Here is a 72089-nt window from a genome sequence, read left to right as displayed (position 1 = left end):
AGAAAACAGGAATAGAGTGCTTCTCATATGATTGATTGAGACTCCCTCAGGTATATGCATGTCACTAATATCTTAAAATTTCTAAATATATTTTTGTGGATACTTATGTCCTAGACCTATAAACTGTCCATCGGTGTGCGATAGTTACACCACATTCTATTTTAACTCAAATCTACCTACATATATGAAGATTCTATAAAGACATTACATGTAATTGGGATTGCTACTTCGCATACTTTCAAAAGATATACTATCATCTCTAAAGGAATAGTCCCTTTTTGTAATTGTTAGATTTCACATAAATAAAATTATTGAAGAACAATTTTTTTTCTCCAATAAAACAGTCTTTCTAGCTCAAGATGTCGAATCATCTACTTCTTCATTCAATGTCATAGTATTTGCATCTAGATATTGTACATTTATAAATAACGACCAAGATAAAATTATTAATATATGAAAAAAGAAATTGTAAGAGACCATCTTTTAAGTTCATAATGTTGTCACCAAAAACCTATTTCTTTTAAATGCACACACAACTATATGTGTTCGTGCAAGTTGTATACAGACTCGAATGATCTGAGATGTCAAACACATAAGGTTAGTGATTGACATGTGTTTAAGTAGATAATTATAGATCATAGTTATTAATTTTATCTACATTAATTAAATGATTGAACCCAAGTAAAATTTATTAAAATCACTAATTAAGAGAAATTTAAAGATAACAACTCTTTTAAGCATTCATGTATATTATACAATTTCATTACTTTATTAATTTATCTAGTTATATATTTAAGATGTTTATAATATGATCATGGTATTCTGAGCCTATAATAATCACTCCACATTGATTCCGCAGATACATTACTGAGCAATGAAATGATAACTCAACATAGAATTATAAAACTATCTTCTCGTTTTTATAACTAAGTAAGACATCCAAGGTCTACTCCTATTCTAAATTATTGAAATACATTTTGAAAATCTTTTTAAAAAAAATATTTCATGTTAAATATTTTAAATCCATCATGTCTAGACATTAGTGTCTAATACGATCAATGATATAATGCTGATTGAAATCTAATTAAAAAATGGTATAAATCGTCGATGCTCCCCTTAAAGTTGGCACAATGTTTTACTTAGAAACCTCAATTAGATGATTTTCATTTTGAACACCTAACGTAGGGTCCTTATGTGTCACTTTAACACCTTTTGCAAAGCTGAAATCTCGCGTTGTTTATACTCATCCAAGGCGCGTAAACATCATTTTTTCGTCTGATGTGGCGTCCAACTAGTAATATCATTTCTTCTTTATTTAATTGTTCTATTGAAACCTAATTAAGAAAACCTTCCTCTCCAATTTCTCTCTTCTTTGTCCTTAATTCTTTCATATCGAGCTTCTCTAACTTTTACATGGCACTTGTGGATAAAGACCAATATTGTATATATGGTAATGAAGCAGTATTATAGACTTCGTGGACACAATTAAATCCAAGGCGTAGATTTTGTACTTATAGAATTTCAAAGGTAATTTTTTTAAAATTTTGTTTAAGTGAATTAGATGATTAATTGTTGGAGCCTAATTCTTTTTGATTGGTTTGTATAGAAAATAGGTGGTTGTTACTATTTTCATTGGTATGAAGATCGACACGCTCCTAAGCAAACATGGTGATATGGGGTTTGTTGAAAAAAGTCAAGGCCTTTGAAGAAAAAAATAAATCGAGAAAGAAATATATATATATATTGTTGGTGTCATTGTTAATGAGTTGGTGATGTTTTGAACATGGACATTGAAGCCTAACTGTTAGGTAATCTTGAGGTCTAGTAGTATATATCTAAATATTAGTGTTCTTGAGGTCTACGTTAGTGTTCGGTCTAGTATTATTTTAATGTTGTTGTTACTGTAAATTCTTTTACGTAAATGTGCATTTTGGATGAAATGAAATTCTATGTTATTGTTGCAGTAAATTTTGTTGTATTAGATACATACAAGTCTCAAATTCATTCTCACGATGTAACACCAAAAGCAAATAGCAAATTCATCACAAAATTCTCAAAACGTAGTCATATTCGTCATAATATAACACCCAAATTACACAAAACACTGACAATTATATTGTATTCTCCATAATGAGCTCAAAGTTAGCATTATGCTACATACCATTCGTGGATACAACCTTTGAAAAAGTGTATACGAGTACCAAAATAAGGCCTCAAAATAAAGCTAGCATAATCAAAGGCTACATACACCCTTCACAATAGAGTTTACTATTACCAAAATAAAGCTAGCATAATCCAAAAACATTAGACAACAAAATCAACTCCCAAAATTAACCTATTCTAAATTGGTGTTATTTTCCTTTTATTTTCCATTTGCTGCAATTGGGAAGTGATGACAACACCTTTGGTTTTTCATCTTAAGCCTCTAGGCTTAAAGCCAAGGTCTATACCCGTTGAACTTGCATCCTTATAACTTGAACTTGTTGGTAGAATCCTTTGACTTGAAGTCCCAAGCTTTTATTAAGAAAAAAGAACAAAATTAAAATATAAACTTCAATATTTAAGATACAAAGTCTGTGACAAACATATGTTTAGTATTTGGATTCCACTTTCACTTGTGTAGATACCAAATCCAACATTACTTGATCCACCATTAGTTGTCCTCTTTGGTCCCCCTCTTGCAAAATCTTCTCCAATTGCAACTCTTCCTCTTTTTTGTGTAGCAGTTTGTCCGATCCTTGGAGGTAGTTGACTGATTATTCCTCTTTTAACAGGAATACTTGTATCCACGAATGGTGGTGGTTTCCTTGATTTTGTAGTTTCCCTTGCCTTCTTAACTCTAAGTAAATCACCACAAACTATTTTTGAAGAAGCATGATTGCTTGATGTTGTTGAAGCAGGTCGGTTGAATCTTGTTCGTCCATGTTGGTAGGAGCTTCTTAGTCCAGATAGCTACTTTCTTGTGACGTTTGATTAGTAAATTGTGAACTGTATCTAGATGGTTTTAAAGTATGGAACCAACCTAAGTGTCAAGCATAAAGTTTGATCATTAAATTCAACAAGAATTTAAAAAAGCACAAATAAATAATAAATTAGTTACCTTGCAATATTTCTTGTGTGGCCTTGTTTACTTGGAACAAGTAAATTTCACCCCTTATTTGGACATCTTTCCATACTTCTTTCTTGGTTTATCTTTACTCTTTCTTATATTTCTTGGAGACTCAATATTGGTTTAGGTTCAGGAGGCTCAATATTTGGATTGTTAGTTTCATGACACATCTTCATGTTTGGAATTGGATGAATAAAATGATAATAAGCCTTTAAGAAGGTATCCTCCAATGCTCCACAAGTGGTTCAGTTCCTGTTCTATGTGGCATAAAGTAGAAATAACATGTTGACATGGAACGCCTCTCAATTGCCAAGTTATACAACTACAAACTCCATTAGTCAAGTTAATTGTATGTCTATACTGCCCTTCTCTAACCTCAAACCCAACATTAGCATTCCAAAGCATATTGCACGCCTAAGACGTACTTTTTCTCCTCCAGTATAAGTCTAGCCATAGGTGCAATATCAGATATCCAGGTGTCAGCAAACTTAACCATATCAACAGTTTTAGTCAGTATTTTTCTCCTAATTTCCACCAACAGTTATTATAGATTTGTGTCTACATGATAAGATCCATGAGTTAAAGGTTTCACACTTGTTATTTTCAGCTGCATAATATTTGGAATTCTCTTGAAAAAATGCTCTAACCCATGACACTTATGGATAATGCAATGAATCATAACAAATTTACTTACCAAGTCTGCTCATTTTATGAAGCTTCAACATGAACTTCCCTTCAAAAGTCAGCTTGGAACACCTTTAGAATTTTTTCCTTCTTTCCTCTCCCTTCCATATTTTATTCCAATTAGACCATATGTGTCAGCACACCTTCTAACTTCAACATTTGGTAGCAGTTTATCAAAAATTGCATGAAGACCCTATGATAAAATACAATTCAAGAAAGAAAATACATTTCTGCATATCTACAATCATCAAAGTACATATCTAAAAACATCAAAGTAATAGACAATTACCTTTTGCATATCTAACATTACAGTAAGACCTTGCCCATAACCCAACTGCAGGTGCTCGTTCAAGAAGTTGATCAAGAAACTCCAGTTATGATTAGTCTCATTTTCCATAACTGCCCAGTAGATAGGAAACATCTAATTGTTTTCATTCTTTCCAACTGCTACTAGAAGTTCCTCTTTACAAGCAATATTTAAGGAACATCCATCAAATCCTATTATTCTTCGAAATCCTTCCTTTCACCCCTTCTTCAATGCGTTCAAACATATATAGAAGTACACAAATCGATTCTATCATGGTACAATTTCTCTATCCATCCTTACCTAAACACAACTACCAGGATTGGTTTGTTTTATAACTAAGCATAATCACATAACCTTGCAATTTTCATATTATAGTCACTCATGGTCTCTCTAAGAATCATCATATTTACCTTGTAGCAAATTGTTCTACCCGCATACAGTAGTAGCCCCTGCCTGCACAATTCTTGTATTTCCCAAATCCTCAAAAGCTTGTTGTTTAGTTACTTCATCTTTGAATATACTTGTTAGGAACTTACTTGTACACATTTTGTTCTTATTTGATGGAGAACACTTGTGAATAGGATGGTAATTCTTACTCATGAACTTACCACAATCCTTATAAATAGCACCATAGCACAACCATTTGCATTTATCTTTGAAGTTACATTTAGCTCTCACGTTATGAGCTTCATGATGCCTTAAATTAATTTTATAATTTTTCAACAACATATTTTTGCCAATGCCTTTCTAAATTCCTTAGGATTCTAAAAAATTATTCCAAGTTCAAATATAGCAACAATACATTCATCATCATGATTGACATTTTTGCTCTTCCTTGTGCCAGGTAGAAAACACCTCTAATAGTTTCAACATCTAGCATATCAGTGCTATCATCACTATCACATTCTGAGCTACCAATATACTACTTATCTCCTCCTAATCTGCCAATATACCTATCCTTTTTATTTTTTCCAATATATTCAAAGTCTCCGTCCACACCAACCTTCACCTATTGGTACTTCTTCAAGTATTATTTTCTTCTTTCTAGGATTAGGATTTCTTTTCTTCCTAAGATTAGGATTTCTTTTTTATCTCCTTTCATACCTAAAGGACCTCAATTCTTCATCAACATGAATTATCTTCATCTGGAATAGCATCTACATTTGTGTCACTACTAGGTAGATCTGTATAAGCTTCATTCTAATTTGTATCACCTCTAGACAGTTTTGTATTAACTTTATTCATATCTGAATTATCTTCATTCAAATATGAAACAACCTCATTGTCCATAGTTTCTTTAGCATTTATACCCAGAGATTTATTAACAGGATCAGAACATGCTAAAAGACTAGTTGGAGCAGGCAATTCCTCCAACTCATCAACTTCATGGACCACATACACATAAAGCTCATCACCATCTATCAAGTCTTCCGCAAATTATACCAATTGAATATCAGAAGTAACTTGAACTAATTCATTCTTAACTTCACAGTAAAATCCCTTCATATTTGTATACCCAAGGTATTTAGTGTATGAAAGGAGCTTGACAAGAATTAAATGGTTTTTATTTATGCCAACACAAAATACATCTACTTCTCATTGGTAAGTATGGTTAGGTTTCTAATAAAACAACCCCTATGATGAAAACATATTAAAATATAATTGTTCGTATCCCAAAAAGAAGACCTCCAAAAATAATGAAATACCCAAAAAGCCAATTACTTTATCAACACTAGTTAGGCCAAAACCTAAATTCAAAATGAAAATAAAAAAACAGAAATCAACAACATAATACACCGTCATCAAGAATAATCCTACAAATAGAAGAAAACAAAGGAAGAACCTTCAATTTCTCCAATGTTGCACAGCTCGATACCTGATTTACCTAGGGTTTTCATTGGAGAAGAGAGAAAATTGTTCAAGGAAGTTGAAATATCCATCTTTTAATTTGAGAAATAATGACGTTTAAAGGGGTTTAATAGTTGCCATCATATAACAGGTCAGTTAATCCACGTAAATACGGTTATATTGCACGCGTCTATGATCTGTAGTAGGTTGTGCAAAAGTGTAAAGCGACACATCAGGACCCTATGTTAGGTGTTTAAAATGAAAATCATCCAGTTGAGGTATCTAAGTGAAACACTGCTTCAACTTTAGGGGTCCACGATGGGTTAGGCCTTCAAAATTCTTTCAACTTGTTAAGAAATGAACATATGTTTATCTTATTACACAAATAAATGAGAAAAAATAATAGCAATAATAGATCAATAATATTTAGCGAAAATTTAAGCAATTAGCAAGATCAAATTAAAACCTAACAACCTTTTTAATTGATGAGAAACACAACCTATTCCATTCAACACAAAAGAAAAAAACAACAGACACAAATACTGAAGCAACAAAGCAGACTAAAAACATAAACTTAAACAAAAGTAAATTAACCTAAAACATAAGACAAAGATAGCAACGACAACAAAACAACTACAACCCATGGTCTCTCTAAAACCTAAAGCCTAAGTTCTAAGTCAAGCTCTTCGACCTCATGATCTTCATTCTTCTTCTCACACATCCAACCTGTGGTAACTTCACTAGTACTCCCAATGGATGAATGGGTTAATTCTAAAGGTTTGGCAGCTAATGCACCATTCATAACCTGGATCTTAAACTGATCCCATTGACTAAGATGTTGGGCATATATGTTATTTTGATTAAGAGTAGGAGTGATTGGTTCATGTGCATTAACATGAGGAATTTGTTCCTTATTACCATGCGGCAGTTGGTGAGCCCGTTGTTGATTCACCTGATTCATTATATGTTTTTGTAGCATTTGGAGATAACCATGTTGTGGATGACCTTGGGGTTGAGGAGGAATCTCCGACACCACGGATTGTTGCAATGGGTCAAAAATTGATCGACGATCGCTAAGACTTATTTGAGGACTCTGCACCACTGGATTCCTCAAATGCTGATGACGTAAGTGTTCCTGGTTATGTATAACTACTGGGTTGGGCATGAGATAGCCTAAGTAACGACAATGAAGGGGGAGGTCAGCAGATGGACAAAAAAACTTGTGATGGTGTGCACCTTTTATCCAACTTTCCTCAAACCTATGTTTGGTTTGGTGCCCCGCAAGCCCTTGACTAGTGGTGAATACCTCATTGCAGAATCTGCAACGATAACACCAAGAACCTGCAGGCCTCGTTAAAAGGGATGGATAAATCATTTGTCTTGTTGGTGGCGACTGTATTTTTTGTGAAGAGTTATTTGGAGAACTGAAAAAATGAATTGGCGAGGAACTAAAGAAATATCCACCGAAATATATAGGACCAAAATTTCAAATAATATGATAATAATGTTTGTGTCAGAAAGGTAATAAGTTAAATGTACTGACTTTTTTTCCATAAATATATTCAAAGATTTACTCACATATGATATGCTTACCTTTTTATACCATGATTGAATATTTTTCCTATTTCATCTTATTTCATTCCATTGACTATTTTTCCTTTTTTAAACCACTCAATTTTAACTTAATACAAATATTCTTTAACAAATGAAAGTAGTGTTGAATTTCACTTTTTTATACCTATCCATAAATATATACATGAATTAAACAAAATTATAAAAAAAAATACTAGCTAAGCATATTTTAGATTGAGCATGACCAAACAGATACAAAATAATATACCATTAAAATCAAATCAAAATATTGTCTAGTAGAATGAGTATTTCTCATCAAAGTATCACAACTCAAAGTACAACATAGCCGTAATATGACATGTAAGACCCCGAGAGGCCATATGATGAAACCTAAATTTGGACTCATTTAGGGCCTTATTTATATAGATTTAATGTACTCAAATGCTTAATTTTTATCATAAACTGATGTTAAATCCTTGATTTTTAGGTACATGGATTGAGGAACAAAGCATGGACACTAACAAGCAAAAAGGAACAAAACAAACTAAAGAATTGAAGAAAGACAAGTCTGGTGATCTTCAAGAGCACTCGGCGAATCGCCGAGTGGCTACGTTGACCGCTTAAACTTCTAGTATGCCAACCCTGAGGTAAGAAACCAAGTCATCGGTGAAAATGAAGATCAGCGAATTGACGAGTAGTTTCGTGAAGCAAAAAAGATATTGCTCAAAGTTATAGACCTTAAGGATGTTGAATGCCAAGGAAAAAGGCGATGTAAAAGATCGGTTGGCGGCTCACCGAGTGGTTTGACGAGCCCGACTTACTTCGCCAAGTGACCCTTTGTGGCTTATTTTTTGAAACTATATATTAGGTTTGAACATTTAGTTTAGTATATGAAATCAGCTTTGAACAATTCTTTCTTGAGTTTTTTTTAATTTTTGAAGAACCTTAGAGATTAAATTTGGAGATTTTGGAAGTGGGTTCCGGTTATTCAGTAAATTGAGCATTATAAAAACTAAATATCTCTTACCAGTTGATGGATAATCGATTCGGAAATAGTTTTTACACTTATGTGTTTGGCTAAAACCCCAATTCTTGGGATGTGATAATGTGATTATGGGTTGAATAAGTTTATGGGTATTGTTAATTACTAGTTTAAAATGCTATTTTGAAGTGAGTTTAATCATTTATTGAGGTTTAATTTATGAATTGTAGTTGCAAATGAAGTTATATCTTTGTGTTCTTGGCTTGCTCGAAAGAGAAGTTTTAGATTTAAGATTATTGATAAATGATTTGTGGGTATTGATTGAGTTGCGTTTAGCTCAAGAGAGTGAACCCTAAACCCAATCCTACCCATCTATCTCGAAAGAGTGGATGAATTAAGGTGTAGATTGTTCTTTATTATCATGCTTATTGATGTTCGAAACAAATCACCAGATTCGGGGTAGTCGTTCGAGAGAAAGCTTTTCTCTTTTATAATCTATCCTACTCACTGACTTTTAGTTGTTTACTAGTAGTTTCCACATCCCGAGAATCCTTCTCCCTATTGTTATTTTGAAGTTTTGGCGACTACTTTGTAGTTGATAATTACAAACAAAAAAACCCATATGACATTCATGTCACACCATTATTTAATTAATGTATTTTTCGATAAATTTTATTCCTATGGCTAACTATATCATGTTTGCTATCCTAATTGAATTTGAAACACGTATTGCTCCAAACTCATTTAGTCAGGTTTTTTACTGATTTACGATAATTGATACCTAGAATTGGATGAGGTGTGCTTCAAACATTATCAAAATAATTCCACTGTTGAGGAGTGGTGTTGTTTGAAATTCTATTGTTGAAGTTGAATTGTGTTCTTTTTAGTTATAGTTGAATCTACTTACTTTTAGTTTTGGTTTGTGTTGCTTCAGTTAAAATAGAGGATGAGATAAGCGTTAAGGTAGCAATGGTAGCCAAGTGGATCTCTAAAATGATGTTGGAAATCTCAACCACATCAATGACCTAGTCCAAATTGGTGGTGTTGGGGTCATGAGGATCCCTATGAACATCTCTGAAATATTGTTGATGTCTATGGACCCGTCTTGTTTAAGAATATAGCAAGAATCAATCCGGTTGATGTTGTTTACATTTTCTCTAATAGGCGAGGCAAGCAAATGGTTAGCTGAGTTGCCAAGAGATTTTGTCACTTCTTGGATGGGGCTGGTCACAGTGTTCCAAGTTCATTTTTTCCCTCCATCTAAGATGATGACACTTAGGTATAGTATCCAAAGCTTCAAGCGTTTGGAGGCTGAGCTAGTTCCTAAGCCGTTGCTGAATTTTAAGAAGTTTGTGTTGTAATTCCCAAATCATGGATTTCCTAACAACTTGTTGCTAAGTACTTCTACAGGAGTCTTGATTCAATGAAAAAGGAGTTGTAAATCAATTTGTACCCTGTGGATTAATGCAACAACCTGATGACTCCTTGATTGCCTGAAAAGATCAATAGGGCATGTTATACTCGTGAGGACCAAGTCTTTCATCTTAACATTAGAATTACAAAGGAGTATATCTAAAAGGATCAAGAGAGAGAGAATAAAAAGATGTAACAACCCTAAAAATGAACTAGGTTAAACTAGAGCCTCTCATGTGTTTAAAGAGTAAATAACTAGTTAATAATGTCTTAAAATGATGAAGAATAGCTTAGGGGGTCAGTTTGAAGAGCTTAGAAATTGAACGTCATAGAACGACCAAGACGTTCAGACACTAGTATTGTGTGTGCTAGTGTGCCTTAGCATGTTTTATGTGTTGTTTGGTGTCTAAAACGATAGGAGGGGACTCCATCATCTAGATGAGTGTGTTTAGGGTCAAAAATTCCGGGTACGACTCCCCAAAGACCACCCTAAGGGTCTTTGAGAAGGACCCAAACATTGGCCATGAAGCTGCCAAAAGCAGTCCCAAACCACAACCCTAAATGACAGACAAAAGCTTAGTTGACGCCCCGTCAAATAGGGGCGTGGCTCCACACTTAGTCATGGGATCTTGTCCCCTAAATTTTGAGACTTTGACCAAAACCATGCCCATCAGGACGGGTCGTGGTTCCATCGACGCCCCGTCGATTAGAGGCCATTATTTGGCCTACAATTTTCTTGCAAGCCTTGACCACGTCCTAATTAAGTAGTAGATGGTTATTTTAGGTGTTTTTAGGTTTTTAGACTTAAATTTTCAGAATCAAAACCTCCCTCCCAAGAAAAAAACTCACTCAAGACTCCTCTGAAGCTTGAACTCAAGGTGAAGCTACGATTGAAGATTTTCACTGGGTTCTTCATCAGATTTCATGGGTTTTCTTCTAATAAGGTATGTTAATTCATCCTTTATTCTTCTCTCATTCAAAGAGCCAGTCCAAAGGCTTTTTCAAAAGGTTTAAAAATTCGAAACTCTTTTATTTCAAATTCTGAGCATGTGTTCTTGCATGAAAAGGTTTCAATGGATGAATTATGATGTTTTGAATATTAATAGATTAATTTATGATAAAAAAATTCAATAAACCCATAATCATTCTAATTATCTAATTTTGAATTGTGAAGTGGGTTTGATGAATGTGATTGGATTATGTTGGAATTATGTTTATACTATGATGTATTATGATTATTTACTGTTTATTATGCCTAATTATAATGAATTGTTTGAGAATTGAGTAAAGGTATCAAGGCTTGGATGAGAGGTAAATTGATCTCAAATGTTCTAGTTTTCTTGAGTTGATCTTGTGTGGTATGGTCCATTTATGGTGGCGGTGTTTACTTGATGTATATGAAGGTATATGTGAATTGTGATTATGGTCTTGAAGGCATTGAATGTGAAGTAAAGTGATATTATGAAGTATATGTATTTATATTATCTTATAAAGTTATGAATGTGTGTATTGAAGATATTATGTCTAATTGAAGCATGATGTGAATGTGAAGAATGATTGTGTGTGAATTATTATGAATGTAGTATAATCATGATTAGGAGTCAATGTTATGAATGATGGTGATTATGTGGAAGGCTCTCTCACATATGCTCACACACACAATGAATGAATGAATGAATGGAGCTAATGAAAAGGGTAAAGAATAAGAGTCTAGTGAGGGTTTTCGCAATAGAACTACAATGAATGAAAAAGAGGGATTTGGGGTGGACACTCTTCGTGAGTTGAGACGTAGTGTTTAGTAGCAACCTCATTATTCCTAAGAGCTTTACAAATAATGAATGGTAGGTTGGGGGTTGGATACTCTTCGTGAGTTGAGATGTAGTACCCAAAAGTAACCTTAAGAGATGAGTACTCTTCGTGAGTTGAGATGTAGTACTTGATAGAATCTCTTAACGTATAGTTAATGAATGTCTAAGACTCCATGGGGATTTGTGCTTAGCCCCAAGAGGATTTGAAAAAGAGGTGCATAATCTTCGTAAGTAGAGATGTTGTATCTAATGTACCTTTTGAGATGAGTAATCTTCGTGAGTTGGGATGTTTTACTTAGAAAAAATCTTTGTATCCCTTAACTATGCACGCGCATAGGACTAGCTATTGGAGATCCATGTAAAGGCTAAAGAATGACCCTACCTTAGGCAAGTGGGGACCCTCATCCGGTAGGGGTTAATTCAGGGATTCCATGTCAAGCTCTTATGGTCTATGTTGATTGAAGTTATCCCCCACGAATGAATGTAATGAACTAGATATTCCTGAGGGTGTACTACTTAGGGTAGGTTGTGGAATTGGACGCCCTCTAGGAATTGCACAAGTAGACATTTGGAGGGAGTCTTGGTGTGTCCTTGTAATGAAAATGAATGAATGGGTTATTACCTAATGTTAATGAAGCATGTTGATAGATGTCTAATGTTAATGAAGCATTTTGATCTTATGTCTAATGTTGAAAAAAGGTTTTGTAATTGATTGAATGTGATGTGCCTAGTCTAGGGTGATTCCTAAGGAGCATTAAGTGGGAGTAGTAGAATGGGATGATGCGTTCACATTTCACTAGTGTAACTTGGGGTTGTCTTTATGTGAACTTCTTAAATGTATGAATGTTTTCCTCTAATTAATGGATCTTTATCACTGGAAATCTTAAGGATCACCTACGTGTGTATTGAAGAGGTTGTATGGGTGGTTTCCTCATGTCTTACCTAGGTGAATCTTAAGATAACTTCGAATAGAGGGCTTAAGTTATGGGTTACTTGATGAATCTGGCTATATGTTGAGAATTGTGAAAGTATACCTTGTATGTTAATGATGACTTATATGATGTCTTGTACACTTGATTCATGAGGTTCTTATCAAACTAGCATGAAAAGTATGTTTTAACTAAAATGTACTTTGTAAAGCATATTTTCGCATATTGCCATACATAGTACATTATTTTTACTAACTCCATATTCTTCTCTATTTCTAAAAGTATAGGTGGAAGGAAGTGAAGATTTATAGAAGTTGAAGCTTGGGAAGTAGAGTTCTATCAAGTCTCTTGGAAAATCCTCATATGTTCGAGAACAAGGATGTTATGTTTAGTTTTCTTTCTATTAATGATTTGTATTAGACTATGAGTTTTTTTTCTATGTAAGTGTCGTGACCCAATGATATTAAGAAGTGTCTAAGATGGTTTGTGATGATAAAACTTTGTTTCATAAGTTTTATGAAAGAGTTTTTATTGACTATATTGTGAAAAGTTTTAATTCTGTACTATTTTTCATACCTATGTCACGACTTGGGGGTGCTCTCGGGTTGTGACAAAAGATGATGACCATACAAGATATCTTGGTATAAAATGTCATGGGTGTTGGTACGAAGAATGTAAATATTGTGGGTGTAAATGGAGTGAACCCCGATGAAGCCCAATTTGAAGCGATGTACAATGTGAAAGTGAACTTCCTAATAATTCGAGGAGGCAATTATCGTGCCAACTACCAAGACCGGGTGGAAGTCAAGGTTGGAATAGAGATGAGGGATGCAGAAATTGTGATAGAGATATATGTGGTCATAACGCCACTTTGAAGGAAAAAGAGGGGGAGAAGGATAGGGATGTTCATACCTATAAGCGTCAAAAGCCCAAAGATTTAGAGGGTGGTCGCAGTAAGATATGCTTTCACGCATTCTAAACGAGGTTGAAGGGTCTGATAAATTTTTGAAAGAAATGAAAGAGGGTATTTCGTTACTCAACCAAACGGTAACTTCTCACTCAGTCTTAATTATGCGACAGGAGAACCAAATGAGTCAAATCTCGTCTCAAAAGGGGGGGGGGGTTCCTAGTGATACTATGGCAAACCCCAAGAGTGAAGCTTGAATGGGTACTTGCATTTTTCCATGACATCAAATAAGGCGCTTCTTAGGAGGCAACCCAAGTTTTTAATGCTTTAAGTTTGATTCTGAATAACTGATGTTGATTGTTTAGGTTGAAAAGTGGAATGTGTTTGAGAATGTGCAGTTTGGCAAACGTAGAGTCTAGTCGGCGACTTGCCGAAGAGGTCGGCGAGCCTAACTTGGACAGTCGTTGGACTCACAAAAATATGAAGTCGCACGCTCAAACTAAGCAAAATTGCAAAATTATGGGCAATCAAGGGGGGACGTTGGCTAATACCAAATAGTTCAATGAGTTTGTCCCGCTCACCGAACTACCATATGTGCAAAATTTCAACCTTAATTCCCAAAGTCAAGCTCGTAGCCCCTGAAATCAAATCAAACTCATACATTATACAATTCATACAATACCCATAAGACCCATGTCTCCGGGGTAATTAGACTACCCTTGACTTGTCCAAAATTGGCAATTTGATGACTTTTGCCCTTAAGAATGGTGTCAACCACTCCATCATTGTGCAAATTATGTCATTTGGCTCAATTCTTCATTTAACTATACCTAACATAAAATAACTGCAAGCCAATAATTTAGAATCAATTTTAACACATTACACACGAGCATTAATTATTTTAACCAATTAGTTACAAGTTAGAAGCATGAAATAAGAAAACACACATCAAACACAATTTAAACATAGGCTCACCACACAATAACACAAAACTGTCAAATGCATTCGAGTTCAACTACTAATCGAGAGTTCGCGGTTCGAAAAACCAAACATTCGATACAAAAGATGATTTGAACTATTAAGAACCACTACATCACCTTCATCGGAGATCCAATAGGGATAATATGTGAATATCACGAACAAACTTTTTCTTACCATGCTCAATATGAGAACCACTACTAATCGATAGTCGAGTAAGAACATTTGTTACAACATTCACCTCTTTGAAAAGATATAAGACACTTATGTTGTAATCCTTCAAAAATTGAAGTCATCTCCTTTGGAGAAGATTAAAATCCTTTTAAGTGAACACATATTTGAAATTTTTTTGGTCCGTAAACACATCTACATAAACACCATATAGGTAGTGTCTCCACATCTTATGGCAAACACCACTATTGCTAACATCAAATTATAAGTCAGATAATTCTTTTCATGCACCTTCAATTTCCCTAAAACATAAGCAATGACTTTCCCATGTTGCATCAAAACAAAACCAAGAAAAATTCGTGAATCACAATAAACCATAAAACCATATTATAATTTTGGTAATGTCAAAATGGAGGACGAAGTGAGTCTATTTTTCAACTTTTAGAAACTCTTCTCATAAGCTTCTGACCATAGAAATCTCACTTTCTTTTGTTAATTTTGTTAAAGGTGAAGCAATAGAGGAATGTTTTTCCACGAACCTTCTATATTAACGGGTCAAACCTAAGAAACTTTCTAGATCTGAAGCACACAAAGGTCTAGGACTATTCTTAACCGCCTCAGTTTTTTAGGATCGACTTGAACCTTCACAAAAGACAATATGCCAAGGAAAGCAACGAACCTTAACCAAACTCACACTTTCTAAACTTAGTATACAATTCACGATCATTGAGAATTTGAAACACAATCCTCAAATGTTTAACATGATCATCCTCACTCTATGAGTAAATCAAGATATAAACACAATTACAAACATATCAAGATATTACTTGAAGATCCTATTCATCAAATTTATAAAGATCGTTGGGGCATTATTCAAACCAAAAAATATCACCAAAAACTCATAATTGCCATTCCTAGTTTGAAAAGTCATCTTCGTAATTCACTCTCCTTCACTCTTAATTGGTGATAACCTAATCACATGTCAATCTTAGATAAGTAACTCACTCCGTGGATTTGATCAAACAAATTGTCGATCCTTGGAATGTGATACTTATTAATAACTATGACCTCATTCAATTGTGAGTAGTTAATGCATATTCGGAGAAACCATCCTTCTTTCAAACAAATAACACTAGAGCACCCCATAGATAGATACTCGGTTTAATAAATTCCTTATCTTACAAAACTTTCAAATCATTTAACTCTTTAAGTTTTATTGCGGTCATACTATAAACATGAATCAAAATAAGTTGTATATATAGGGGAAGATCAATACCAAAGTCTATTTCCCTTTTAGGAGGAATACTAGGACCACAAGTGATCCCAAGCTAACCCTGCTGGCATGATCATGAGCATACTAAAGATAATAAACTGTTACTAAAGCTAAATCATACTTAAAATGAAAATATGGGGAATACCCATATTCTATAAATGAGATATTTGAAAACAATGAGTTTAACACAAAAGAACTATGTCTGAAAATAGCCTCTAAACTAGACTAGAAATACTGGGACAAGCCCCAGCTAAATCTAGAAAATACTGAAACTAAATGACTAAAGACTGAAATGAAACTCATGACTGTTGTCCTCGGAGAATAAGGACTCACCACTGAATTTGTTGAACTGGAGATCGGAAAATCAATCTATGCGAGATCTGGATGCTGAGAACCTGAACCTACATTACGAGAAGATGTAGTGCACGTATGAGTCAGTACTTGAAAGGTACTGAGCATGTAGGATAGAGTAAAGATGAAATAAAACATAACTAAACAAGCACAAAAACAAGTATAATAATCTGAACGTGATGTGCTGATTTCTGATCTAACTGTATGCAATGACCAATTTATAACGTGCTGAAACTGAATAATGAATATATTGATAAATGATCAATGCAGAGAGTCTGACTGAACTATGGGAGCTACTAATAACCGATAATAAACCACATGAGCTAAATGTGGAGTTCGATGTATACGCCCCATCGAGAGGAACCAATATACCCTGCCAAAGGTATAAATTCATGCTAGCGTGATCACTAAACTGATTTCCCAACGAAGGGACTTAACACCTACTTGGCTAGTCCAACTCGGTATTATGCTACTCCCAATGAACTCTGTAAATTAAATGATTATATCTGAATTTCTGTAAATACTGGATAGTTCGAAACTGAACATGCAAACTGAGAATGCAACAATTAATCTGGTAATTATGCATTTATAACTGAGGCATGTATATCTGAAGTGTCTGAAATATATGACCTAGTATGTGCACTTCAAGAACTAAAGAAATACAAAGCTAGGGTTCTGAAATTCATGCGATGATCTATGTAATAACATGATAATCTGATTTGGAACATATATTTAATAAATTCATGAAGTTATATCAAAGTTCTAGAAACCCTAGGTTTAATCATGATAAGAGAATCAAGAACTCACTGAAACTAACGGCCCAATGGGTGAAAGGAACCTACTAGTGAAATCTCACATACCTGGTGATGAAATCCACAAAAAAATACATAAGTTTCGGGGCTGAAATTGCTGGAGCTTGTGGTGTTCTTAAACTAGGGTTCTTGAGCTTTTTTCTCCTATCTTGCTTCTAATTTTCTAAGTTTTGATTTAATGATTTGACTTGGATATGTTTTAATTATGTTTTTAGGCTTAAACAGACTAAAATCTGATGATTTAGGGTCAAAACGACGTAAAACTTAGGGTTTAAACGAAGTGGGAAAGGTTAAAAAGACCCCAAGAAAGGTTTTTGTCGGGCCTCACGACGGCCAAGACTGACGGTCTGTCGTGCGCCCGACGCCCCGTCGTTGGGTCCGTCATGAGGGCCTGTTTGACATGCCTTTACTAAAATGGGAATAACATTTTACTCGGAAGTCTGATTTTAGCAAGGTCGGTGGCTATGGAAAGATAATTCAATTATATATCTGTGGGTAGGTCGTCAGAGACGTAATTCATTTTGTGATAAGAGTTATGATCATTTTAAGTAGACCCAACTGCATTTCCCTTCAATTGGCTGCAAATTTCCACCTACGAACCGTAGGTCCACCTACGAACCATGCTGGTAATCCATAGCTCTTGTAAGAGAGTGGTTGAAGGGAGTCTTGATCGACGGTCATGGACTACGGACCGTTGTTAGACCTACGAACCGTAAGTCTTTCTGTCGTCCAAAACTTAACCAATTTTTCTAGGCTGAAATTTTTGGGAGTTTCTGATCCCATCGATGGTTGTGCAGGACGGCCAGTGGTTTAGGATACGGTCCGTCGATGCCATCGTTGGTAGCACCTGCAAATTTTTCTGAACAACTACTTTTTGGTCTGTTTTGGCTACGGGGTGTTACATTATCTCCCCTTGGGAACATTTGTCCTAGAATAAATACTAAACTAGCTGAAATAGAGAGAGAGAGAGCTGCAAACCCCACTACTAAACACTCAGAACTGAGTTCTGACTAAATTGAGTTCTGAGTACATTCAATTACGCTAAAAATGAAAGTAAAAACTGAGGGAACATGATTCTAAAACTGAATTTATGCACGAATGACTGTAAAACTGAAGAGGAACTATTACCTCAAGCTGGAGCGGAATCGGAAGGAAAAAGGTAAGGATACTTGGCTTTCATGGCTGCTTCTGCTTCCTAAGTAGCTCCCTCTTCAAACTGACTCCTCCACAAAACCTTGACTGAAGCGACTTCTTTGTTTCTCAACCTTCTAACCTGACGGTCAAGAATCTCAACTGGTACATCCTCATAAGAAAGAAAATCTTTTACCGCCACACTCTCTAATGGCACTATAGAGGTTGGGTCACCCACGCACTTCTTCAAGAGTGAGATGTGGAAGACCAGATGCACTGCTGCTAATTTTGCTGGCAACTCTAACTGATATGCCACCTTGCCAATCCTTTTCAAGATCTTGCAAAGGCCTACATATCTAGGACTAAGCTTCCCTTTCTTTCTAAATCTCATCACCCCTTTCATAGGTGAGACTTTCAGAAAAACCCAATCGTCAACTTGGAACTCTACTTCCCTTCTCCTTACATCTGCATAAGATTTTTGACGACTTTGAGCTGTCTTAAATATATCTCTAATGAGTTGCACTTTCTCCATAGCATAAAGGATTGAATCTGGCCCTATAAAAGCTGTTGCACCTAATTCAAATCAACCAACAGGAGATCTACATCTACACCCATATAAAGCCTCATAAAGGGCCATCTGGATGCTGCAATGGTAGCTATTATTGTAGGCAAACTCAATACGAGGAAGATGATCATCCCAACTACCTTTGAAATCGATCACACAAGCTCTCAACATATCCTCTAAGGTCTGAATGGTATGCTCTGCCTGCTCATCCCTCTGTGGATGAAATGTTGTACTAAGGTTAACTTGAGTACCAAGACCTTTTTGAAATGACTTCCATAAATGAGAGGTAAGCTGAGGACCTCTATCTGAGATGATAGACAAAGGAACCCCATGCAACCTTACAATTTCAGTAAGGTAAATCTTGGCATAGTCCTCTGTCGAATATGTAGTCTTGACCGCCAAAAAGCGAGAAAACTTAATCATCCTATCAACTATCACCCAAATTGAGTCACGCTGTCTGCGAGTACGAGGTAACCCTGTGATGAAATCCGTATTGATGACATCCCACTTCCAAGTAGAAATATCAATCTCTTGAGTCATACCTCCTGGTTTCTGATGTTCTACCTTGACTTGCTGGCAATTGGGCACTTACTCACAAAGTCTGCTATATCCCTTTTCATGCCATTCCACCAATAGTCTTCTCGCAGATCGCGGTACATCTTAGTGACACCTGGATGAATAAAATACCTGGAGTTATGAGCTTCTGCAAGAATTTGCTGCCTCAACTCTCCCACATCAGGAACACACAATCTACCTTGGTAGCGAAGTACACCATCTCCCCCCTTGGGAGAAAACCTCTAATCTCTGATTGTTGACTGCACCCTTTAGTTCAAGCAAGATCGGATCACTTTCTTGCTTTTCCTTAACCTCCACTATCAAAGACGACTCTGCCCCATTCTGAACTGTTACACCGCTGTCTGATATGCTCATAAGGCGAACCACCAAGCGAGCAAGCCTGTGAACGTCCTCCACTAGCTCCTTTCTTTTTTTCTCAACATGGGCTACACTACCCATAGATAATCTACTAAGAGCATCGGCCACTACATTCGCCTTTCCAGGATGATAATGCACACTCATATCATATTTCTTAAGGAACTCAAGTCATCTCCTCTAGCGAAGATTCAACTCTTTCTGGGTGAACACATAATGAAGGCTCTTATGATAGGTGAACACATCTACATGAACACCATACAAGTAGTTTCTCCATATCTTGAGTGCAAACACCACTGCTGCAAGCTCCAGGTCATGAGTTGGATAGTTCTTCTCATGCACCTTAAGCTTTCTAGAGGCATAAGATATAACCTTATCTCTTTGCATCAACACACAACCAAGGCCAACTCTGGATGCATCGCAATAGATCACATAACCATTTGAAACCTCTGGTAGAGTCAAGACAGGAGCTGTAATCAATCTAGTTTTCAATTCTGCGAAGCTTTTCTCACAATCATCTGACCAATGAAACTTGACCATCTTCTGAGTCAACCTAGTCAATGGTAAGGCTATGGATGAAAATCCTTCCACGAACCTTCTGTAATAACCTGCTAAACCTAAGAAATATCTGATATATGTAGCAGAGGTAGGTCTGCACCATTGTTTCACTACTTCTATCTTTTGTTAATCTACGCGGATCCCTTCGCTAGATACAATGTGGCCAAGGAAAGCAACGGATTGCAACCAAAACTCACATTTACTAAACTTAGCGAATAACTGGCAATCTTTGAGAGTCTGCAGAACAACTCTCAAATGACTTGTATGTTCTTACTCACTCCTAGAGTAAATGAGGATATCATCAATAAAGACGATAACGAACAAGTCTAAGTACTATTTGAACACTCTGTTCATCAAATTTATGAAAGATGCAGGAGCATTGGTTAGTCCATAACGACATAACTACAAATTTGTAATGACCATACCGAGTTCTGAAGGCTATTTTCGGAATGTCACTATCTCTGACTCTGAGCTAATGATAACCCGATCTGAGGTCTATCTTTTAGAAATGACTAGCACCCTGAAGTTGGTCAAACAAGTCATCAATCATGGGGATGAGATACTTATTCTTGATTGTGACCTTGTTCAAGTGCTTATAGTCAATGCACATTCTGAGAGAACCATCTTTCTTTTTTACGAACAATACTGGTGCACCCCATGGTGAAATACTAAGTCTGATGAAACCCTTATCTAGAAGGTCTTTCAACTACTCTTTCAATTCCTTAAGCTCTGCTGGATCCATTCTGTAAGAAGGAAAGGAAATAGTCTAGGTATATGGAAGGATATCAATTCCAAAGTTGATTTCCCTTTCGGGAAGAACCCCGAGAAGATCTTTTGGAAATACTTCTGAAAATTCACAAACTACTGGAACTGATTCAAGAGATAGGTTTCAAGGCTAAAATCCTTAGCCCGAACTAGATGATAGATATAACCATTAGATATCATCTTTCTGCCTTAAGGTAAGAAATAAATCGACCCATAGGCGCTAGGCTACTACCCTTCCATTCTAAGATTGGTTCATCTAGAAACTGAAAACGAACAATCCTAATTCTACAATCGACTGAGGCATAACATCAGTGTAACCAATCCATGCCTAGAATGACATCAAACTCTACCATTTCTAACTCTACTAGATCTGCTGAGGTGACTTTTTGAGAGATTGTGACAGGGCAATTTTTGTATACCCGTCTAGTTATAGCTTGGCCACCGACTGGAATAGAGACTGAGAAAAGTTCTGAGAGAGTTTCTGGAATGACATTGAATTGGACTGCTATACTGAGTTACAAAAGGCAAAGTCATCTCTGTGTTCTTTCCACTGAGTGAACCATATGTGAGTCACGTCCTTGAGTTTGTAGGATGCCAATCTCACCTATCACTACCAATTACTGACATCACACATAATATTTTCTTGACTTCATCAAAGAACTTCTGTGGGTCCTTAGCAACATGCGACCCTAAAAAGACGGATTCATCCTAACAAAATCACAAACTCTGGCTGCCATAGATCGATCAATTTTATTAATAGTAACTAGAACCTGCTAATTGTTCTGGTTGGTCATACTCTTGACCAAAATCTGAATTGACTTTCTGAATTTCTACATTTGAACTTCCCTATCTGGTATTAGAGGAAGTGTGTTAGCATTACGTACATTAGCATTCCATGCCTAAGCTCTACGAAAAGGCATGATCTTAAGTGCTCTACGTCGAGTTAGAATGGAATTAGATCATACTTTACGCATGATAAGAGTAACAAGAAGGTGAAGTTTTTCCTAAAACACTTCATAGCCTTCCTCTCATTAGATGTGGTGCACTTCACACCCATAAAGAGGACTCTACTTAGTGCGGCTTTTTCAGACATCCTAGGACTCTTGAACCTAGTGCTCTGATACCAAGTTCTGTCACGCCCCTCGCTACCCCCAAGACGCGGACACGGAACCTAGGACCACAAGTGATCCCAAGCTAACTCTGCTAGCATGATCATGAGCATACTAAAGATAATAAACTGTTGTGGAAGCTAAATCATACTTAAAATGAAAAGATGGGGAATACCCATATTCTATAACTGAGATATTTGAAAACAATGAGTTTAATACAAAAGAAATATTAACTCAATACTATGTTGAATCTAACTATGTCTGAAAATAGCCTCTAAACTAGACTAGAAATGCTGGGACAAGCCCCAGCTAAATCTAGCAAAAATCGAAACTAAATGACTAAAGAATGAAATGAAACTCATGATTGTTGTCCTTGGAGAATGAGGACTCACCACTGAATCTGCTGAACTAGAGAACGGGAAATCGATCTATGCGTGGTCTAGATGCTGAGAATCTGAACCTACATCACGAGAAAATGTAGTGCACATATGCATCAGTACTTAAAAGGTACTGAGCATGTAGGATAGAGTAAAGTTGAAATAAAACATAACTGAACAAGCACAAAAACAAGTATAATAAGCTGAGCGTGATGTGCTGATTTCTGATCTAACTGGATGCAATGACCAATTTATAATGTGCTGAAATTAAATACTGAATATACTGATGAATGGTCAATGCAGAGAGTTTGACTAAACTGTGGGAGTTACTAATAACCGATAATAAAACCACATGAGCTAAATGTGAAGTCCGATGTATACGCCCCATCAAGAGGACCCATTATACCCTGCCAAAGCTATAAAGGCATGCTGGCGTGATCACTAAACTGATTGCTCACAGAAGGGACTTACAACCTACTTGGCTAGTAGTTCTGGGACTATTGGGTACACTAAAACCTAGTCCAACTTGGTATTATGCTACTCCCAATGAATTCTATAAATTAAATGATTATATCTGAATTTCTGTAAATACTGGATAGCTCAAAACTGAACATGCAAATTGAGAATGCAACAATTAATCTGGTAATTATGCATTTATAACTGAGGCATGTATATTTGAAGTGTCTTAAATATATGACCTAGCATGTGCAATTCAAGAACTAAAGAAATACATAGCTAGGATTCTGAAATTCATGCGATAATCTAAGTAATAACATGATAATATTATTTGGGACACATATTTAATATATTCACGAAGTTATATCAAAGTTCTAGAAATCCTAGGTTTAATCATGATAAGAGAATCAAGAACTGACTAAAACTAAGGACTCAGTGGGTGAAAGGAACCCACTAGTGAAATCTCACATAGCTGGTGAGGAAATACACAAAAAAATACTTAAGTTTCGGGGCTGGAACTGCTAGAGCTTGTGGCGTTCTTGAACTAGGGTTATTGTGCTTTTTACTCCTCTCTTGCTTCTAATTTTCTAAGTTTTGATTTAATGATTTGACTTGAATATGTTTTAATTATGTTTCTAGGCTTAAACTGACTAAAATCTGATGATTTAGGGTCGAAACGATGTAACTTAAGGAGTGGTAAAGGTCAAAAAGACCCCTAGGAAGGTTGTTGTCGGGCCTCATGACGACCAGGACTAACGGTCCGTCGTGCTCCCGACGCCCTGTCGTGAGGGCCTGTTCAATAGGCATTTACTAAAATGGGCATAACGTTTTACTCGGAGGTCATATTTTAGCAAGGTCGGTGGCTATGTAAAGATAATTAAATTATCTATATGTGGGTAGGTCATGGGAGACCTAACTCATTTTGTGCTAAGAGTTATGATCATTTTATGTTGACCCAACTGCATTTCCCTTCAACTGGCTGCAAATTTCCACCTACGGACAGTAGGTCCACCTACGAACCATGTTGGTCATCCAAAGCTCTTGTCAAAGAGTGTTTGAAGGGTGTCTTAATCGACGGTCACGGACTACGAATCGTAGTTTGTCCTACGGATCGTAAGTCCGTCCGTCGTACAAGACTTAACCAATTTTTCTAGGCTGAAATTTTTGGGAGTTTTTGATCCGTCAACGGTTGTGCAGGACGGACCGTGGTTCAGGATGCGGTCCGTCGATGTCACCGTTGGTAGCACCAACAGATTTTTCTGAAAAACTAATTTTTGGTCTGTTTTGGCTATGGGGTGTTATAACATTTATGGAAACTCATTTAGAATTGGAACTAACTCAAGAGTAGGTGTTTTAGAATCTATATCCCTAACTTGAACAAGATGATAAATACAACCCTTAGAGATCATCTTCTAAGCCTTTAGGCAAGATATAAATTGACCCTTAAGAACATAATTCCCCCTCCCCATGACATGATAGGTTCATTCTGAACCTTGTAAGTGATCAATCGAGTCATACGATCTATGGAAGTATAACATATATGAAGCCAATCCATTCCAATAGTAACATCAAAATCTAATATATCAAGCTCTACAAGATCAAAATGAGTGATTTTATGAGAAACAAAAATAGAACAATTTATGTAAATTCTCTAGCAACTATAGAATCACTGACAAGAGTAGAGATATGAAATAGATTAGAAATGATTTTGGGGTCAACATCAAATCTCATGGACACATAAGGAGTAGCAAACTATAAAGTAGCACCAATGTCAAGTAAAGTATAAATATCAAGGTAAAAGACTTTCAATATAGAGTTCACCACATACGGAGAATCCTTGTGATCATGCTGAATTAGAAGAGCATATAATCTATTTTGCTTCGGAGCACCCGAATCTTAACCACTAGGCTGAACATTCCTACCATCCTTACCCTTTGTAGCTTGCAACCGACAATTTTTCACTTTGACCACTCTTTCCACAGCTAAAATAATCATTTGCACCGGCCAAGCACTTGTCATCATGTTTCTTGCCACACCTCGTGCAAGTAGATATAAAAGACCCAGTAATGCCACTTTATGGACGCCTATATGCATTGGACCTAGAATGAGAAAAGTCATTGTCACTAGTCCTTGCGTTTCTCCTCTTCTATTAGTTGGGAATGTATTATAAAATGAGAGATAATTATCTCCTTAATAAAAATGGTGGTAATATACTTGATCACCATTTCAGACTCACCCGACACAAACTTACTCATCATTGCCCTTAAATCGACAATCTTTGTTGGAGCATACTTAAACAATTAAGTAAATTGTAAGGCATACTCCTTCACAATCATATTGCATTGATAGAGATTAATGAACTCAAGAACTTTCACTTCTCTCAAGAGGAAAGCAACGATTAAGAAAAGCTCTTTTGAATTTGTCCAAATCAAGAGACTTGCATCAACCACACTCTCTTTCTTTCATTGGTTTAACCAAACTTGACCCAACACCTTTGAGTTGTTTTATTAACTTTCTTTTTATCTCGAGATAATTAATTCAGTTCCAGAATCAGAGCTAAATAAATTAAATAAAAAGGCCCAGGCAAACGTATATTGTCAAGTATCAATGGTGCGGACAACGAAGTATGGGAGTTGGCAAACAGTACCTCTGCGCGGTCGGATGCGCGAAGTGGGGCACTGAAATAATTATAAATTAACAATATTTTTGAGATTTTAAAGCGGAAGACCCCATGCCTTATAAGGAGAACTGATCCCAAGGTTTAGGGCGTCTGGAAACGCGTAAAAATACAAGGAACAAGAATTGCAATCTTGATATCGTATTGTTTGTGTACCTAAGTCCCATAATTGATAGTCATTTTTTAATATTCATTTCATATTTTGTTGAATAATTAGTGATAATAATTTACTTTTTTCAATATAGTGATTTTACCACACAAGATTTGATTTTCACAATTATACCGTAAGAAATTATATTGAATTTCTACTAGAAACAATCCTTGAGGATATGATACTTTATTATAATATTTTTTACTAGCGAAGTGCTTAGTTATATTATGTTTTGAACTTGTCAATAGACATCAACTCACATCTACTTAAGTTTGGCAGCGGAATCAGTAACAAAACTATCGGACCGGGATTAATCGAAATAGTCATGGGACCGGGACCACCACCCGGAACCTTACGGGAATCGGGATGGACTGATACTGATAGTTCCGGATAGGAATGGTAGTACATGTCCCGGGCCGCTAGGGAACCGGTACGGAAACGAACCGGACTAGATTCCGAAAAACTGCATTATTTTTTTAATTTTTTTTTATTAAAGTCAATTAATTATTAAAACTTTTATTATTTTAAAGTTAAAAATATATACTTTTTAAAATTTTAAGTTAATTATTTATACTTTTCAAACTTCTAAAGTTAATTATTTATACTTTTCAAATTTTTAAACTATAAAGTTTGAAGTTTGTAAAACTTTAAAGTTTAAAATTTGAAAGTTTGTAAAATTCAAACTTTCAAGTTATAAATATATAATTTAAATATTAGTTTGAATTTAAATTTAAAATTTTATATTTCTAATTTAAATTTTTAAATTTAAAAGTTTGAAAATTTAAAATTCAAACTTTGAGGTTATAAAAATTTAAATTTCAAACTTTAAAAATTATAAAAGTTTAAATTTCACAATAATAAAAATTAAATAAGACAATAAAAAAAAATTAAAATGAATAGCCTAGGCTTTTATGAATATTAATTTGATAGTACAATTTGATCTACAAATATTAGTAGAGTATTAAAAGATCTAATCTACACAACCACCTTCTGGGGAGGCTTTTATTTGTATTAGACCTCGAATTATCATACTCATACTAATAGACAGTTACACATTTAAATTTAATAGTTCGTGCTACTATAAAGATCTTTTCTTAAATCATTTAACATTTCTCTAGTAACATGATCGGAAATTGGTTGAATAGATAAATCCTCCATTGCTTCAATGTCATCGTCACTATAATCTTGCATTATTTCATCAACATCATTTTAAAATTTGGTCGGTAGTGGTTCACGATCCAAATTTCTTCTCTCGGCATTAATTCAATCTCTAAATAATACCGATATCTCTAAGCTATTTGTTGCTAAGCCTATGCTCTCCAATTTGAAACTTTGTTGTACTACAAATGCCTTCAGAATCTACTGAAGATGCATGAATATCTAATACATCTCGAGCCATGGGTTGAAGTTTTGGAAATCCTTTGCCGCGATTTCTCTACCATTTTAGAACATCTTCAGTAGGTTTTGTATGTTGATTAACAAATGCATCAAAATCATTTCTATTATTGTGAGAAATTCAAGATAAGAATCTAAATAATCATCAATATCATCTTGATTAAGTCTACTCATACGTTTATAGTAGAATTATATAAGTCATACAATTTTCTAGCTTCAATTTTTATACTATCTTTGACTTCTTGACAACTAGGTATTTTATCTTTTTCACTATCAATATATAAGTTAAAATATATTTTATCAACCACTTTAGATGCACCTACATCTTTGTAATGAGGGTTTATCATTTTGTGAATAGATTGTTCAAATCTTGGTTTATTTTAAATTTATAAAATTTAGAAGAAATTAAATAAATATTAGGTAAAACAGAGCAAATGGTTGGATAATAAAGTGCATATTTTTTTTATAGTTGAATAAAAAACTTGTAAGAAATCTATGAGTTCATATATGTCATTTCAATTACTATCATCAAGTCTATATGACATATCTGAATTATGAGCATTCCAAACCATTTGTAAAGGTTTTCTATATTCGGAAGCGACTAAAAGCATTTCATATAAAGAATTTCATCTAGTATACATTGTTTTTGAAATTTTTTTAGGTGGAAGATTATATTCAAAACAACGATTTTGAAAATCTCTACTCCTAGACTTAACTTGACATTTAAATATAAAATGACATGTATTTTCAACTTTCGTGCAACCGTTATCATACATTTGCATACCATCTCTAACAATCAACTTATATATGTGTGCAGTACACCTAATATGAAAATTATCACCATAAACTGGGCAAAGAGAAGGTTTTAGCATTTCAGTAACAACTGTATTATTTGAAGCATTATCTAAGGTGATACTACTTATTTTATCACAAATTTCATTATTTTCTAAAATATCTAAAATTGTTTGAACTATATAACAATCGGTTTTTTGCATTTGACAACATTTGTAACCTAAAATTCTTTTTTGCATACTCCAATTTTCATCAATCCAATGTGTAGTAACAGTCAAATAATCATTACCATTTACACTATGGCTCATATCAGAAGTAATATCTATTTTACAATTATTATAATAAAATAAACAACGAAGATATTGAAAAAATGTTGAGCTTGATAATCAAATACAACATTTTTAATTGTATTTCTAGCAAAACCTTTAAAATATGGATTATACACAATTTGAATATAATGTATAAAATCGAGATTTTCAGCAAAACTAAATGGCAAACCCATAACAACAATCACTTTAGTTAATTCTTCAAGATCTTCTTTTCTACTATATGATCGTGGTAAACTAGAGCCAGAAACATTAGAAGGATTTAATTGTGTTTGGACCATGTTAGAGTCGTCTACTCCTATAGTTTCAGGAAGGGGGTGCCATTCTTTTAGCTTCGTCTACCGCTTCAGCATGCAAAATTCATTTTTACAGCATGACATCAAATGATTACTCAAATGTCCCGTCCTACCTTGTTTTCCTATAGTTTTATGATTCAATCTATGTTTACATTTATTACAAAAATAGTTTGTGTTTTATCTTCATTTTGTGTCATAAATTGTCACACAACTAATTTTTTAGCACGTTCTATCTTAGCCCTAGAATGTATGGGGGGAACGATAGCTGGACAACAAAAGGGAGCGGGACTAGGAGAGGGACTATGACTACTAGTAGTCGTAGGTGGCTCAGTTTCATCATCATTATCAAAATTAGGCGTATCAATAGAATCATCAACATTATCATGTTCATCATCTTCAGGAAATTTTTCATCAAAATTATCGAACTTCTTCGTAAATGTTCATGATAAAGAACTAATCCAGAATTACTATCAATATCAAAAACAGTATCATTAACATGTGTATAATCATCCGTATTCATTCTTACTATCTAGATTTTTTAGTTTTAGATTTAGAAGAACTATTGATTTTTTAAATTATTGTTTGATCTAAAGTTCGTCATATTTTTAATCATCTCAACTATGCTTTTTTACCTTTTTCAACAACCTTTTTACCAGAATTCATATTCAAATATTTAACGTGAGTAAATTGTATAATATACGAAAATGTAACGCAAATAAATAATTTATAACAAAATAAATAAATAATTATTGCAAAAAAATAAGATGTAAGTTGGAACGAATATACTGAACGTCTACTTAAAAAAGTAGACGTGTATGAACGAAAGCCGAAAGTGGAAAGTGAAAAGTTGAATTTCGGAGCTCCAAATCCAATTTTCAAAGACCAAATTCATAATTTCAACAAGAATAAGAGAGTAGAGAGTAAAGCGTAGAGACTAGAGAGTTGAGAGAATAGAAGATGATTTTGTGAGTGAAAATGAAAGTTTAGGGGTATTTATAGGTAATAAAAAGAGTTAAAATGTAATTTGTAAAAGTTAAGGGTATTAAAAAAGTTATGGGGGGTAGGGGGTGTGAGGTGGAGTAAATTGGGTCAAAGATCAGTTGGTGGGCCTCACTAGTCGTTACCCAACGGCTACTTCAAAAAATTTATTTTATTTTATTTTTAAAAAAACTAACCGAACTGGGACGGATCAGGATTATCCGGTAAGTCCGATTTCCGTCCTGTTACCGATCCCGTACCCCGTACCTATCGGTCCATATCGGGACTAGCCAAAATCGAATCAGACCGGTAAGTCTCGATTCTGGTGCTAGCCATATCTACTTAATTGATTGTAAAAGTCATCTTTAAAATTTTCTAAAAGACAAAAGAACAACAAAGAAAGTACGAGATTGGTACAATGTATACATTGTTTCACTCATCTATCAATCCATTTAGAGGATGAATTGAACTTGTATGTTTCTGATCCACTAGGTTGATTCAAGCACAAATTTTTGAGAATGAAAATGATGACACAATATTAATCGTCATATCCTACATAGGCTTCTCTTTGCCGCAAATCTACTCTAAAAGTTATTTTTTTCCTTCTTTGAATTCAAGTTATTTTGTTTTTCATTTTTGTTATTTTTAATCAATATTTGGATTGAGTGATGATCTACTCATTGATTCAAGATATCATTGATACTTGTTGAAAATTCAAAATGACGGCACCACTGAAGTCACACATCAAGAAATCTCTTTACCGTAGATCTACTCTAGAACTCCACTTGACGAGAAATAACCGAATCAATAGAAAATTTTCAATTTATTAAGTTTTTTGACGTAAATAGTGTAATTTTTTTAACTAATTTAAGTCATTTGAAATCACATTATTTATTTTCTGTTATATTGTTCATACTAAGATTAAGTATTGATAATCTAACAATTAGTTCATGATAGAATCAAAATTTGAAATAATTGTACAACACGAATCGTCATATATTGAAGACACAGAACCATTCTAAGACTCTCACCAATCTAAGTAATTTGAATTCAAAATAGTTACTAAATTAACTTGAATGTAACACATTATTTTCAATTTGGAGTAATAATTTGGGTTCACATAAATTTGGTCCAAACACTATTTAAGAGAGTACAATGACAGTGAAGCTCATGATTGAGAGAAAAATGAATGCACCGTCAAAAGCCCTTTGAAGGTGTATTTTTGAAATCCGACACATTGCTTTCTCTCTCTTTCATCTCCGGCTCCTCTTGCCAAATCCCAACACTACTTTTTGTAATACCAGTGAAGATTATACTTTGTTTTTGTAGCGGTTTTATTCAAGAAACTATACGAGAAACTATTCTTGAGTAGGCCTGTTTGTTGGGGGTGGAAAAGCCCTAAATTTTCCATCTGGGTCGTTGAGATTTAGGGTTTTAATTGAAAGCCACATCTTCCATTAGAACTCTATAGAAAGTGTGCATTGAAGCTGTTATGTTGTGTATATGATGTGCAATTAGTTGTATTAGGGTTAAGATTTGTAGAATTTGTTCCTTAGTGTTGTGTTCGATTTTGAGATGGATGGGCGGAGAATATCTGCTAGTCCTCGTCCGTGTTGTGGTAGGAGGGTGGTGGCTAAGAAGCGTTCTCGTGGAGGGGTTGATGGGTTTGTGAATAGCGTCAAGAAGTTACAGCGGAGGGAGATTTGTTCAAAGCGTGACCGTTCTTTCAGTATGAGCGATGCTCAGGAGCGCTTTCGAAATATTCGATTGCAGGTATGAATGGATCTTTTCTCAATTCTTGGTTTTGAATTTATTCGTTCCTTAGGTTTTGTATATCTTGAGATTTGTAGTCACTGTTGAATGAAGTGGAACATAAATTGGGTTTATGGTGGTTGAGAGGTTTGGGGATTCTAAGAGGTGCATAGATAGGTTTATAGTGCAGCTTCTTTTTTTTCTTAATTGGGGCCCATATAGGTTAATTAACTCCGTGTCTCCACTCGAGTAATTTTTATGTGACGAAAGGAGGATTTTGCCAAATGGACTTCTAAATATATTGGAGAATCGATGTAAGGCTGTGATTGATGAAGTGAATGTTTATCGACAATCTTGTCGCATATAAGAGTTGGATATAGAAGAAGAGCTAAAAGTTGTTTTCCTCTTTTGCCAAAACAGGGATAAATGTTCATCGGCAATTTTGTCGCATATAAGAGTTGGAAATGCACCTTATTTGGATTTTTAAGGGGAAAACCGTGTGGATGATGAATATGTGTTCTATTTGGGTGTTATGCTATAGGTAAGAAGCTGGAGATATATGTGGTTGAATTGTCGCAGATCTTAGCAGTCTTATGGAGCTCTAGGAGAATGCTTTTTGGTGTTTATGCTGGGACAAAGTTATAGTTCAAAGTTCAAACAGAAGTTGAGTGCACTTCACCTAATGTAGTGGGTTTGATAATTAGTTCTATATGATGAATGGGTTGTTCAGATATTTCTTATGCATTTTAGTTGTATATAAGAGGTTCTATCTCTTTACAGTATTGAGATTTGGTCTAAAACTAAATTCAGTTTAACAAATGGTTATCCTAAGATTTATTCTGAAAATAGTCTTGGGCATTGAGGATTAACATGGGTCTTCCTGGCTTGAACATGCATGCCGGTTTAAGAACTGCAATTTTCTTATTAGGTTTCCAGAACAGTAGAAATTATTTCTTCTGTGTTCAGACCTTTCTAATTAATTTTTTTAGTTTTTGTCTTTTTCTTTTAACACTAAGACGTCCTACTTTCCTAAGTTGATCGGACTCGGGTGCGGGTGTCAGATATGGGTGCGGATCTAGAGGTCGGATCCTTCATGGTCTATTGGATCCATGTATGGATACAAGTGCCGGGATTCACCTAAATATAATTAAATATCTAAAAATAGAGTTATACGACCTAATTATGAGATATTATGTGGAGAATCTTGGAAGGAGATTGAAGGAAAATGAGTGACATAGAAATTTCTATATAAAAGCCATTTCATTTTCTTCAATTTCACCTTAGCTTTTGTAATGATTATAGAAATTATTGAAACTGTCTAGACTTTCTCCATCGGTTTTGATCAAAGTACCCAAAATCGGTTGACCAATCGGACACGGATCCCACATCCACACCCATGTCGTGTCGACATGGGTGGGGCGCCAAAAGTGAAGTGTCAACTTAGCTACTTTCTTCTTTTTCCTGGATAAATTGCTCTGAACAGTGATATCTCCGTCATCTGAAAGTTTGATAGGATCTCTCCCAGCTCCTATCTATTCATGCCGAACAGTAGCAGGAAGCTGGCTAGAATAGAACCTTAACCTGGGTGAAGGAATTTAACCAGCTCATTCTTTTATCTTTGTTGAATAACCATGACATGAGTGCTGAAATGAATTACTTCCAGTGTATTTGCTATTCTTTTTTTTTGGCATCATATAGGTGTTTGAGTTAAGTCTCTTTGATGCAAAATTTGAACACCTATATGATGCAAATAAAAAGAAAAAAAAGAAAGAAAAGCTGATAGCTAAGTTGTTTGACTTGAAATTTGTGCGACATTTTAATTGAACTAATGAACATCAGTTTGAAATGCCAACTAATAGCTGAAACAGTTTTTTGCTGGTAGCTTATATGTAAGTAATAGATGTCTTCTGCACATTTATAATGGACTTCATGCTGTATGATGAGAAGTCTTTTGCTGATTGCATGTTTAAGTTCATTATTCAGATAACATATCTTTTTTTATGTTGTTTGTGATTTGTTCCATCATTAATGTCCGACTAATATATCGATTTATTTTTTCAATTCTACCTTTTAGATTCTGGGAATCAAGTATCTCCATTACTGAGTTGGTTAACTTCATTGGAAATTCTGTCGTTTGTATTTTTTAGACATGTGTATGGACTATAAAAAGCTAAGAAAAAAGAACAAGGTTTACAGGTTCTGGCCTTTGAGGATTGGTTTTTGAGAAGGAAGAGTTTCATCGTTTTTAAGTATATGTATTTTTTTGAAATGGTTTACCACATACTAATTGTTCTTTTCTTGATGCGATTCAGTAATTCATCAAAAAATTAGTTTCCAGTTAGTTGAAAATTCTATTTTTGTTACACATCTTTTCTTGTTAATTTTTCTGCTGACACTTTCATTTCATTTACTTATGATCTTAGGAGGAATATGACACCCATGACCCTAAGGGGCATTGTGCCATGGTGCTTCCTTTTCTTAAGAAAAGATCAAAGATAATTGAGATAGTTGCTGCACGTGATATTGTCTTTGCCCTTGCACAATCTGGCGTCTGTGCTGCATTTAGTCGAGGTAAAGCAAATTGTTGATAATTCTTCCTGCATATTTGTATCCTCTCCCCTATCTTTCTATCTATCACCTCTGCGCATGTGCAGTCACTTCCTAGTAAATTGATCCATATTGTTACAAATAATGCAGAGACAAATAAGAGAATATGCTTTCTGAACATCAGTCCAGATGAAGTTATACGAAGTTTATTTTACAATAAAAACAATGACTCGCTCATCACTGTTTCCGTCTATGCATCAGATAACTTCAGTTCCTTGAAATGCAGAACCACAAGAATCGAGTATGTGATAGCTACTACATCTTGGTTTCTCTCTTACATGTGCTCTTTTATCATGTTCTAATCTGATATATTTGATAAAATTAGATATATTCGGAGAGGTAAACCAGATGCAGGCTTTGCTTTATTTGAGTCGGAGTCATTAAAATGGCCTGGTTTTGTGGAGTTCGATGATGTCAATGGGAAAGTCCTTACTTACTCTGCCCAGGATAGGTAATTGTGCTGTTATAAAGTCCCTTTTTAAAATGTCAGAGATCCCACCCACCCACCCCAGAAATGTATAATCTGGTGTTTTTTATTCATGTGAAGTTGTTTTTGTACTTACGGAACTCATTTCACTTTCATCAGCATATACAAGGTGTTTGACCTGAAGAATTACACAATGTTATATTCAATATCGGACAAAAATGTTCAAGAGATTAAAATAAGGTAAACTCATTACTTTTTGCATGTTTGGATAGAAATACTTGATTTGTTGCTTGAGTAATTGTTGTGGAAATGTGTCTACATTGTAGTCTTGCTTCTTCGGGTGTCATTCCCGGTGAATAAGCTATTGCAATTATTACTTGATCCCTGATAAGCTACCATATAAATGCTTTAGCTAGTTCCAAATTAGCTTTTTTCGTGAATGGTTTGAAGACCTACTTCCCTCTGTTTCAATTTGTTTTCTTCCTTTTCTTTACATTCGTTTAAAAAAGAATTCATCTTTTTTTGGCAAATCCTTATTTCCAACTTTCCACATGGCACGTTTAAGAACACAGGATTAAAGAACATTTGGTGCATTCTACCTAGCTTTAGTTTAGGACCACAAGATTTAAAAGTCTTCTTTATTGTCTTAAACTCTGTGTCAAACCAAAAGAAGCGAACAAATCAGAGCGGAGGGAGTATTATTTGTGTATAATTTCATGTTTGCTTGAATCGCTACCAATTTTTAAATCATTTTTATGATATCATCAATTTTGTTTGTTGCTCCCTTCTAATTCTCCATGTCTGTTTTTCCTGTGTCCCCATATGTTTAATAAGAGCTTTTGTTTGTTTGTTTGTGTGATAGTGCCTTTTTAAGATTCTATTTAGTTGTGGGAATAACATAAATCTTTCAAGATCTCACGTTTAAAAGGTTATGACCAAGTGAAGAACGGATGATTAAGTAGTGTGGGTTCATTCCACTGAATAACTGATTAATTGTGGTATACAAATATATTTTTCATAACCTTGCAGTGATTTGGCTTGGAAAGTCTTGTTTTATAATTTTTTTAATGATTTCTCCCTTGTTAAGCAGCCCGGGAATCATGTTGTTGATATTTACCAAAGCTAGTGGCCATGTGCCTCTGAAGATTCTGTCAATCGAGGACGGTACTGTTCTTAAATCTTTCAACCATCTTCTTCACCGAAATAAGAAGGTTGATTTCATTGAACAGTTTAATGAAAAGCTTCTTGTCAAGCAAGAGAACGAGAATCTTCAGATTCTGGATGTGAGTAGCTATCTATGTTCCACAGTTCATTGTGTTCCTTTATCATTTTATCTAATAAACTACTGGATGCAGGTACGTAATTCTGAGTTGACAGAAGTCAGCAGGACTGAGTTCATGACCCCCTCAGCGTTCATATTTCTGTATGAGAACCAGTTGTTCTTGACATTCAGAAACAGAACAGTTGCTGTTTGGAACTTCCGCGGGGAGCTTGTTACTTCATTTGAGGATCACCTTTTATGGCATCCTGATTGCAATACTAACAACATTTACATAACTAGTGATCAGGACCTAATTATTTCATACTGCAAAGCTGATTCTGATGATCCCTTATCTGAAGGAAATGGTATGTTGGATTTTGGAAATTCCTCAACTCTTACTTGATGATTTGAAACAACACTACTTATGTAAATCCATTTTAAGTGAGGGTTGACTTCCATGCTGTTTAAGATTTAACTCTTTGAATGATATTATTATTAGTACACTACTGCCGCTGCTGTTGTTATTTTTACTTGTTAGCATCATCATTATTGTTTACGTTATCCTTGTTTTAATTAAAGTTGTTTTTATCATCAACCTCTTCAAATGTTGGATAGATACCAGTCTAAATGTATTGGTATGTTTAGTAAGGGATTCATATAGCCGACTCCGCTAGCTTTGAGTTGATACATTATTGTTGTGGTTTGTTTGGTATGGTACACAAGAGTCTTAATTATTGACTGAAATGTGAAAAAATAAAGACGTCTGTTGGAAGCATGTACTATTTGAAATAACTTAATAGTAATATTTGTTTTAAAATTTGTTGGAAGAACAAAAAACTTGCCATTTTTACAAAGGAGATCAATTTTTTTGGACATACTCTATACTTGGCTGTATGTCATGATAAATATGATCAACGTGCCACACATGTTCTGTATTATAGATTGCCTCAACATATTTTGATATGCATAGAGCCAGGGAGTAATACCTGGAGGGCTGAACTAGTGGAATTATTTGCAGTTTTGATGTTTATCTCATTGTTTATTATTTGCTGTATATTTTTTTTAATGTATTTCTGAGTATGAGTATTGTGGTTTGGCAGCGGGATCTATTAATATCAGCAATATTCTGTCTGGTAAATGCCTTGCTAAAATAAAAGCAACCAGCGGCAAGGCCACTGATGATTGTAATGCTAGTAGCAGTGTACCTGGTAAAAAAAGTTACAACTCAAATAAGCGGGTCCAAGATTCCAGAATTAGGAGCACGGTGGCAGAAGCCCTAGAAGATATTACTGCCCTTTTCTATGACGAAGAGCGCAATGAGATCTATACTGGGAACAGGCTTGGACTGGTCCATGTGTGGTCTAACTGACTAATTATCCTGCTCCCCTGATGTCTAAGATTGTTACTGATGGAGGAATGCCTCAGGTAACATTGTATCACTTAGTATGGTGTTTTTAGTCTTGTACCCAAAGGAATGATTTGAGTTGTGTCATCTCTATTTACTTTAAACTGTACCGTTGGTTTGTAATGTGGTTGCTTGGGTGATTGCCCTGTTAGATGAGGTATTCTAGATGATTTCTAGTGTACTGCTAGTACTTTTGTAACTTAGGGCTGTCTACTGAGTTGTAGTCAGAGCTAGTTAACCAGTAAGTCTCATTTAATTCAGCCATTCTAATGCTTTAAATGGTTGAGAGCACAGTGTTATGTCTAAGTGACACTGCTTGTTGTTTCCTTAAGTGAATGATTCTTCTCTCTTTAGTTATCGAGTGTTCCTCCCTTTATTTGTGTGTGATTTTTGTTTATCGTAACTTGGTAACGAATTTGAACTATTAAACTGGAGCTTCCCTGTCCAAATCGTGGCCAACGAGGTTTGATAAGTTATGCTTTAGACTTTGGTTTCAACTGTTCTTTTGGTTTCCAGATAGAAGGGAAACGATCTATGTTTCAAGATTTATAATTTCTTTAATCAACTTCAGGTCAAGCTTCTTCTCTGTTGGTAGAATATCCAGAGTTGCCAATTCAGGAAGAAGAATCCTATGTCGCTTAAAACCCATATTTAGATGTTGTGGGCTCTCCTAGAGTAAAAAAGTCTGTCATTCAAGATAGTTCTTGCAGCATGTGGTATATATGCCAAGTTTAGATAGTTCTTGCAGCATGTGCTATATATGCTATATCCACTACTTAATGGATTTTATATTAGACACTACATTGCCATTTTATATCTGGTAAAGGCTGTTATTTACAAGTGAAGAGAGGGTTTTTGCAACATGTGGTATATTCACTACTTTATGGCATTTATATTAGACATTTTCATTGCCATTCTATCTGATTAAGCCTGTAATTTACAAGTGAATAGGGGTTCTCCTAGTATAATACTAGCACTCCAGTTTTGTATTACATAGATAAGCTTCTACTTGGTAGAACAAGATGGTTACAGAAGAGCGGGCAAAACGGGAAGGAAATGGATATCTACGCTGTTGAAAAGGGGGCGGTTTAGAGTAATACTGGAGTTGGACTTGTTGAATTAATAGAAGGGAAATATATAAATCAAAATTTTAAATTAGGTGTGTGGGGACTGGGAATAAAGGAGATAGATATAGTGGGGAGAAGCCACATGATTGATTGTTATTTGAATATGGTATGAATTACTGTTGCTTCAAGATTTACTAAAAAGAAGTGGCTGATGTCTGTGTATTTGGCATTTGCCCTTGTGTGTTTTTTTCTTCCAAGTCAAGCTATAGGTCCACCATTCCCATGCAGCTGTCTCTCTATCACTTCCATTATTCCTGTTAAAAGTCCTCTCTCCAATTTCCAATCGTTTGACAAGACACACTATGTTCTTGTAAATTGTAATATAGCATAATATCCCAAAAAGAGATGAAAAAAAAAAGATTTATACGACCACAATTGGCTAAGATTTTACCTTTAAAACTTTTTGTTACAATTTAACGGAACAGAGTTTGAAGTTACACTTCTTCTTATGTTGGGACACTCCAAAATTTTCATTTTTGAACTTAAATAATAGAGAAGGTACTGTTCACATTTCATAATGCAAATTATGCACATGACTCCAGCTAGTTTGACTTCCTCTCCTCAACCATATGCCAAAATTACCTATAGGGTTTTTTTTCTAGCAATTATTTCAATGTGAATGCTTGATTTTGACTTGAGAAAGGAAAGGAATTATTCGAATTTTATAATTTTAAACTGAAAATATGTAAAAAAATATTCCAGAGTATTTTGTAATTTTTGTGGTCTAAACTGATGGAAACAATTTTCAAAAAGAAAAGAACATAAGAATAGTAACGTTTCATAGATGAAACAATTCTGATTTGTAGTAATTTTGACAAAGAGAGGGGACAAGAAAATGACAACAGAAGTCCCTTAGATATAGGAAATGGTTCAAAATGACCCCAGAATATATTTCTAAGCAATTTTGATTTTATAAATTTATTAAATATTTAACAAACTCACTAATATATTGTTTTAAACCAAAGACACCTTCCATCAAATCTTACAAACCAAAACCCCAAAATATTGCATTATTGATTATACACCAGAAATGGATAAAACGTACCTGTATGATTTCAAGTTTAGGTGATATTTTTTTCACAAATCATCCTAAAAAACAATATATTTTAATATTTTGTAATAACTTAAACTTTAAACTCTACACTTTATTCTTAATAAGATGATTTATAGTCATGTAAATATTTATAACTGTTTTAGATTATAAATTTCAAAAGTTTTAATTTCATTTTTGAACTTAGTATCTTGTCAATTAATATCGCATCATTGCAATGGAGAGAATAGCAAAAAATATACCTTAAACGGACCACTCTAAAACAGAAGATATTAAGAGTAGTATAAATAAATAAAAACAAACTCCAAATATGAGTTCTTCTAAAAAAAAAAACATTTGCAATTCATATTAAAATTTTCAATCAAAAGTTATTAAATAATTAATTAGAATTAATTAATTATCACTTTAAATATTTAAATGATCCCCTTGACTTTAGCTCAAATAATAAGGGACCATTTTTGCTATTTTATGAAGAGAGGACCACCAACTTAATTTGAATTTGAATTCATAGATGAAAAAAAAAAGTCGTACACTCTTTACATCGTTCCGACATTGAAAAGAACATAATTTAGCCTCTCCGTCCCAATTTATACAATATCTTTATTAGTTGATTACTATTTGACGATATCGTTTTATTGAGGTGTATTAACACTTTTATTTTGAAGAAATGTCAATTAAAAATAACCCACAAAATAACTTTAGTAAAAGACAATTTGATAAACATAACAAAAATTTTCCTTATTTTTTAAAATTACGTGACCAATCATATATAAATTGAGATGTAGACAATATAATTTTGGCCATTGAAATTTTTTAAACTCGAAAAATAGATTTTGATCTTCCTCAAAAAATTTTTTTTTTAATTTTGATCATAAAATTTTAAATAATTTTTACTTTTAGATTACTTACAAAAAAGTCAAGAACAACTTCAAACAATATTTTATCAACAAAAAACTTTATTTTTTTGTTTTTATTTTAGATTACTTACAAAAAGTCAGAAATAACCTGAAATAATATTCAATAGCTAAAAAAGAAATAATAATTTTTCACTTAAAAAGTAAAAACTATTTTTTATTTTAAATTTCATAATTAGCGTTGGGTGCAATAATAAACACATCATATATCATAGTATTAAGCAAAACACAATCACCACTTTTTCATCCCCACTCTCCCACCCACCCTTCACTCTCTCTCTAAAAACACACTCTCTGTAAGTTGTTTTTTGCTCCCTTCTTTTTATCTTCTTCCTTACACTCAAAGTTCTCTTCTTTCTTTGCTTTTTTCTCTCAACACTCCAACTGGGGCTGTGACCACAACTTTTATCAAAGTCTAAATCTTTTTATGTTCTTGAATCGAACCCCCATTTGAGATCTTCACTAACAAGGCAACAACTTTTTGCTTCTTTTTTTTTTCTGCAACTTTGAAGGGTGTGCTCTATTTCCACCTGCATTTTACTCTTCTGCAGAAACCCAGGTAGATTTTAGTTGATCCAAGTTTGAAACTTGACATTCTTGGACTAAGCATTTCTGGGTCAGTGGTACTTTTCTAAATCCAAGATTGTTTCTTTCTTGTGTAAATGTTGGTTCTTTTTTTGTGCTCTTTTGTTGCTTTTGTTTAATTTCAGCTTATTGATCTTTGGATAGTTGAGATTTGATTATGTTCATGTTGTTTTATCAGGTGAATAGATAGATTATTTTTCGCAATGTTGGGTTGATTCATTTGTTATTGTTTGATTCGTCTTCGATCAAAATGACTTCTTTGTTGAATTTAGAACACCGTACATGTCAGATGACTTCCTCTTTGAGTATATATTACTGCTACTGCTACTGCTAAAACGATTGAGAGTGATGAATAATCATGTCATTCTTACATTGAGATCTTTAACCAGTTTCCTTTCACCAGGCTTAGTCTTTAAAGATGGAGGATGGAATGGATGCTGATGTCTTGATGGACTATGTTGAATTTCAGATTTTTCCAAGCCAGAACAGGTCAGACTTTTGTTTAAATTTCAATTGGCTGTATCATTTTCAGTTTTTTGTTGCCTTACATTTTGTTTCTCCCTTATTGAAACAGGGAGTTCATGTTTGACATATATTTCTTCAGTATACCAAAATAACTTAAAACAAATTTTAGTTTGTACCTAGTGTAGCAGGATAATAGACCAGTTGGGGTTGTTGTTGGTTACTTTTGAAGTCCAACATTTAGGGCAATCGACATACTTTTGTAGCTTGTATTGGGATCTATTTTTCTGTAAATACTCATGCCTATTTATAGACATCTATTGCCACCATTTGACAAGTGATGAGAGGCGTTGACAATTGTAAGAATTTTCTTGGCTAATTCTTTTGCTGCCACATTGCTTTCGTTGGCGTTGAGATTTTAACCTCTCAAATACACTTTATGTTTGGTTTCTCAAATACATTTTGAAATAAATATTTTGCCTACAATATGCCACATATTTCACAAGAACTTACAGGAAGAAGCGTTTAACTTGCTGGATTTGCTTGATCAAGTGTAGTATGTTTGGTGCTTTTTGGACTATAAACCAAACTTAGACCGATAATAGCATCACCATTGATTATGTGATAATATGCTTTTATATGTTTATAACATGCTCATATTTGGTACAAGTTCAAATTATGTAAATTGTCAAACTGTTTTTGTCTATTAATCTTGATATGAAAGATCTTGGTGAAGTAATTATGATATTAGGAGTTAAAAGTTATAAGGAGTGAAAATGGATAATGTTGTCACAACAACATTGTGAGAAGACTTCTTAAGAAGTTTGAATGTTTTGAGGTGATTCATGTGGTCACTCCTTACGATGGATAACTCTCAATTGAAAAAGAATAATAGTGACCCAATTGCCCTTTAATTGGAGGTTGCTTCATTAAATGAATTTTAGTGGGCGTGATATATTTTATGTTGTGCGTAGATGTAGTCCCAATAAAGAGCATGGATCTGCATTACTTAGAGGGGTGAAATATTTGAGAGGAACCATGAATTATGACATCTTGTATAGTTTTCCTTTTACATTAGAAGGATATTGTGGTGCAAATTGGATTTGGATCTCTGATTCAGATTATACAAAATCCACTAGTGGTTATGGTTCACCTTAGGTGGTGGTACAGTATCATGAAAATTAGCTAATCAAACAATTATTACTAGATTGACTATGGAGTTAGACCTTGTAGTTCTGGAGTTAAGTTTTGAGTAGCTGAGTAATTTCTTAGTGAATATCCCTTCAAAAAAATGATTTGCTGCCTCTTGTGTGTATGCACTGTGATGGTCAAGCCGCAATTGCTATTGTGAAGAATAAAACTTATTAGAGTCCGAGTAAACACGTGAAATTGAAACATGATGTTGTTAAGTAGGATGAAATAATTACCATGGATTATGTGAAGTCAAAGATGAATTTAGCCGATTCACTTAACAAATTGTGGGAAGAAATAATTCTTCAAACTTCAAAAGAGATGGGGATAAGGTCAATATGATTGTCAATAAAGATAGTAACGCAACTTATGTTATTGGAGATCCCATGGAATAGATTCATATGAGTAATAAGAAGTCAATCTTGACATTGCACACTAACATAAAATGCTTTAGTTACTGCTAATTATGAGGGACGAGTTATTAACTCTTAATGAATTCATAGTCTTTAAGGATGGTGTATTTAAAATAGTATACACTTTATGAATTCACCCATATGAGATGTGAGAAGTGGAGAGTAGTTGCTCTTATGAGATTTTGGCCTAGTCTCTGGAGCTCTCAATAATAATAGGCTTATGTTTTCTTTTTTACTTATTTTGGCTTAAAATCAAGTGTTCAAATGCACTTTTTTTATACTATCCAAACAGTACAAAAATGCTTGGAAACACTTAAAATTAGTGAATCCCAACAGGCTTTTAATTCTAACGTGGATCACGGTTCTCCTGATAATAGTTTTTCCTAATTTAAATATATCTTGGTGCAGGTACGAGGCACATATCTGCTATGGCAACAAGTTAGTAACAGCGGCCTCTGGACTTCTGGAGCAGTTGATACTTCATTGTCCCAAAATCAAATCTTTGCACTCAAAGGGTTCAGATGCCAATTTCAGATTTAGACCTCTAGGGAATCTTAGTGATGCTAAATGGTTTACAAAATCCACATTGATCAGGTATACTCAAGTCATCATTTACTTTTTTTAGCAGTCACTCAGTCATCATTTACTTCAAACTGTTTCTTAAACATTTTTCTGAACCTCCGTATACACTTACTCCATTCCCTGTATTTCCAGGTTTCTTCGTATTATCAGCTCATCACCTATAATTGATATGACCAAGGTCATGGTAAATGAAATATCTCAGCTTGAAGAAGCTCGGAAATTTCATGTTTCTTTATATTCAAAGGTGATTTTTATCTATCTGTATAATTATTCTGACCCTTCAATTAATGTCTAGAACCTGTAACGAGCAGTATATTAAGAGTTTATTATTCCTTTAGGGTCCTCAGGATCGTATTGGGAGCGGGGAAGCAGGTTAGTCTTACTGTTCTTGCTGAACAATGTAGCCTAGATTATGGTTGCTGCTGCAACTGTCTCTCTCTTGTGGAGTATCAATCAGAAGAAAAAGGAAAAAAATAACAACTGATATTGTTTTTCTTTCTTCTAGCAGAATGCGATTACTCAAGTGGTACAGTGTCATCATTGCAGCAAGTAAATTATCCATCTCTGTTCCTGGAATATTATTTATTTATGTCTTTTTCAGAAGTTTCGTACTTTTATTCCATATACACATTGAAAGATAACATGATCTTTGATACCACTCCAGGAAGATGATAACCCTTCATCGAAAGCTTCCAAGTATGTCCCTATGCCTCTTACAATTCTAAATTTCAGAAATTAATCTACCATCTCCAAATAATCTAATGGTGAACAGGAATGAATTGCTGAGGGCAATAGATTTGAGGTTGACTGCTTTGAAAGGGGAATTAGCTGCTACTTTAAACCAAGCTGCTGGCACTACATGCTCTTTTGAAAATATTATTAACATTGAAAAGTTCTCTTACTATCTGGGGGCTGTTGAATTAAGGTTAGTCATGGGAGAACTAGTTGCCTGGAGGATCTAATGCTTTTAATCATTTTTAGCAGGTTAATGACTGTGTTATGATCATGTGTTGTCTGTTTCAGGAACTGTCTGCAGAAGTTTATTGCTGTGAGCGAGGAGAACAGGGCTATTGCTTTTCCGGGTAAAGAGTTGTCGCTTTCAAAAGTTGATGTCACAAATGACAATGTTGGTTCAGAAGGGGGCAATTCTCAAACATCTGGACCATCAAAGTTGGATACACCAGTGAAGTATAGTGCTTCCCCTGCAAAAGCTGCACAGATAGAGAGGCAAAACTCATCAGGAAGCGAAGAATCTGCTTGTTCAAGTGAGGAGGAACAACCATCAGTGGAAAGAAGTCGTACTCTCATAAGATCTGCATCTCCGAGAAGGTCTGCATCTCCAATGCGAAGAGTCCAAATCGGGCGGTCTGGGTCACGAAGATCCACTGCTATAACGATTAAGAGTCTAAATTACTTTCCTGCCAGAGAAAGATCTATCTCTCATAAAGATGATGCTGCTAGCGGTAGTGATGAGGAAGATTCTGAGCAAACCTCAAAAAAGGGTGAGAAGAATGCCTGTAGAATGAGTGTGCAAGATGCAATCAGTCTCTTTGAGAGCAAACAGAAAGGGCAAGCTGTTGATTATCAAAGGACAAAGTCATTATTAAGTGCGTCAGTTGGTGCTAATAAAGGGGTTTTGAGAAGATGGAGTTCAGGTGTGTGTGAAAACTATAAAGGCTCTGTTGATGTTGCTTCTGATGATCCAGTTTCCGAGGCTATCAATGTATTGGAAAGTCGAGAAAATGAGACAATTTTGGAAAAGAAACCCGATTCGTATCCTCCTCCTGTAAGCCAGGACACCGAAGCGGCTGCTGCTGATTTCAAACAAAACTTACCTGAAGAAAAAGCATATAGTCCAAATGTTACAACTGAGGGATCTTTCCCTAACCAACATGAAGAAATGGATGAAAAGTTAAATGCCTCAGTTGAATGGACTCGACAAAAGGAAGCAGAGCTAGACCAATTGCTTACAAAAATGATGGAAACCAAGCCTAGCAAATATCGGAACTTGGCAGCAAGTAATGGAAAAAAACAGAGCCGTCCCGCCGAGCGTCGAGGTGGTTTCTATGATCATTACAAAGAGAAGAGGGATGAGAAGCTTCGTGGTGAAGCTGCTAGGAATAGAGCAGAGACGGATAAACAATTGAAAGCAATGCAACAAATTCTTGATGAAAGAAAAGCTGACATTGTCACAGGAAATGCAAATAATGTTAGTAAAAAAACAAATATTAAGAGAACCCAGAGAACAGTCAAGAAATCCCCTGAATCCACAAATACCAAGGATGGAACTCCCAAACCTTCTGTTGCAAAGAAAGCTTCATCAAAAGCATCGCAACTTCCAGCAACACGGAAATCATGGCCGTCTTTGCCGTCACCAAGAGTTGCAGGGACATCAACTGCTAAAACTCCTTCTACAACAAATTCTGCAGGTACTACTACACCTACCCGTAGAAGATCACAGCCAACAAAAGCAGTTCCTCCGACAAGCCAAAAGGGTGAGAAGATACAACCCCAAGCAAAATCTGTTAAAACACCCCCGAGTAATATCAGAAAGAATGTTACAAATGGGAATGACAAGAAACAGCAGACTTTGACAAAAGCTAGCAAACCTTCAAAAGCCAGAGTTCAGCCTACCCCTGGAGATTCTGCATCCTCTGCTAAACCTAGACTCAGCAGGGTAGCCAAGAAAAGTAGTGTGGTGCCTCTGGAATCAAAGGAGGCAAAGCCTTTTCTTCGTAAGGGGTCTGGTACTGCATCTGGTCATAGTCCAGTCATAAAGGCCAAAGTTTCATCTCAGCCTGAAAAATCTTTGAGGGAATCTAAGGACTTTGTTCAAGCTGAGGAGAATGAAATTGCTTCTGTTGCTTCTAGTCCTCTTAATCAACTGCAGGACAAGGGTCTTGAGGAGTTAAAGATCCATGAAGATGAAAACTCCGTAATTAAGTTAGACAGCCCTCAAAAATATGAAAATAGGGATAGCTGCAATAAGGTTACACCAGATAATGAAGATGATTTTGGAAGGATGGAAGAGTCTGCACTGAAAAGAGAGGTTGAAGAGGAATCTAACATTTCTCCTCGCGCCTGGGTGGTAATAGAGGAGCAGGAGGATCAAGCCGTTCCATGTAATGATGGTTTTGGTCCCAATGAATCTCTGACTGATGGTACAACTTTAAAAATCTCAAGTCCCCGAGTTCGTCATTCTCTGTCTCAAATGTTGCTAGAGGAAAGCAGTGAAGATGTTATTGACTGGGGTAATGCTGAGAATCCTCCTACCATGGTATATCAGAAGGATGTGCCGAAAGGATTGAAGCGGCTTCTAAAGTTTGCTCGTAAGAGTAAGACTGATTCAAATTCAACTGGTGTTTCAAGCCCATATGTCTTCTCAGAAGGAGAGGAGGATCCAGAGGATTCTAAACTTCTCACCAAAAGTAGTTCGGACAATCTATTGAGAAAGGCTACACTTCATGCCAAGCATTCTGGACAACCAAAAATGTCTTCGGAAGACTATGAGCTATCCGGTATTTCCTTGTACTTCACAGCAAACATTTTATTTTTCTATTCTAGTAGACTGTTTTAGTTGTATGTAAGTTTATTGCTTGCATTTGAGATCTGTTTCATAATTTTATTATCGATAAACCTTACATAGACCGGGCACTTGCAGCTCAAACAAGTATTGGCAGAATTGCTGCTCAGAAACTGCAAGCAAGCCGGCTTTCAGCTCCAGCAAGTACAACAAAAGGTTTTCTTCTGTTTATGTTATAAGTTCTGTCTAAATTCCAGTATTTTTGAAGATTAAACTTCTAGCGATGTATATGTCCTTCATCTCCTTGATGTTTTTGGTGTTTTGTTTTTCAGCATCAAGATCATTCTTTTCTCTTTCAGCATTCAAGGGAAGTAAGTAAAAAGGTGCTAACTTCCAATGAGAAAGCAACAGCAGCCCAATGCAGAGTCTTAATATTGTGACTTGCAGCTGTTGCTTCTGACTTGTGGATGGGTGTGTATGGTTTTTGCTTTCCCTTCTGGTGCGTTATTCTCCCCGGAGTATGCTGTACACTCCAAAATACCTCACAAGTAGGGGATTACATTGTTGAAACATTTGTCTCTGTACTTTGTAAATTCACTGTTAGAAATGTAGTTTCTTTTGTAGGATGATTGACCACAATCAATTTGTTTATCTTTTGCACAGAGCATTTTGCTGTTTCTGACTGAAAATTTTGCAAATATTACTTCCAAGACATCTAGCTCTTTGCTTATTTTTTATATATTGAACTGGTTTCTTGGTCTTTGTTGTAGCTTGGGAGTGTTCATTCGACCCAACACCCAAATAGAACTTGTGTGGTTTTAAGTTCAATGAATTAATTCCGAACTAAAATACCCTTGAGTTGTGTGGCAGTGCCTGCAGAGAGAAGAATCGAAATGAACTGCGGCATGCTACTTGCAAGTCATGATAGATGTGTGTAACTTCATGCTGTGTTTAACTTAGTTATTGTGTTTGATTACTCAGAAATCATATTGAATCATCATGATATTATAGCTACAAGCAAAAAAGAAGATATATTTTAGAATGATGGCATGCAAGTCAGACAAATCGATACGTCTTTATGTTATATTTAATATAGCTAGTTACATGTTGGATAATTCACATTTTTATGATTTCAACTTTTCCCTCTTGGTACCTCGTGTAACTCTTAATTTTTTTCATTTCATTCACTGTATCTCTCTTGGCGTCATTTCTTTTTCTTTTCATTCATATACCTCTCTTTTTTATTTATTTATGTATGACACATTTTTTTTTTACGATTTCAAAGCTACAAACATTGTTTATTTCATTTTATGCATGACACATCTTTTTTACGATTTCAAAGCTCCAAACAAAGATGTAAATACATTTTATAATTATCTCATGTTATTCATGATAAATTCATGTTATATTCATATGTTTATATAAGTGCCTCACTATATTGATTGTATCAATCAACCGGTGAAGCATGACTATTAAGTTGAATTTCGCATTCCCTTGAGAATAATAATTAATACAAGTATTTTATCATACTATTCATAATTGATACGTAGTCTTTAAAATTGGAAATTATTTGAGAGAATAGTAACTTATGCTAAGGTTTAACGTGTAAAAAGTAAAAAATGAACATTTAATTAATTTTAGCGTAATGGACAAGTAAAAGTGAACAGACATGTTAATCAACTTTGTTAAGGACATTTTGGTATGTCAACCTTTGGTGTTCCCACTTTCATATATGGTGTGATGATATGTCAATCAAATAAACACTCCCATGTTCATGCTGAAGAAATGTGTTTAGGACAGTTCAGAAAGCAATTCATCAAGATCAACAAACAAGCAGCGGTTACATAACACCTGTGACTGGACCAGCTTAGCTTCATTGAAGTATGAAACTGATAGAAGTGTGGGTTTTACTTGGTGAAGGAGATGGATCATGCAAGTACAAGCAAATTTTTACTTTACAGCTTTGTTATTTGAGCACTCAACAGGATAAAATGTGACTCTAATCAGCATCTTGTCTACCTTTAAGATGTCGCAAATATGGATATATTTCATCTGCATGTGATCCATAATATCGCGAAAGTATTGCAGTAATTCTGCTAATGCTACCAGACGCAGCAGTGTCACCCACCAGTATCTGAAGGGAGACAAGCTTGATCAATTCATTTCCAATGGCAATGTGGTTGGCACCATAGAGTTTTTCCAAGATCTGCTTACAAGTCATAGAAACATTAATCAGATTATTATTTAAGAAATGAAACTTCTGGTAATAATGATATTAACTGTAAACTAAAGTTTTTTTTCCTTTCTGAGAAGATGATAACTGCAAACTTAAGTCTCTAATTCATTCTAAGAATAAGAAAATACAAATATAATGTGCTCACACAACACAAATAAAAAGGCATTAAGCAGTAATTTAGAGCTACTCAACATCTATTCAAGAGCCCAGTTTCTTAAATTATCAGTCGCTTGACAGCTTATTCACACTAGCATATGAAAGCACTATTTCAATGGATATGATGGTGAATAATGTATCTTCCCCAAGATGCAAGTGTAAACAACAAATTTTCGAGTCGAGAAAAATAAATAATCAAGACAAGAAAATTGGAGTAACAAAGTGTAGTATTTGATTTCACAAAGAAGTGTGTGTTACACTCTAGAATTTGTTAGACTTGAATTATAGTCAAGGGCTTCAATAGCTTGATCTCGAATATTCAAACTTGGATTTGAATTATTCGGCGCGGACACTTGTATGGTTATAACAAATAATGAACATGAACTAGTAACTTGATCTTGATATTTGCTTTTGACCATGAATTTGCAGCCTTTGATCCACGAGCTCTCTTCTTGAACACACACACACACACCAAAAAAAATGAGGAACCCTATTTATAATTGTAGGGGGTGTTGTGGCTATGGGATTTGATATCACATTCCTCTAGTGAAAAGCTTTGATTTGATAGTCAGAACATATGACATTATTCTAGTGGCTCATTCAATTTGACTTAAATTGCCACATAATTTTGACACGTGAATGATTCTAGTAGCTTATTTAATTTGACTTGAATTGCCACGTGGCATGATTTCAGTTACTTATTTAATTTGACTTTGATTGCCACATAACTTTGACATGTGGCATAATTCTAGTGACTTATTTAATTTTACTTGGAATGCCACATAAAGTGGTTCATTTAACTTGTTTGAATTGCAACATAACCTTTAAATTTAATACCGTCCAAATTAAAATCTTGAGTCCAATCATCTAAACTAGGGAGTACCTACAAGCAATTTGATCTCCACTTCACTATCCTTATGATTCGTTGTATATTACAAGGTATCGCAACTTGGAAGAAGAGGACGTCAAATCTTTAAAGTAAAGCATGATTCAAACTGCACAAAAGAAAATGACAAGTGTTTTATTTACACTTAAATTAGTAATTCAATAATCAAGATAACTGTTTCTTTGACTGCGAATTATGCATAGTCTGAGCGATGTAAAGTCTTTGGCTCAAGATGATGTGATGCTTTTGGCTTAAATCATGTAATTTTTGCCCCATACGGTGAAAAAGTCTTTGGCTCAGACAACATGATGCCTTAGACTTAAATCATGTAAAGTCGTTGCCTTAGATGATGTAAAGTCTTTGGCTCCAATGACATGATTCCATAATATTAATTCACGTAACATCTTTGCCTTAGACGGTGTGAAGTCTTTGGTTCGGACGATATGATGTCATCAGCTTAAAACATGTGAAGTCTTTGCCACAGATGGTGCAAAGTCTTTAGCTCAGACAACATGATGTCTTCTGCTCAAATCAATAAAAGCCTGTCCTAAGACGGTGTAAAGTATTTGCCATGAGCAGTGTATGATCATTGTCTCAAACAATGCAACACTTTCGGCTCAAATAATATAAAACTTAGTTGTACCTAAGGTAATATTTTTCCACTTGTGAAATAAAGGGAAAAGGAAATCATAGATTGGATGAATAAAAGAAAATTGACGAAAGCAAGGCCAAGAATATAGATTGATTTCTGTTAATGAGTTTTCTTATTAGACACTATATTTGTGACTATAATTCGCGTTAACTCATTAACAGAGGTCAACCTATATTCTTGGTCTTGCTTTTGTCAATTTTCTTTTTATTCATCCAATCTATACTTTCATTTTCCATTTATTTCATAAATAGAAAAATATTACTTTAGGTATGAATAAACTTTATATTATTTGAGCCAAAACTGTTGTATTTTGAGCTAATGATTTTACATTGTTCATGGCGAAGACTTTGTGTTGTCTTAAGACAAAGGCTTTTCATGATTTGAGCTAAAGGCATTATCTTGTCTAAGCCAAAGACTTTTCACCGTCTGCGGCAAAGACTTCACATGTTTTAAGTTGATGGCATCATATTTGACTGAGTCAAAAACTTAAACAGTCTAAAGCAAATGCGTTACACTTTTTAAGATGATGACATCATGTCGTTCGATAAAGACTTTACACCGTCTAAGGCGGGCAAAGACTTAACATGATATAAGTTGAAGACATCATGTCGTCTGAGCCAAAGACCTTACACCGTTTAAGGCCAAGATTTTACATGTTTTAAGATGATCGCATCATGTTGTCTGAGCCAAAGACTTTACACCATTTAAGGTAAATACTATATGATTTAAGTTGAAGGCATCACATGATCTTAAGTCAAGGACTTAAACATCACCTTGACTAAACATAGTTTGCGCTCAAAGAAACAGTTATTTATTATCTAGATTCATAACCTTGATTATTGAATTACTAACTTAAGTGCTAATAAAACACTTGTCCTCTTTTCTTTTTTTTGTGCAATTTGAATCACGGTTTACTTCAAAAATTGATTTCCTCTTCTTCCAAGTCGCGATACCTTGTAATATCGGATCAAAAGAATAGTGAAGTGGAGACCAAATTGCTTGTAGGTACACCATTAGGTGGTCAGTATGCTTCTCCATAGGAACTTTCTGGTTTAGACGATCGGACTCTTAAAAAAAATTATTGAGAAATCTGCCTGTGACTCGTCCTTTGGACCAATCACAGTCTTATAAACTCGATAGATAATGGGTCTGCCCCTCTACCCTTCTCCACCTAAATATTAGGATTTGCTCTGGGTGGTGTGGGGCTTGGACTCGTGACTTAAGCCACAAACCCTCCACCTTTTGCCACTCGAGTTAGGCTTTGGGGACTTGGACTCTTAAAATTTTATTGGATTTAAATTTGTAAATTAATTTGGATTATAGTAAATTCAAAAAACAATTCACATTAGGTGGCAATCCAAGTCAAGTTAAAAAAATGAACCATTAGAATCATGACATGTGTCAGACTTATGTGGCAATTCAAGTCAAATCAAATAAGCCACTAGAACTATTTCACATGTCAAAGTTATGTGACAATCCAAGTCAAATTAAATGAACAACTAAAATTATCTCACATGTCAAAGTTATGGCAAAATCCAAGTCAAATTAAATAAGTCACTAGAATAATGTCACGTGTCAAAGTTATGTGGCAATCCAAGTCAAATAAAATGAGTCACTAGAATAATGTGACGTGTATATGAAACATGTTCGGACCAATCAAATTGAAGTTTCTCATTAAAGGAATGTGATTGGTTAGTTAAAACCAACTAATCAAATCTCATAGGCACACCACCCCTACAACTATAAATAGGGGTCTTCATTATTCTCAGAAAGAGGGGTTTCTAAAGAACAAGAAGCAAGAAGAGAGCTCGTGGATCAAAGGCTGCAAATTCTCTACAAGTTGCAACTTCATGTTCGAAGTTACAGAACAAAGGCAAATATCAAGATGTTAAAAATCAAGTTACATGTTCATATTCATTATTCGTCATAAGTTCATGACGAATAATTCAAATCCAAGTTTGAAGACTGTTAGAATAGGAATAAGTATTTCTTACTTAGAATAGGAATTAGAATAGGAATAAGAATAGGAATTCTAGTTGGAAAAGGTTTTCAATGTAGTGTCTATAAATAGGGTCTTCATGTAACAATTTAGATACGCAATTCAATAATATTTTCTCCAATATTTCTCACAAAGACGAACATTCAAGATCAAGCTATTCAAGCCCTTAGGTCTAAAATCAAATTGAAGTCTAAACATATTTCATATTAGTTGAAGAATCAGAGGATTATTATAGAGATTGTAACACACTTCATTTTGAAATCATATATTATACTGTGTTAATCCGATTTTCTTGTCTTGATTATTTATATTTCTCCGCTCGAAATTTGTTGTTTATAATAAGTAATGCCCCTCCAATAGTAAATTATAAATGAGATGATAATTATACGTCAGGAACTAATAAATGTGCTGATGATCAATTCATAGATGAGCCTCAAAAGGGAGTAAATTTGCTCCATTCTGCAGAATAAGCTAACCTGTATAGATGCTTTACAGTGATCAATAGCAGCTTGTAGTTCTCCTACCAAACAGAATGCCTGAGCAAGATTGTCCTCCACCTGAAAAATATAAACAGAATAAAAATATTAGTTCCTCCCTAATTATCAGACAATTCAATGAACACCACAAGCAAATTTACTCTTGCTCACTGAAACAGAGGACATGATAGAGCAGACCCTGTATTTACCTCTGCAATTATCTTGTTATAAGGATGGAATATTGTTCTGAGAAGATCTGTATACTTCACAGCATCTCGAAGAATATTGGTTGGGACTTCATTTGATGCTATTGCATCTTGCAGTCTGTTTGGCAAGTAAGTACCAGAGCTACTTAAAAGTAAAAATGAAGGTCAAATTTCACCACAGCAGTTGTATGATATGAAAGGACACATCAATTTTCAATGTTCTGAAGTCTAGTGCTATATCGACATGCCAATTAGTTTGTCAAACTTGGAGAGTGCTGTGACAACTTTTAAAGACAACAAATACAATAAACCTGTGCTCTATCCCAACAACTTCTCGAACATATTTTTTTCCAATTTTAAGTATATTCTTTGAAGTTAATGTGTCCAGCATGATAAATGAAAAGGTCTATCGTACCTCTTACAACAATTCTCAGTTTGACTGATTGCCGCACATGAAGATTCCAGATCTCTATATGAATCACAAACCAAGCAATGTTGAGGTTCCAACTTATAATCAGATTCAAAAACATGGCAAGCCACTTCAGCAATATTATCATCTTTGAGCTTCTCAACCTTCAATGTTAAGAATGTGTTAGGCATGTAAACATGTTGTTCTCATAAGTGTTCAAACTAGTAATAACAATAACAAGCATTCATAATTTTACTAGACTTCACACATAATGACTTGTATACTTCTTAAATATTAGCCAAAGGAACCCATACTCAAAATGACCAGATGGTTCATTGGTTTGAGGGCCTGTTTCCTCTGGTTCGATCTCAGTCAGCAGCTCAATTCACCAGTCAAAACGTTTTCTTTTAATAATAATAGTCCACTTCCCAACAAGGATTTTCTTCCCTCTTTATATTTTCCTTTTTTTTTGCACATAAAGAATCTTCAACTTCAAGCCATTGACAATCATCATTGCCAAGGCCCAAGGTAAAATTCTTTTTAGTTCATGATTTCTCTTCTTAGTAAACAAACTAAAAAAATCGGAAATTTTAAAATACATGACTTTAGTTTTCATAAAAAAAAAAAAAGAAAAACTTGTCATTACTTATAATTATCAAGAGCTAATGAATTGGTTATCTCAGATATCCACACTTCACGGATGAATTTGACATTGGTAAGATCTCATTATTTTTATTCAAGTTGAAAGCGATGTGTTCCTTTAAATTAATTTTGAAGGGTGTGATTCCCTTTTTTTAAAAAATGTAAAAGTGGTATGATTTCTCTTCTTTATTATGAATTTGTGATTCTCGAATGAGAAAGAGGTGAGAGTCCTCTTTTTTATTATGAATTTGTGATTCTCGAACGAGATAGAGGTGAGAGTCCTCTTTTTTATTATGATTTCTTATTCTCGAATGCGAAAGAAGTTTGATTCCTATATTAAGTTGCAAGGGTATGATTCTTTAATGAGAAAGTGGTGTGATTCCTCTATTTTATTTAAATTTGCAAGGGGTGTGATTCCTCTATTTTATATGAATTTGCAAATGTGTGATTCCATCATTTTTTATTGTGAAAGGTGTGTAATTCTCTTATCCTAAATTTGCAGGAATGTTTATCCTTGAATATATAAATGGGTGAATTCTTGATTAAGCACCCACATTCTAATAGCGGTCTATCTGTTAGTTCACATGTAACTCCAGAAGTTCGAAGAAAGATAATTTCACCTCCTCCTTGAAATGTTGATTATTTATGGGGTTGGAACTTTAAAACGGGGTCCCAAAGAAAGAAAACACCATTTTTTAAATATGATTTTAATATTCGAGATGTTGTGAGGAGACATTATATTTTGATGGAGCCTTATCAATTGTGTATGTCCTAAAACAATATTTGGGACCAAAGATTACCAATTTAATCCTTAGTGGTGGTTTAAACCTCCATATTTTGCTTGGTTGGAATATCGCATAATAGGTGATGTATTTTGTTTGTGTTGTTATTTGTTCAAGAAAGAATTTGAAAGTCAATGCAATGCGGGAAAATCATTTAAACAAAAAGGTTTTAGAACCTGGAACCACGTTCATGAAAGAAATCGGTTGTATTTTGGTGAGGTAAATAGTATTCATAACAAATGTTCGAATAGGATGCCAAATTTTGCAAGTCAACGTCAATCGATTCAATCTTCACAAGCAAAGTGAGAAAACAAAAAGTGATTATCGAATTTACTTTAATGCTTCAATTGATGTGGTAAGGTCCTTAAAAATGGATTACCGTTTCGTAATCATGATGAGAGTGAAGATTCCAATTACAAAGGTATTTTTCTTGAAATTCTAGAATTTAATGGGGTTAACCATCAACATGATCCAAACGATGATATGATGATTTGTTCGACAATTCCAAAAGCGAGTGTGGATGTTTGTGCTAAAGAAACAATTAAGGCTATGATTAAATACATGGATAGTGATTACCTTAGAATACTGACATCTCACATAAAAAGCAGATGACAATAGTCTTACGATATTGTTAACAAAAATAGAGAGTTGATAAAAAGTTTTTTGGATATTGTTCATGTGAGTGATACGTCTCCAAGATCATTGCAAAAAGCAATTTACCCTTTACTTTCTCGCTATATCTATTGAGACTTCGTGGAGTAAGGTTAAGATGGAGCTAGTTATATGCAAGAAGAAAATGGTCAAAAATCTTAGATTTTGCAAGATGCTCCAAATGTTTTTATTTATGACAACAAAAATTCAAAGGTGATACCCTTTGGGTGTGCACAAGATAAAACTCCGCGTCTGTGCAATAGCTCACAAACCATTGGGCCACCCCGAAGGGTCCTAAATGCTTTTTATAACGAGACAAAAGTGTCAATTGCAATTGATAAACAAAGGACTGAATACAATATGCAGACGGAGCATCTTGCAAAATCAAAGACTTTAGGCCACTTTTTCTCCTTGCATATTATTAGCTATATTGTAGCCTTGTCCACGTAGTCTCGACAGACATAGCGAGAGATCCAAAACTAAAGAGTATATTGTTTTTTGCAATGATCTTTCGGATGTATCACTCACATGAACAATACCAAAAAATTTTCTATCAACTCTCCATTTTTGTTAATATATCGTAAGACTAGTGTCATTTGCTCTTTATGTGAGATGTCTTTCAATTCATCAACTAGTACTCCAAAATAATAATCATCCATGTCTTTAATGATAGTTTTAATTGTTTCTTTAGCATAAGCATCCACAATCTCTTTTGAATTGTCGAACAAATATTCATATCATTTTTTTGGAGCAAGTTGTAATATTACCTTTCCCACATCCGAACGGATAACCCCATCTATAAAAGTTCAAGAAAAAGATTTTTGTAATCACAATCTTTACTCTTATCATGACCACAAAATGGCAATTCGTTTCTTAGGAGAAACTTTACCACAACAATTGATGCATTTAAGAGAATTTGATAATCACTTTTTCGTTATGAAGAAAAGATTGAATCCATTGACGTTGATCCGCAAAATCTAGCATCTTATCAAATATTTGTTATGAATACTATTTATACTATTTAACTCATCAACATGCAATCAAATTCTTTCCAAACCATGGTTTCTTTCTAAACCATCTTGTATGGTTTCATTCTAAACCATCTTGTATAAATTATTTCCACGACTTTCAAATTCATTTTTGACCAATTAACAACACAAACAACATACAACATCTTTTATGTTATATTCAAACCAAGCAAAATGTGGAGGTTTAAACTGCTAAGGATTAAATTGTTGATCTTTGGTCCTTAACATTGTTTTTGGATATACATAAGTTTCAATTGACAAGGCCCAATCAAAATATAATGTCTTCTCACAACATCTTGAATATTAGTATCATATCCAAAAATGGGTTTTCTTTATTTGAGATTCCGTTTAAGAGTTCCAACCTCAAGAATTCAATCAACATTTAAGGGAGGAGGTGGAATTGTGTCTCTTTGAATTTCTAGAGCTACAGGTGAATTCACTGAAGGATCGCTAGTAGAACGTGGTTGCTTAATCAAGAATTTATCCATATAGATATTCAAGGATAAATGTTCCTATAAATTCGAATTACTATTCAACTTAGTCGCACATTTAACTTGCAAATTTAAAAAAAATAAGGGAATCACACACCTTTCACTATAAAAAAAAAGGGAATCACACCCTTGCAAATTCAAATAAATAGAGGAATCACACCCCTTGCATATTTAAATAAAATAAAGGAATCACACCCTTTTCACATTAAAAAATAAGAAATCATACCCTTGCAACTTAATATTAAAATAGAGGAATCATACACTTTCACATTCACATTCGAGAACAAGAAATCACAAATTCATAATTAAAGAAAAAGAGGATCCACACCTCTTTCACATTCTAGAACCACTGATTCATAATAAAGAAGAGGAATTACACCTCTTTCATATTAAAAAAATAAGGGAATCACGCCCTTCAAAATTAATAATAAAATAAAGGAAAGCATTCCTTTCAACTTGAATTTAAAAAAAATAACTTACCAATGTCAAATTCATCTACAAAATATGTAAGTATGAGATAACCAATTCATTAGCTCTTAGATGATTTCCTATTATAAGTAATGACAAGATTATTTTTTGTATGAGAATCCTAAAGTCATGTATTATGAAAATTTCAGTTTTGTTAATTTGTACTAAGAAGAGAAATCATTGAACTAAAAAGAATTTTTCCTTGGGCCTTGGCAATGATGATTTCTCTAGGGAAAAATTACTGAAGTACACGTTTTATGTTTTTCTTATTTCCAATATTCCCTTCTATTTCTAAAAACCTCAAGTCCCTCATTTCTCTCCTAATGTAATTAACGTATTCGAGACATAGTAATATATCTGAGCTACATATTATGTATTCGATTTGTTTTATAATGTATACGAGCTAGTATTTAATGTATTTGAGTTACCTTTTTATGTATCCGAACTAGTTTTTAATGTATCCGAGCTACATACTATGTATCCGGTTTATGTTATAATGTATCTGAAATACTCTTTAATGTATCCGGAAGGTACAAATTTTAAGGAATTATTGTAATTAGAAAAAAGGTAGAGAAAAAATGTAATTTACTTTTTACACTATGGGATTTATGTAAATTAGACCTTCTCTAGATTCTCAGAGGCTTGAAGTTGGAGCTTCTTTGTGTGAAAAACAAAAGTAAAATATGAAGAGGGAAGAAAAAAGTGTTGCTAAGAAGTGGAAGGCAACCTACTATATTCCAATTATTACTAAAAGAAAACATTCTGATATTAGGGCTTAGAGTTTAAAACATGTTTTAATCTAAAAAATAAAGGGGCAAATTGAGTAGCTGGCAGGGATCAACCAGAGACCGCAATGTTGAAAATGGACCCTCAAACCAGTGAACCATCTGGTCATTTCGAGCATGGGTTCCTTTAGCTAATATTAAATACATTTTTTAAGAAATATACAAGAAATCCGAGTTTAGTCGGATGACCACGGGTTCCCGTGACCCAATTTTTACACATAAATTTGCCCCTACATCTAAAATGATTGAATGTAGTCGCATACATCTAAAATGATTGTAATGTAGTGTCTATAAATAGGCTTCAGTGTAATAATGCAGTCAACCCTTCTTAATAATATTTTCTGAGTATCATTTTTCACAAAAATAATTTGTCCTAGAAACAATTGCATCATTAAAATACCTGCTTACTGTACACTGTAGGGGCATCAATGAGGAGCTTCAGTTTTTGCTTCTCACATGTAGTGACAGTACGATCAAGGATCACCCCTAAACAATTTAGTTTAGTGCACCTATAAGCATTGATGACAAGGTCAGAAACATTCAACTCTGAGCAGCCAGTACATTGACATGTAAATGAGTAGCGGTCTTCTAAGAGTCGTTGACGGTCTTTGCAGTCCCACTGCCCTACCTGCAAAACAACCACATCCCAAATTGACAAAACATTACACAGGTGAAAGATCATAAACAAATCAAAGGGTCAGAAGCTGCAGTTGCATGAGCTCGCCAAACAACCACATCCCAAATTGACAAAACATTACACAGTGAAAGATAATAAACAAATCAAAGGGCCAGAAGCTGCAGATGCATGAGCTTGCCTCCCCGTCTTCCTCTCCCCCTCCCCCTCCCTCTCCCTTTTATTTTGGTTTCCTTTAAAAGGTTACAGGAATATATTGAAATCTGTGATACTTTTTACTCTTGATCACTCTTGAAATAATCTAGTGCTCAGAATTTCTTTCTTCAGTTACCAAATCATAATTATAGCAATGACCTAGGAATTTGTGTAGACTGCTGCTGACTACTTCTATTTAGCATTCACAGGAAAATATAAGGATGTGATATTAAAACCTCAGAAAGCAAGATAAAGGTTCTAATTTTAGACTCCAAAATCCTAAATCTGAAAAAATAAAGACAGAGGTTCTGACTAAACATTGTTACCTGGGGGCCATAAGATAGCTCCAATTCAGAACCAGCTAAAACGTATTCTGTAGCTTGTATATGGAGGGTCCGTGAAAGAAAATATGTGTGGATGTTTGGCTGGCAAGAGTGGTTGAAAAAACTACCAGCTACATAAACAGCTTGACCCACTTTAACCTGTAGAAGGAAACATTAAAACCACAGCTTGAAGCTTTACCAAACTCAAATTTCTGAAAAATAACAGTGTACTAGTCAATGATATTCTGAGCTATCTGCAATGACCTGTGAGTGCCAATTTAAGCTAAGATATGCAGTAAACTAATGTACAAGACATAGAAAATGTGTGTCAGAGAAATACATACTTGTTCTAAATTACTGGTTAAAGCATTCCCAGGCTCGTATATTGGCCCTTTTACCTTTGGAGCTTGCATACGGACAACTGCCATGGAATTTACTTGGATTTGAGAAAGAAGGATAACAAGCTGCAAGGAAAACAACGGCTCTGAGGATCACCCAAAATCTAATGCTGGAGTGATTTTTCCATATAATTCATGGACTCAAAGGAGGGCATTCGGTAGAGTTATACTTCTGTATCCAAAGTTCAAAGAGTAAAGATGTAGGAAGCCACAGAGACATATGGTAATGACCTAGTACTAAAGCATATTAGGGTTCTCAAAAACTATTACTGCATCTCTCCTTTCTAAGCTATTTTTTTTTTTTGAAATGAAAGAGATTCACAGTACCACCAAACCAACAAAGCAAAAATATGAGGATCATGCTGAGTCAAAATAAAGAAGTGCCCCAAACAGAAATAAGATGTATATTCTCTTTATCAATCCATCCCAAAACATTGAGCTCTTTATAGTGTTTAACAGAAAGATTAGCAGTTATTAAGAACACATCAAAAGCAATGTATATGGAGACATAGGTTTACAAATCCACAACGCAAGCTTAATATCAACAGTTTGTCCAGACTGAATCTAACAAAATTTTCGGTATAGCTGCATATTTAGACACCGTCAATTCATCTTCATGGGCTTATGTTTTTCTTTTCTTCTTCTTCCTTTCTTTTTCCTCTCTGGAATCTAGAGAATGATTAATGTAGAATATTTGCTAGTTTATAGAGATGCAACGAATAATATCATTATACAATCAGCATGAAACCTGCAAGCAACTTCTTCATTCAGAATGCAGAGAATTTCTGGAGAAAGGATATTGCCTTTGAAACCATTATCCCACTAATGGGCAGTTCTGTTCTGTAAACATGCTGAAGACAGTGCAGTAGAATGATAGAGTAGATATGCATCTCCAATTTGCTTTCAGGAGGGAGTTTTACATAATTGTGAGAAAGATCCTACAAAATCCAGTCAACAGCTATCCAATTAAACTCTTCTTGGGAACACAGAGACAAGAAAAACAAATACAAACATTTCAGCATTTACCAGGAACCCAACAAGATTAGAATCCGCACTTGCATGTCTGTTTTGCTCAATGACTTTCACAAGGATTCTACCAGCCAAAACTACTTCTGACGGTAATATCAGAGGCCAATGAAAACCTTGACATTCATGCCTGTGCTCAGCAATATGCCCAGTATCTAAAGTAGAAGCGCCTGCCAGAACAACATCTGACATATAGTTCTTCAGATCATCTGCTAAGCCCTCAAGATCACTAAAACTATTAGAGCTCCTATCAAACTTTGGCGCGCCAGCTTGTTTTTGACACCAGTCACTGCAGTACAATGGAATTGAACATGACACACAAGAAATGGCATCTGCTGGCAGTTCATTGAAGCAAAAATGGCAGTGAGTCTCCCGACACTTCTTCAAGATAACCTGCATTGGATTCAGCATGATAAGAACCAGATAGCCTTGAAGCAAATGGTTAGTGCTTCATAATTTTAATGTTTATTACTGGTATTTGAAAAACTAAAGATCCTCAGACTGAGCTGTATCAGAGTCCCAATAAAGATGAAGGGGGAGCAGAAGGAGAAAATGATTATTTGGATGCCACAAATATCATAAAAGAAAATGCATCCCTTGGAAAAAAATTAGACTCGTCAAAATAATAAGAAGAGTAGTTGACACTGCACCCAAGGGTGGTCAATGAAGTAGGTTAAGAACCACGAGGTCTCAGGTTCAAATCCCAATAGAGGCAAATAACACTAGGTGATTTGTTTCCATGTATCCAAGCCTTGTTGGATAGAGTTTCCCAGTACTTGGTGATGGCGGTAGGTAGAAGGTACACCATGGAATTAGTTTAGGTGCGTGCAAGCTAGACCAATTACTGCCGTTATAAAAAAAAAGTAGTTGATATTGTGAAAGGTTTTAAGGTTTGGCTCATACCGCAGCATAAGGATCTTCTTTATGAACTAAGGACGCTTCAGAAACATCATCCACACAAAACATTCCTCTCCCCTTGGTTGTAGTAAGCAAACATTGAAGTTTTACTTGGTCTGGCTCATCTGTCACATAAGACCTACATTATAAGATATCAAAGGAGAAGAGAAGCATGTCACCATATAGCAAAGCAAATCAAGAGCTACCTGATTTTGATAAAAAAACGACATGCACAAACAATACACGATGAAGAGAATGATGAACAGTTGTATGGTGCTTAATCAGCATTAGAATTCGAATATTTTTCATTGTAGAATGTGCACAAACTTTACCAATAAATAAAGGTAATCCTTTAAGATGAGAAAAACGAGTACAAAAGTGGCAGGTATCCCATGGAATTAGTCGAGAAGCGGACAAGCTGGCTGGGACACCACGGTTATCCAAAAAAAAGTGTGCAACAGTATACTTTGCTTATTGAATTTTTTATTTTGATAAGGCAAGATTTATATACTTGCTTCATTTTTCAAAGATAATATAGCAGATAATAGGCACAAAACTGGTGTCTAATGCTGGAGTAGAACGAAGGAAACAGGACGAACACTGCTGTCCTCAACAGTAACACTTCTATAAGAATAGATATCGGCTGTTCAGCATCAGAGTCAATCTTTCAAGCACATCAAATAATTATACTATGAGAATACGAGATCAGCTTAATACATGCAACCTTGAATGTGGAGGAGTTAAGTATGATGAAGGTGCAAGCATAGCTTTTCACATTCAAAAGAAACATATAATATAACAGACAATGAAATTGTCACTGGGTACTCTTTAGGAAGGATTCTCAGGGATAAACAGCTGGTCTTTTTCTATTTTTGGGAATAAAAAAATAATTGGTGTCATAGGATTAACAGCTGGTCTTCTAAGAAGAGAGAAACATTAATTCGTCACCAATAGAGTCTTACCAGGAACTTCTGACTGATTCTGGTTGGTTTTCTTCCCTGGGATCCCTATTCTCTTGAATTTATCTAGTGCAATTTTTAGTTCTGCTTCAATCTGTCTTTTTCCACTTGAAGATATCTCTAACATTAATGAGATATTCAGATCTCGAATTGCATCCTCAAATTTACCCAAAGAAATGTTTGCTTTACCTCTCCGGAACCATCCCTACAATAAAGTATAATTGAAAGACAACAGTTCACTTTGTTGAGATGTGAAACAAAGTTAATCAAGAAACTGAAGAAATTAATATGGAATTAGCTTTAAATCCCCCAAAAAATAGTAGTTAACTGTTGTATCCATTGATTTTCTGTCTACAGTATATACTATAAATAATGTGAATATTATATGGAATAGAATGGAGAATGATGCTTGACAGAGGAAAACTGAATGTTCTGCCACATGTATTATCGAGCACTCAGCCACTCACTCGAGTTAATCTGAGATCAGTTTTAAGAAGTCAATTAATTATTGGTCAAAAAGAAACAGCACAAGGAGGACAAAAACTAGATCAGTTTTCCTTTTGAATAAATAGCACTGACATTCCAAACTCTTGCTACTATAAAAGATCAACTGCTCGTTGTGACCCAAAAGACATGTTGTATCTTTCTTCATTCAAATAAGAAACAGAAGATAAAACAATATTCATTAAACGAAATGGAAAACTTGTAGCATTTTATCAAAGAAAAAAGGAGACAAGTGAGTACAGCCGCATTCACCTTGGCATAGCGTGGAGATACTCTAAGGGCCCTGCTGCAATCTCGTAAACACTCCAAAAGCAAGCCCATTTTCTGAAGACAAAAAACATTCGCTTTGGTATATAAAAGAATGCAAAGTATTGATTGCTAATGAAGAAAGAAACAAAATGATTCAGATTTTAGAATACAACGTGACCTCATAATTGTTCCTGAAAACAGGTTGGGAGTGATGTTTGGATTGGTCACAACCTTTGTCTGAAATCCTACCATGTATTTTCAGCACTAGCACCTGAACTTCTCTAGCTAAACAAGTTCCTCTTTTTCTGCTTCTTCCTTTATCGCCATTAATGCCTCTACCTCCTTTGACATTTCTTAATCAGTGAAAGATTATCAAACTCCAACAGAACTATTTTCTTTTTGGAGTGATGTTTGGATTGGTCAACAACCTTTGAAGATTTTGTTTCCTGATATATACCTTATGAACCAACAGCAGAGAGCAACAATCTTGGAAGTCAGGGATAATCAAGGATGGAATCTCAGCTTTAGAAGAATGCTCAATGATTGGGAAGTGGAAAGGTTGACAGACTTTTACAACACCCTTGAACAGTTCAAGGATTATTCTACCAGGGTGGACAGTTTAGTTTGGTTGAAGGAAAAGCAAGGAAGATTCTCTGTCAAATCATATATCATATCATATATCCCCCCTACATGGTGTCACCACAAATCAGAATTCTCTTTTCATTTATTTATTTCCAATATTAGCCCTACATACATGAAAAGTTGTGATTTAAATGAAAAGTTGTGATTTTTATGAAAAGTTGCAAACTTAATGAAGAGTTGCGACTTTTATGAAAAGTTGTGACTTTTGTGAAAGGTTGTGACCTTTCCGAAGGGTTGCATCTTCTCCAAAGAGTTGTAATATTTCTGATAAGGCACAATAATCATACTACCCTTTATTGTCTATAAATAGATGGATTTCCTCTCGTTATTTTGAAAATTTTAAACTACTTCTTCTTTCTTCTGCACAACTAAATATTCATGTACTTTGCTCCTGTGGAGTGGCTAATTGATACAGATACTATTGCTTATGTTACAGATCCTGGTATGTATTTTTACCGTTATTAATTTATGCTTACGTTATTAAGGATAACTGATAAGATGTTATAACTTTCATTTTAATTTAATTATTAATGTGTTTTACTACGCAATCTTGTATGTAAGGTAATATAGTGTTTTAGTATTAATGACGGGTGTGTTTGAATATTATTTTGTAAATTCCATGATATTAAATTCCAGCGTGAAGCGCGGGTAATTTTACTAGTCTGCCTATAAATGGAAGTATGCAACAGTAATACAAGTCATCAATTTGGTTCCAAGCCTTGGAAGATGATTTGGAAAGTTGAGATCTCGTACAAGGTGGCATGTTTTACTTGGTTGGTGGCCAGACAAGCTGTTTTAACACAAGACAAACTTACGAAAAGGGGTCTTCATCTTTGCTTCAGAAGCTAAAGCTGAGATGATAAATCATCTTTTCTTACACTGTAGAGTGACAGAACAACTTTGGCAGTTTTTCATCCATTTGAGAGGGCTAAGATGGACTATGCCAAGGAATAAATTAGAAGTTCTGGCTTGCTGGAACAGAGATGGTAGTTTCCAGGACACAGGGAGAGATGGAAGACTGTCCCAGCTTGCAACTGGTTGACATTGTGGAAGGAGAGGAACCAGAGATGTTTTGATGATAAGATAATCACTTTCCAGAAATTGAAAATGAGCTGTCTAGTGTTTTTTCTATTTTTGGTGTATGCATGAATTCCCTCAAGAGGCAAAGGACATTACTAGTGTTTTAGAATGTTTATGGGGGGACTAGGTGGTAGGTTTTGCTTTCTCTAACTAGTACTTGTAATTATTACTGAAAGTACATCATTGGTGTAGCTTTCTTTGCTAATAATAGACATATTAACTTCTCAAACAAAAAAATAGCTTCTCAGCGAACACGTAGTCCGGACTGTCTTTTACTTGAAGCCCACCAAAATTCATCAAACCACCCATCAACAATTCCAACTTTTTTATTTTCTCCTTGACGATAACTATAATGTGCCAATGAACTCAGAAGAGGATATTTGCTAAATGAAAAAAGAAAATAACAAAAAGCAATCTGAACAAAAGAATTAATAACTGAGAAATCCCATGTCAGTTAGTTTGCCAACCCCAGTTGGCCCATAGGTTCAAAATTCAGAGGAGTATGGGCCCATGCTTCAACCCTAGTGCCACTTAAATACCAGATGTCCTATCATTTTCGAGTCAATTACAAAGTTTGAACTTTTGACAAGCGCCCATACCACATATTACCTTTTGCATCCTTACCATTGAACCATTTTTTAAAAATAATAGCATGAAACAGCTTGCAAATAGATAACATTTAATATTCACCTGCAAAGTAGAAGCACGGTTCACATACAGCAATGCAACCAGATTTATCTCCATATCACCCATATCTACAGGAGCAAAACGCAGTGCCTATCCCATCCACAGAGAGGCAACAACAATCTTCTATTAGGAATTGCCAAATACTTATCAGAAGAAGAGTGAAAATTAAAATGCAAAAGAAATAAGAAAAGGAAAGCAGGAAAGACAGTCTAGAAGGAATGCAGCTTTTAAAACGTGTTGTGGATGAAGGTAAACTGACATTAAGTGTGCATGTTCATTACCCCACAGCTAAATACCCCAAATTGAAAGTGTGATAGTCTATCAACAGAAATTTCATAAGGGTAACGACATTTATCTCCACCTCTTCTTAGTCTTGCTCCAATGCTGCTTCTTTCACTTACCAGAGTTCACATAAACAAGGCATTGAAGGGAAGATTTTATTGAATTTAAGGCTTCTCTTAATCTCCCTTTTCAAAACCAACAAGACACATCGAATATTTCACACATAAAACATAAATATCCTAATCTCTAACAATTCTGAAACGGCTAATAGTTAATCCGTGGTGCAGTTACGGTTTGAATAGAATCTCAATAATGCTTTATCAATCCTACATGGTGAGATGAAAGATTCCAGTTTTGTAATTCCTTTTTTTTTTGGAAGTAAATTAGCTAGTCCTACATGCTTAGACTAGAAATACATATTTGATGAGTATCTTTATGAATGAGTATACAGGTGCCTTTAACTCAAGTATAGAAAAGTCCAAACAGAAGCTTTAGCCACTGAATCTGAAACAACTTTGATGAGTTGTCTCAGTAGTGAACTGACTTTATTCTATTAGTTGTACGTTAATTGGCTTACCATACTTCTTGTTAGTTGTTTCAAACCAATATAAACCTTCCTTCTTCTTTTCTTTCCACTATTTTTTGCATTTTTTATTGTAAATTTGTCTAATATCCCAACTCCTAGAGAGGATGGAAATAATGTTATAAGATCAATCTGATTATGTAATCACAGAATGAGGATACCAATTCTGGGAAAAGCTTGTCCAGTTGTCCTATCTTATATCAATTACATAATTTAGAAAAAACAAAATTAACCGACCTTGGAATAGAAAAGCAACGCGTTAGAATACTCTCCGTTGGAAAAGCATTCATTGCCCTTAAGCTTGTTTTCCAAAGCAGCATTCCGGTCCTTGCAACATAGAGCCACAGAAGGGTCTGTCAAGTCCTTAATCATCTGTGGAATAGTAAAAAAAAAAAAAGCACAATGTAAACAAAATTGCACTGTTTTGTCCAAAAAAAGTAGTTGAAAACAGAGGAGAGAGAACTTGATGAAATTGAGGCAACTTGTGGAAGAAATGTAGTAGAGAAGAGCATGTTGATGGAAGTTGAGAGGGTGTGCTGTTGGATATTTCTTGCTTAAGGGCGTCGGGAACTGCTGATTTCAGAGTCTCCATGGGAGAGTAGGTTCAACCCTTGTTGGAGTTACGAGGTGAGGGAGCAACAAAACCTATGGAATACTTGTCAATTTCCATTCAAAAAACAAGACTGTACTACTCAATTACCTTTTCCAAATTAAAAAATATTTTGCATATATATATATATATATATATATATATTATTAAACTAATAAAATAATTCGTGTTCCGAGACAAAATTTAATATCACAAAATTTAGAAAATAATATTCAAAATCTTTTATGTATAAGAAAATGATAATTTTAACATCTTATTATTTGTTCTTCAATCAATCATCTTAAATTTAATTTTATAAATTATTTTACTTTCAGAATGTGTTACTATTTGATATTTTAAGGAAATCACCAACCTGAGATATTAAATTTTTTAATAAATTATAATCTTTAGTGGAGGGAGAAATAAATAAATAAATTTTCAAAAGGCTGAAAAAAGTCAACAAATATTCTAATTCTAACTGTGTAGAAAGTTCAGTCCATTATTTTGCTTTACATGTGTCACTTTAAAGTTCCGCATTAAAATGTATCATAAGTAACTATCAATATGAAAAACGAAATGGAGAATGTATCATACTGGGCAACAATTCAACTTACTATATATACTTGAAATGAAAAGATATTACACAAAACTATTCAATTTGTTTGTGTTTTTCTTAAAATTAACATACCAGTTTGATGGAGTTCAATTTGAAATTATACTTATATTCCAATCGAAGTGTCAAGAAACACATTTATTACTTTAAGAAAAAAATTTACAACTTGCAATAAACTTGAAAATTTGTCTATACTTCATATCGAATATGAACAATTAATTTATTGTGCAGTTATCTATGTTTATGGGATTAAAAAAGGCTTTAGTCAAGTCATATTTCCCTATTAGGTCATCCGGCACATCCTTGAACTCATGTCAAAAGTTTATTGATTCTGATCTTTTTTCCTGGTTTACTTTGCACATCAAGGTGCAATAAAAATTTTAAGATCTTTATGTCCTTACAATGGCATCCCAAATTTGAATCTCGTCTTCAATAGATGGGAATAAAGATTTTCAAGATTTTTTTTTATTGTAACTTCAACAATTTTAGTAGATAAAACTTGCGGATACTCAATAAACATGTATTATTCAATTACAACAAATACGTATAACAATAATTTTGCAGAAATATAAACAACAAAGTTTAAAACATGTACTCAAAAACAACAATGATATCATAAGTACAAATTTATGACTATAAAAAAACATAGCAGTATTTTTGTAACAATAGAATGAAACAAAAAGAAAAAAATTGAGCCACTAAATGCACATATCCCCTTAAGAAAAAATTTCCCTCTAGAACCCGAGATTTAAATGAATAGATTTATCTTAGGATGAAATGATTTTATTCAGTATTGATATAAAAATAATTGTGTCAGTGAGTCATTCAAGAGGAGCAAAGTACATGAATATTTAATTGTGCAGAAGAAGAAACACAAGTTCAGAATTTTCATTGTTTTAAAACGAGAGGAAATCCCTCTATTTATAGCCAACAAAAGGGTAGTGTGAACAAATGTTTATTGTTCCTTCACTGAAAGGTCACAACTTTTTAGAAAACTTACAACCCTTCGAAAAGGTCACGATTTTTTGAAAAACTTACAACCCTTCGGAAAGGTCACAACCTCTCATATAAGTAACAATTTTTCATAAAAGTTACAAATTTTCATAAAAGTCACGACTTTTCATAAAAAGAGAAGGCTAGTTTTGAAAATAAATAAATTTTTAAAAAAATTCTGATTTGTGGTAGTGCCACATAGACGGGTTTAGAATATGTATATGTGTGTGTGTGTGTGTGTGTGTATAAAAGTTATTCGCGCTTCACGCGGAAATTTAATATCACAAAATTTATAAAATAATACTTAAGACGTGTCATTAAAAAAATAATACTTAAGACCTATCAGTCATTAAAACTAAAACAATATATTACTTTACACTTTGTTAGGATCATCGTTCTCATTGTTTCATAATGTATTGTATTGTACTGTATTGTATGGTAGATACAATGTTTGGTTAGACTGTATTGTTTGTTGTTGTTTAACATTTTAATTGTTTAGTTTGATCGTTTCGTACTATATTGTAATTTATAAATTTACTAAAAAATTCTAATTATTATAGGGTAGGAGGTTTGACTAGATTTAAAAAAATAAGATAAAAGGTAAAATAGTATTTTGAAATATTATATAAATATATAATTGAAAAAAGAAATTAAGAAACAATGGGAACACACCAAATTGGTTGTTCCATAAAATAGGGGCTTTCATTGTTACGTAACAACCAAATTTAACGATACAATACACTACATTTTAAGTAACAATCAAAACAACCATTGTAGGTATAGTAACGATACAATACAATAGGTAACAATGATCCAAACATAGTGTTAGTGTAACGACCTGTTTAGTCGTTTTGAGCAGCAGATTTTTATTTCTGGAAAAACTGTCTTGGTCGACGGATCCCACAACGGACCGTCGAGGGGGTCTCATTCCAAAACACTTAGAATTCTGAAATTTGGGTACTGAAATCGACTCTCTGAACTTCGTGACGACATGGCAGGACAGACCGTCGTGGGCACGACGGACCGTCACAGACTCTTCAAGGAATTGAGTCTCTGAACTATGTGACGGAAGCAGCAGGATGGACCCTCGCAGGCACGACGGACCGTCACAGGCTGCGTAATCCCAGGCTGAGTCGGATTTCTTTAAATGTTTTAAGGGACGTTTTGGACTATTCTTGCTATAATTATAAATTTAGTGGGTTAATGTTAATAATTTAACTACTTGAGGGTTAAGGAGATAATCTTGAATTAATTAATGGGTTAATTCATCATCTTTTATACTTAATTATATGCTAATTAGGGTAAAAGAAAGGGGGTTTGAATAAGAAAAATAGAAAGAACAAGGAGAGGGAAAGAGAACGATCGAGAGAAGAGGAAAACGAAGAGGAAACAAAGCTTTGGGAAATTGCTTGCTTGATCACAAATCTTCGGTGGAGGTAGGTTATGATTTTTACGCTATTCGTAGTAGACTCTTAATAGCGAATGATATGTGTTGGGTAGTATTATAAAACCTTTTATATGCTTAATTGTGTGCTTACATGATGTGATTATATAATTGTGATGAATAAGCATGATGAGTCTATTGAATCTCTAATCCTAAATTTACCTTGTTAATGATGATGCCTTGGTATAAGAGAATGCTTGATGAACTAAAGTAATGAGATTGATGATGCCTTGGTATAAGAGAAGGCTTGATGAACTAAAGTAATGAGATTGATGATGCCTTGGTATAAAATAAGTCTTGATGAATTAATAGAATGAGATTAGTGGAGCGGGTGTCACGAACCGACACGTAGAATTAGGGGATCGGGTGTCACGAACCGACACGTAGAATTAGGGGATCGGAGTGTCACGTTCCGGCACATAGTAGTAGGGGAGCGGAGTGTCACGTACCGACACAAGAGGAATAAAGATAATGAATCTTGAAGTTATGTTAATAAATTCGAATGAAAAGAACCTATATCCCAAATGAGTATGGTGTGGAGACTTGAGTTCTCATAGGTGTGTTTGATGTGGTTGCACATGATTTGTGAACTTGTTGCTTTCACCTGTTGAGGAATATGGTTGATTTTATGTTATTATCTGATATATACTGTTTTCTATTTTGAGTTGGCCGATGATATCTACTCAGTACTTGTAGTTGTACTGACCCCTACTTGTAATTGTTTTTCTTTGTTATTTGTGGAGTGCAGCAAATGTACCGTCATCTTCAACTCAATCGCAACTCTAGCCAGTCTTCGTCACACCAGATTTCAGGGTGAGCTAAAGCTTCTAGCTTGGACTGAATCTTCTTCTTCATGTCTTGATGCCTTGAAGTTCTGGCATAGACTAGCCATTATTTATGTTTAGTTTCTTAGATACTCTTAGCTTTAGTAATTTAAGGATAGATGTTCTTGTGATGATGACTTCCAGATTTTGGGGATAATAACAAGTGTTTGAGTTTTAGAAGTTATTAATCTATTTTTATTAATGAGTTTTAAGTCTTCCGCATTGTATTCTGTCTATTATGGTTAAAATGTTGGGGTTTGGATTGGTTGGCTCGCTCACATAGGAGGGTAAGTGTGGGTGTCACTCGCGGCTCGATTTGGGTCGTGACAGTTAGGTACAAGATTACGTAG

General features: G+C 34.6%; 3 protein-coding genes across 31 annotated transcripts; 2 read left to right on the top strand and 1 right to left on the bottom strand.

Annotated features, from left to right (window-relative positions):
* The first annotated feature begins 30682 nt into the window (after positions 1 to 30682).
* Positions 30683 to 37455, top strand: LOC101249157 (uncharacterized). 2 transcript variants are annotated; one of them, XM_004235161.5, is made up of 8 exons: positions 30683 to 31423; positions 33826 to 33973; positions 34100 to 34250; positions 34335 to 34460; positions 34596 to 34676; positions 35527 to 35719; positions 35792 to 36062; positions 36798 to 37455. In XM_004235161.5, the coding sequence occupies exons 1-8, from the start codon at positions 31226 to 31228 to the stop codon at positions 37064 to 37066; spliced, it is 1437 nt and encodes a 478-aa protein (XP_004235209.2). In that variant the 5' UTR covers positions 30683 to 31225; the 3' UTR covers positions 37067 to 37455. The 2 variants fall into 2 exon arrangements, with proteins under 2 accessions (XP_004235209.2, XP_069151240.1); XM_069295139.1 differs by having other exon boundaries at positions 30715 to 31423; positions 31823 to 33973.
* A 2969-nt stretch (positions 37456 to 40424) lies between these two features.
* LOC101251662 (COP1-interacting protein 7-like) lies at positions 40425 to 47662 on the top strand. 17 transcript variants are annotated; one of them, XM_069295130.1, is made up of 11 exons: positions 40425 to 40817; positions 41183 to 41268; positions 43254 to 43439; positions 43560 to 43671; positions 43766 to 43799; positions 43936 to 43976; positions 44092 to 44123; positions 44200 to 44352; positions 44451 to 46945; positions 47089 to 47166; positions 47283 to 47662. In XM_069295130.1, the coding sequence occupies exons 2-11, from the start codon at positions 41198 to 41200 to the stop codon at positions 47327 to 47329; spliced, it is 3249 nt and encodes a 1082-aa protein (XP_069151231.1). In that variant the 5' UTR covers positions 40425 to 40817; positions 41183 to 41197; the 3' UTR covers positions 47330 to 47662. The 17 variants fall into 17 exon arrangements, with proteins under 17 accessions (XP_069151231.1, XP_025885766.1, XP_069151230.1 ...); XM_026029981.2 differs by having other exon boundaries at positions 40432 to 40753; positions 44223 to 44352; XM_069295129.1 differs by having other exon boundaries at positions 40432 to 40753.
* Positions 47663 to 48644: 982 nt separating this feature from the next.
* LOC101251364 (uncharacterized) lies at positions 48645 to 67983 on the bottom strand. Of its 12 annotated transcripts, XM_019212968.3 has the most exons (16): positions 67740 to 67976; positions 67514 to 67648; positions 66415 to 66501; positions 64006 to 64077; positions 63439 to 63454; positions 63253 to 63369; positions 62297 to 62415; positions 61394 to 61786; positions 61171 to 61305; positions 60314 to 60433; positions 59973 to 60128; positions 59218 to 59445; positions 53977 to 54134; positions 53565 to 53706; positions 53356 to 53436; positions 48645 to 49156 (listed from the first exon to the last, which is right to left on the bottom strand). In XM_019212968.3, exons 1-16 carry the CDS (start codon positions 67866 to 67868, stop codon positions 48950 to 48952), a joined length of 2295 nt encoding a protein of 764 aa, XP_019068513.1. In that variant the 5' UTR covers positions 67869 to 67976; the 3' UTR covers positions 48645 to 48949. The 12 variants fall into 12 exon arrangements, with proteins under 12 accessions (XP_019068513.1, XP_019068512.1, XP_004235445.1 ...); XM_019212967.3 differs by having other exon boundaries at positions 63253 to 63454; positions 67740 to 67983; XM_004235397.5 differs by having other exon boundaries at positions 53565 to 53703; positions 63253 to 63454; positions 67740 to 67983.
* Positions 67984 to 72089: the final 4106 nt, after the last annotated feature.

This window comes from Solanum lycopersicum, chromosome 3, assembly GCF_036512215.1.
Source record: "Solanum lycopersicum chromosome 3, SLM_r2.1".
NCBI lineage: Eukaryota > Viridiplantae > Streptophyta > Magnoliopsida > Solanales > Solanaceae > Solanum > Solanum lycopersicum.
The sequence above is the reverse complement of the archived record's forward strand: the minus strand, read 5'-3'. Positions and strand labels throughout refer to the sequence as shown.

Excerpts from the sequence above, each read along its gene's own strand:
- LOC101249157 (XM_004235161.5), top strand. The coding sequence starts at position 31,226 with ATGGATGGGCGGAGAATATCTGCTAGTCCTCGTCCGTGTTGTGGTAGG. Across the intron at positions 31,424-33,825 it reads TTCGAAATATTCGATTGCAG|GAGGAATATGACACCCATGA; the intron begins GTATGAATGGAT and ends TTATGATCTTAG. Across the intron at positions 33,974-34,099 it reads CTGTGCTGCATTTAGTCGAG|AGACAAATAAGAGAATATGC; the intron begins GTAAAGCAAATT and ends CAAATAATGCAG.
- LOC101251662 (XM_010319913.3), top strand. The coding sequence starts at position 41,198 with ATGGAGGATGGAATGGATGCTGATGTCTTGATGGACTATGTTGAATTT. Across the intron at positions 44,124-44,199 it reads CCTTCATCGAAAGCTTCCAA|GAATGAATTGCTGAGGGCAA; the intron begins GTATGTCCCTAT and ends AATGGTGAACAG. Across the intron at positions 44,353-44,450 it reads CTGGGGGCTGTTGAATTAAG|GAACTGTCTGCAGAAGTTTA; the intron begins GTTAGTCATGGG and ends TGTCTGTTTCAG.
- LOC101251364 (XM_019212967.3), bottom strand. The coding sequence starts at position 67,868 with ATGGAGACTCTGAAATCAGCAGTTCCCGACGCCCTTAAGCAAGAAATA. Across the intron at positions 66,502-67,513 it reads CGTTGCTTTTCTATTCCAAG|GCACTGCGTTTTGCTCCTGT; the intron begins GTCGGTTAATTT and ends TGGATGGGATAG. Across the intron at positions 60,434-61,170 it reads GTGGGATAATGGTTTCAAAG|CTTGTTATCCTTCTTTCTCA; the intron begins GCAATATCCTTT and ends TTTTCCTTGCAG.